At 46.3% G+C, this 71,716-nt stretch overlaps 1 protein-coding gene and 3 pseudogenes across 1 annotated transcript; 2 read left to right on the forward strand and 2 right to left on the reverse strand.

Annotated features, from left to right (window-relative positions):
* Positions 1-480: 480 nt before the first annotated feature.
* On the reverse strand, positions 481-40,305 carry NDUFA4L2 (NDUFA4 mitochondrial complex associated like 2). The gene is made up of 4 exons (XM_066618272.1): positions 40,230-40,305; positions 20,787-20,875; positions 849-909; positions 481-632 (listed from the first exon to the last, which is right to left on the reverse strand). Exons 1-4 carry the CDS (start codon positions 40,284-40,286, stop codon positions 576-578), a joined length of 264 nt encoding a protein of 87 aa, XP_066474369.1. The 5' UTR covers positions 40,287-40,305; the 3' UTR covers positions 481-575.
* On the reverse strand, positions 33,871-33,989 carry LOC136642483 (5S ribosomal RNA; annotated as a pseudogene).
* LOC136643477 (5S ribosomal RNA) lies at positions 34,520-34,639 on the forward strand (annotated as a pseudogene).
* A 9,701-nt stretch (positions 40,306-50,006) lies between the features above and the next one.
* LOC136643524 (5S ribosomal RNA) lies at positions 50,007-50,126 on the forward strand (annotated as a pseudogene).
* Positions 50,127-71,716: the final 21,590 nt, after the last annotated feature.

Below are 71,716 nucleotides of genomic sequence, written 5' to 3' on the forward strand. Positions count from 1 at the left end.
AAGGCTTGCAAATAGTGTGGAATCCTCATTCATGAAAGCCTGTCTGCCTCTCCCTCCAAATCTGGATTTACCTCCCTTACAGGTGGTTACCCACCCTATAAGACCTCAGTCAACCTCACTGACTCTAGAATCTACTTCCTGCAGCTGATTTTTCTCGGTGGGAATGAATCTGAGCGTGGGAGACAGGAAATGCAGCACATGGGGGTCAGGGATGTTCATGGGAATGGGTTGGAAAATTCTGAACTGAAAAACCTCTATAGGACCCAAAGGGAACGTGCTTTGTTTCCTTTTCTTTCCCTTCCCCCTCCCCAAGCCTTTAATGATTGTTTGTAACCACAAGATCTAGAGGCATTTCATGGATATACCATTGCTTTCACTTGACGGGCTGTAGACATTTTATTGGTGGTGTGGCACCAGCAAAGAACACAGAGGCAGGCAGGCAGCATGAGCAGAAGTCTGGCACGTGCCCAGTTTAAGCTTGAAGGCCCAACAAAAGAGCAGGTGGTTGTGCAGAGAAGTAAGTGCTCTGTCCCTGACTGCAGCAGAGACTGGAGGCTGACTTGGCTGTGTCGCTCTCAGAAGTCAGGGCGATCCTTCTTCAGGGATTTGTAATCCGTAGAGACAGCCATGAACTATGGGGAAAAGATGGTGTTGGATGAATGCCTGTTGGCTGTCCCGCTGAAAGCTCTGTGGTTTGAGGCACTGGAAATGTTTCCTTAAAATTCCTCTAGAGATGTGAGACTCCCTCCCCAGCCTCCTCACATTTATCATGGCTCCAGAAAAAATGGTTGGACTTTTACTATCTTGGCTTGGGGCTGAGATACTCATACTGGCAACGCTTCACATACCTTGTATTGGTCATTGGGACTCAGGTTATTCCATGGTTCCGGGTTGTTCTTCCTATCCCAACTGGAAAAAGAGAAAGGAAGACTTTATGGGTAAGAAGCATTGAATTAGAGAGGTGCTCTTGAGAGACCGCCAAGGTCCTCCCATGCTAGAGCAAGCCAGAGTAATTTAACCTTGGTCGTCTTCCCCTCAGTGTTTCACTACTAAGGCCTAACTCAGCCACTCTGCGTCCATCATGGATGCCATTTTCTCTCTGACTATTTCTCTTCCATGGATGCAAAGCTCTCTTGTGGCCTTAAATGCTGTCATTCCTGAATGACATATGACTTGAGGGGAAGGGAAATTGGGATGATATATCCAAACTGAAGTGACATTGACCATTTTCCTATGGCATGAATCTGTTGTTGTAGCTGCCTCATCCTTTATTGCTTGTTAATCAAGAGGAAAGTTTCACGTCCCATCTACAAAAGACTAGTTGTAAGAAGGCTTTCCACTTTAGCCGTAAAACTGAAGAAAGAGCTCCTTGGGATGGGTACATCCCTTCACCATCATTTCACACTGATAATGCAGCAGAGGTAATAGTTGGCTAGCAAAGCTGTGGTGATAGCTGAAGGACGAGGGCTTAAGAGTCCCCTTGGATTAATTAGTTTGGAACAAAAGGTGTTGAGTTCTGCCTGTAGCACTTCAGTATGTCTAAGTACAAAACAGATTTCAGTGACTAAAGTTGCAATCCTAAACACACTTACCTGAGAGTAAGCTCCATTGAATAAAATAGAACTTACTTTTGAGTAAACATGTACGCTACTGTATCATGGATTATTCTGTTTATAATAGTGAGGGCCAACACTGTGGAGGCACTCTGCACAGAGCTGACGTCACCGCCCAACTTCTGAGTCACTGAGCTTCTACATGTGCAATCACTGGGGAGGCTCAGTTTTTGCTGCCATAGCTAGGTCTCGATATAGGGAGAGACTAGCTGAGACAGGAAAGAGCTGAGCCTCCCCAGCGATTGCACAACCACTCAAAACTGGGTAACAGTCAAACAGAGTAAAACTCAAAACTGGGTGGAGTGTGTGCACAATCGCAAAGAATCATTGCACACATGCTCCACCTAGTTTCTGAGTGGTTGTGTAATTGCTGGGGAGGCACAACTCTTGTCTGCCTCAGCGGTAGTCTTAACTGCAGTTCAGCCTCCCCTGTGATCATGCAATCCACCAGAAGGTGGGTGGAGCATGCGCAATCAAAGGGGAAGACGGAGACCTGGAGTAAGGTAGGTGAGGCTCTGCCTCCCCACCCACATGTCCTCAATAACTAATCTAAAAAAGTGTGTGCGTGTGCAGTTTTGCAAGACGTTTACTTTAAAGAGGGAGTAAGTGATGATGGGACAAAGGCTCAACCTCCATCCTCCAAAATGACCCACTGCCAAGGTTTCCTGCCACATTTCATTGCAGCTCACAAGCAAAAGCAGGATGTTATGGTGTTGACAACTGAGAAATTGCCTATCTTGAGTGCTATGGTGTTGGCAACTGGGAAATTGTCAGTCTTGCCTCAGCTACCTGGTTGGGGCAGCATTGTAGCCAACTTTCATTGCTAGGCAGGGCTGGCAGAGGAAATCTTGAGTGAGCAGAGTTGCTCCTCTAAGTGGGTGGAGTTTGGAGTGCAGCTGAGGTTTTGTGGGGGATATCAGCTCCCATAGATTTTTGTAAAACAATTGTCTCTTTTCTTGAAACAAGCTCTCAGTGTTCAACAGAAGCTGTCATATTGCAAATTAGAATGCCAATTCCCACCCACCCCCTTTGAAACAAATTTTTTAGGTAGTGTGAAGCAGTAGACCCACAGACTTCACTCCGGCTATGTCTCTGCTCTGAGGTCACCTGTCTAGTGTTAAATTTCTGACACAAGAAGTCTTTGGGCTTAGATTTTCTTGAAAACCACACCTTCCAAATTGGAAGACTTATTCTCCAATCCAAGATGTGACTTATTGCATTTACTCACTATTGTGAGGAAAGGCAATCTGTGCATGTTCAGAAGCACTCTTATTTCAGGTGGCAGAGGACTGAACTCTGACACAGAAGTTTGGTTTAGTACTAAGCTCTAGTGGCCTCTAGTTTTCAAATTAAGCCCTACGTGTAAGTAACCTTCTTGGGGCTGGGATGTGCATGTTATGATTTTGTAAAGTGCCATGCACCATTAAGACATAACTTGCACAATAAATCACTTGTGCATTCCTTTGTGTGCAAGGAAATTGTGGTAAAGGGAGGGTTTGAACCCAGGTCTTTCCAAATCCCACAGTAAATGTTGACTAGCCCTTGCTTTTTTCCCATGGATTCAGAGAGACCATGGTTATAGCTCCGGCCCTCTTCACACAATGTTTTTGCCATGCAGGGAAAGGTAATTGCCTACTCATGCTAGGCTTCCTGATGCATGCCCACATCTTCATGCTTGTGTTCTACAATGTGTGAAGGTGTTCTGAATCTGCTCACCTATCCGCCCCCAGCATGTCTGACACATCAGAGTGCTTGTTATTTAGCTGCTGACTCTGGTGCCTTCGCAAGAAATGCAATGCGCTAACAAGATGATGGTTGTAAGCCACAAACCGCCAAGTCTTGTTACAATCCTCTTCTGTCTAGTATACTAACTATATAATCAATGTGGAGAGCAATTTTGTTTCTCTCCAAAATTGCCTTTTGAGATGTCAAAGTATTAACAAAATGAAAAAGAACCAATTTGAAAATCTTAGTCCAGCAGCATGGGGGCTGGGGTAGAGTTTACACACGAGCCACCCCATTTGAACTCTTAGCCCTCAAATGTTCTAGACTATGACCTGAAAGCCTAACTTACTCCACAAGGTTATATTTAATCACAGCATGTCTGACACATATTTGGGCAGAGCTTTGTGCTTCAACAATCTCAGCATATTTTCCAGAGCAAAAACAAAAACGTTCACCAATTTGAAATTGGCAAATATTCATATTGCTTTATTTGAAAAATTCATCTTTTGCTTTTAATATTCCACTTGCAGAGATTTCTTTAAAATAAAATCTGAACTCACTTAATTTTGAAGTAATCACGTGGCACCACTTTGCCAAATCAAAGTGGCAAATTTTTACACTTTTTAATTGCTAAATCCCTAATACAGTAAAAACAAACTCAAACCAGAAGAGACCGTGCATTTGACTTTTTGCTACAGAAAATTCACAGAGGATTTTTTAAAAAACATTTTCATTCAAAACCGGATGTTTCCCATGTGTGAGGCTAGAAGTTCAGTTTCTGATAGCTCCAAGGATCTTTTACAGTACAGCTGAGAAAGCTTTGGAATTTGGGATAATTTAAATGTTAATATTGGCAACCTTCAGTCTTGAAAGACTATGGTATCGTGCTCTGAATGATGGTTCTGGCACAGCATCTAGTGTGGCTGAAAAGGCCGATTTGGGAGTGACAATCCCTTCCACACTGGGAGCAAGTGCAGTCTGTCCCCTGGTCTGTCTCCCTGGCTATGGGCCAGGTTTTCGTTCTTTGCCTCAGTCTGTTGGCCAAGTGTCTCTTCAAACTGGGAAAGGCCATGCTGCACAGCCTGCCTCCAAGCAGAACGCTCAGAGGCTAAGGTTTCCCATCTGTGAGGTTCATTCCTAAGGCTTTCAGATCCCTCTTGCAGATATCCTTGTAGCGCTGCTGTGGTCTACCCATAAGGCGCTTTCCCTGCACAAGTTCTCCATAGAGGAGATCCTTTGGGATCTGACCATCGCCCATTCTCACAACATGACCAAGCCAATGCAGGCATCTCTGTTTCAGCAGTGTATACACGCTGGGGATTCCAGCTTGTTCCAGGACTGTGTTGTTTGGAACTTTGTCCTGCCAGGTGATGCCGAGGATGCGTCGGAGGCAGCGCATGTGGAAAGCGCTCAGTTTCCTCTCCTGTTGTGAGCGAAGAGTCCATGACTCGCTGCAGTACAGAAGTGTACTCAGGACGCAAGCTCTGTAGACCTGGATCTTGGTATGTTCCGTCAGCTTCTTGTTGGACCAGACTCTCTTTGTGAGTCTGGAAAACGTGGTAGCTGCTTTACCGATGCGCTTGTTTAGCTCGGTATCGAGAGAAAGAGTGTCGGAGATCGTTGAGCCAAGGTACACAAAGTCATGGACAACCTCCAGTTCACGCTCAGAGATTGTAATGCAGGGAGGTGAGTCCACATCCTGAACCATGACCTGTGTTTTCTTCAGGCTGATTGTCAGTCCAAAATCTTGGCAGGCCTTGCTAAAACGATCCATGAGCTGCTGGAGATCTTTGGCAGAGTGGGTAGTGACAGCTGCATCGTCGGCAAAGAGGAAGTCACGCAGACATTTCAGCTGGACTTTGGATTTTGCTCTCAGTCTGGAGAGGTTGAAGAGCTTTCCGTCTGATCTGGTCCGGAGATAGATGCCTTCTGTTGCAGTTCCAAAGGCCTGCTTCAGCAGGACAGTGAAGATAATCCCAAACAAGGTTGGTGCAAGAACACAGCCCTGCTTCACTCCGCTTCGGATGTCAAAAGGGTCTGATGTGGAGCCATCGAAGACAACAGTGCCCTTCATGTCCTTGTGGAAAGATCTGATGATGCTGAGGAGCCTGGGTGGACATCTGATCTTGGGGAGAATCTTGAAGAGGCTGTCCCTGCTGACCAGGTCGAAAGCCTTCGTGAGATCTATGAAGGCTATAATGAGTGGCTGTCGTTGTTCTCTGCATTTCTCCTGCAGTTGTCTAAGGGAGAATACCATATCAGCGGTGGACCTGTTGGCTTGGAATCCGCACTGCGATTCTGGATAAACGCTCTCTGCAAGTACCTGGAGCCTCTTCAGTGCAACTCAGGCGAACAGCTTTCTTGCAATGCTAAGGAGAGAGATGCCACGGTAGTTATTGCAGTCACCCCTGTCGCCTTTGTTCTTGTACAGTGTGATGATGTTTGCGTCCCTCATGTCCTGTACTCCACCTTCTCTCCAGCAGAGACAGAGGATTTCATGCAACTCAGTGGCGATTATCTCTTTGCAGCACTTTAGGACTTCAGCAGGGATGCTGTCTTTCCCAGGTGCCTTGCCAGATGCCACATGAAGTTCTTCTAGGGTTGGTTCACTGTCAAGCTCCTCCAACACAGGCAGGCATTCGATGTTGTTCAGTGCTTCCTCGGTTACTGCATTTTCTCAGAAATATAGCTCAGAGTAGTGCTGCACCCAACATCCATCTGCTGTGCCTAGTCCTGGATGACCCTCACCTGTGGCAGACTTCAGAGGGGCAGTTTACTTCTGTGTTGGACCTAGGGCCAGTTTGATACTGTCATACATCCCCCTTGATGTTGCCCGTGTCAGCTGCTATCTGTATCTGGGAACAGAGTTGGAGCCAGTAGTCGTTGGCACATCTCCTGGCAGTCTGCTGGACTTTGCTGCGAGCAGCTCGGAGGACCTGCAGGTTGCGCTCACTGGGACAGGTTTTGTATGCTGCTAGAGCTCTCCTCTTTTCCTCAATGACTGGTGTCAACTCCTCAGAGTGGGCTTCAAACCAGTCTGCCATCTTGTTGGTCTTCTTGCCGAATATGGACAAGGCGGTGTTGTAAACGGCATTTTTGAAATGTTCCCATCTGTTGGATGCATCTGCATTGGCCGGGCCTGGAAGAGATTCCTCAAGCGCTCATGCAAATTCCTCCACTTTTCCCTGGTCCCAGGTCTTGCTGGCGTCAATGTGAGGTCTTCCTTCCTTTTTCGTGTGATACAGTCACTTAGTTAGCAGTTTCACTCTGCTGCACACCAGGGAATGGTCAGTGTCACAGGCAGCACCCTGATAACTGCGTGTAATCTTGATGCTGGGAAGGCTGGAGCGTCTGGTGAGAATCAGGTCGAGCTGGTGCCAGTGTTTTGATCTTGGGTGTCTCCAAGAGACTCTATGTTGGGGCTTCGTGTTGAAGAAGGTGTTGCTGACGCAGAGACCGTGATGACAGCAAAGCTCTAGCAGGCGTTGGCCATTTTTGTTCATCCTCCCAGTGCCAAACTGGCCTAAGCAAGTGGGCCACGAACTGTGATCAGCACCAACTCTAGCACTGAAATAGCCGAGGATGAACAATGGCTCTTTTTGGGGGGATGTTCTTGATAGTGGTGGCCAGGTCATCGTAGAATTTGTCTTTAGCTTCTGCTGAAGATGACAGAGTAGGTGCATATGCACTGATAAGAGTGACAAGTCCTGCTGATGAGTGGAGCTGCAGGGACAAAATTCTTTCACTTCCTGCAGAAGGTGGGATGATGGATTTCAGCAGGGTATTTCTGACTGCAAAGCCAACACCATGTTCCCTGGTCTCGTTTAGTGGTTTTACCTGCCAGAAAAATGAGAAATTTCTCTCCTTGACAGATCCTGAATCCGGCAGCCTCGTCTCTTGAAGGGCGACGATGTCCATCTGCAGTCTGTTCAGCTCCATGTTGACGACAGCTGTTTTGCGGGCGTCGTCTATTTCTTGCAGGTTGTCAGAGAAGCCAGGTGTCATTGTCCTAACGTTCCAGGTGCCCAGCTTTAGGGCAGAAATTTTCTGTTTTCTGTTGCCTGGTGCAGAGTTGTCGATTCCCTTGTCGGTTTTCACCTTAAACCCCACGCACCCCATGAGGTTAACGGACTGTGGCAAGGCAGCACCTTACTGACCGGGGACTGCCCAGCTTAAGGTGGGCAGTAGCTGCCCAATGAGATGCAATGATCTCTCCCACCGTCGGAAGCAGCCCCTGACGTCACGCTCTATGCCAATTGAGCGAAGACTTGTAACCGGTAAACTGCTGCTTCCCGTGTTGTGCTGACGCCGTATGGCGAAGTTGGAGTGTCCTCTCCAGTCCGCGAGGCCTGGGTAAAGTGGGTATGGAGGATAGACTGTTACCCATGCAGCAAATCCCCCCTCTCCATGTCACTGAAATGGTCCAATGGAAAAGCAGAAGCCAATACAGTTGGTTCCAGCGGCCTCGCAGGAGTTGCCAGAACATGACTGTGTTCAGCCACGAACTGCCTCAGGGGCTTCGGCTCCAGATTTTGCCTCGAGGTTGACTCCTGAAGCCTTTTCCATAACTGGATGTAACCACAAGGCAGTGGAGGTTTGAGGTCAGTCTCCTTCTCTTAGATGAGCTGCCTTCCCAGGCTGATGAGCCTCATCTACCCAGGATTTGGGATAAATTTGGGATAAATCTACATTATATAGTTAAGCCATTTCTGCCCAGCGTTGCATATATGCAATAGGGACCAAATGTGTACACCTGTGGGCCAGGCAAAAATTGGTTAAACAGTCATTTCCTATTCAAAAGAAACCCTGAGAGCCATTGATTTTTTTGAGTAGGGGTTAGGGAGATTTTTTTTGGAGAATTAGGAATATATGAAATTGCCACTGTTGTAATTTTGTTTACCTGTTTATATGCCAATAAAGGTATTATTGATTGATTGATATGAAATTGCCCTTAGGCCATCTAGCTTAGTCCTGCCAACTGACTAGCAGTGGGTCTCCAGGGCTTTAGGCAGGAATTGTTTCTCTGCCAAACATAGAGATACCAGGGATTTGTGTTGGTGATCGCATGTATGTTGATTTTTTAGGACTAGAAAGATCATAAACCTTTTACTATGTGGAAGGGAATCTATAGACTCTGGAACACATGCTCATTCAACAAGCTAGAGTCAAAACTGGATGGCTCCTCTTGCCTCCAGAGGGCGCATGCACTGGGAGCATGAGGGGGGGTGCGGACCCGATCTGCAGATAAATCCATCTGCAGATACGCCCCCCCCCCAGTATATAAGATTTGATCAATCTGCTAGCAGAATGCACTGGCACAGAACATTATGCTGAGAACTACTCAGAGAGGAAGGTGAGATCCAAAAGCAAGATGGGAAGCAATGCCCTCCAGAGGCCAGGGTGTGGGGAGCCTCAGGGCAAAGCCCTACAGTGGAATTTCAGGACATGTCAGGCCCCTCTACTTCTCCCAATCTTATTGACACGTTCTCTCATCTTCCCCATCAGTGATGGGGCAGGGGACTTTGAAAGCAGTTGTGAGTCATTGTCCCCAATCCTTGGAGGGTAGAAACTGCTGCCACATTTTACCACATTTCCTGACATGGGTGAGAATGGAAAGAAGGCGATTCTCAGTACTGGCAGCTCCTCCTTCCACCCTTTCCACCAACCAGTGGGAGAGCCCCATAGTGGCATCATAGTGAAGCAGAGGGCACTCCCACTTAAGAACATAAAGAGCCCTGCTGGATCAGGCCAAAGGCCCATCTAGTCCAGCTTCCTGTATCTCACAGTGGCCTACTGGATGCCTTGGGAAGCACACAAGGCAACAAGATACCTGCATCCTGGTGTCCTCCCTTGCACTTGTAGATGGGTTATGGCGCTTGGGTGAAGCATCAGTAGCATGAATCTTTTGGCTGACTCCTACCACTACTGCAACCCATTCTGGGTATGTTCGTGGGTTGACCTAGCCAGTGGTGCTGCCAGGGGCCATGGCGCCTGGGGCAGCAATGTTATGACGTCACACGGCATTGTGATGTCAAGGAGACAGCCTCCTCCTCTTCATGTCTGGCAAACAAGAAGAGGAGAAGGCTGCTGAAAATTGCCCCAGCGAGTGTGCATGTGCTCCAGCTGCTGTTCCAACCCAGGAAGCAGCAGGAGCACTTGTGCACTCAAACGTTGCCACACTCCCTTCCAGCCTGGCACCCAGGTATGAACTGCCCCCTGCTTGCTACACCACTGGACCCAGAAGGTGAGCCTTCTGATGGGAGTGGCCCCTGTCAGTGGGCAACCCTGGATGTTGCCCTGAAAACTTCATCTAGTGCCTGGCACAGAGTATGGGAAGGATTGCCAACTTCTGATTCCAATAATGCTGGACACTTCATTGGGTCTAGTACACGGGTGGCCAAACTGCAGCATTCCACATGCCATTTTTTTTTTAATGTACAGAATCTTGAATGTGCCACTCCACCTAATTTTGGCCCTCTCCATATCTGCTTGGGTGGTTTCCTCCACTCACGAGATCTACTGAGCCTCCTTTCAGCTATCTTCACCCTGCCCTAGGCCTTGTTGCTCCCTTTCTGGGCTTTCTGCTGGAGAAGTGCTGTGCACTCTCAGCTGTGAAGCCCTGCATCAGCCGGTGTAGCCGTGAAAGGTGACTTTGCATGTGCCGCTAAGGAAGTCTCTGCATGACACTAGTGGCACTTGTGCTGCAGGTTGCCCACCCTTGGTCTAGAACAGGGGTCTCCAAACCCCGGACCGGGGGCCAGATGCTGTCCGCAGCAATCCACTTTCTGGCCCATGGCAAACCTCTTGTCTACTGAAAGCCTCTGGCCCACTCAACTGAACATGACCAGAACTGTGCTCTGATTGTGTCTGGAGCGTGTTCTGAGGGCCAGAGAGGTTGAACGAATGAGCCCATTCATTCATCTAAGTTCCATCTCTAATTTATATTTAAGTTTTTTTCCCGGCCTTCAACACCATGCCAGATATTTGATGTGGCCTGCTGGCCAAAAAGTTTGGAGACTCCTGGTCTAGAAGATAGAAACTGAGCCAACAGAACCTAGTGTGTCAAGAGGTGAGCCTAAGGCGGGATCTGTTTGGGGGTGAATTTTGGCAGACTAGGGATTTTATCAGCATCCCCCGAGGCCAATGTTGGTTACCTGACTTAAGGTGGTTTTACTGGCTGAAGAGGTCAGCTATTCAATACTGGCTGACTGGCAAGCTTAGGTGCGGGAAAAGGAACGTGTCCCACTCTGTCACACACATCTAGCTTTTCTAAGTTTCTCATTCATGTGGTGGGGAGAAGGGGAACTGTTCTGCATGGGTTATGTCAGAATGCCAGATGCAAGGGAGGGCACCAGGATGAGGTCTCTTGTTATCTGGTGTGCTCCCTGGGCCATTTGGTGGGCTGCTGTGAGATACAGGAAGCTGGACTAGATGGGCCTATGGCCTGATCCAGTGGGGCTGTTCTTATGTTCTTATGCATGTGTATATACATAAAGGTAAATATGGGTATGGGTGTGTGTGTGTGTGTGTGTATTCAGTGCTCAGATATTATTATAACAGAGACTATTGTAAGATGGGTAAGGTATAGGCTTCAAGAGTGACATTTTAATGCATATTTACCTGTCAGGCAATGGCCACAGATTGTGGAGATGTGCCCTGGGGGAAATAACCTGCATCTTTCCATTTAAATGAATATCCAGGACAACGCTGACATGATATTGAGGCCTGACAGGGGATGGAAAGCTGCCTGTCAATTGCAGGCCTGTCCTCTTATAATGGGACTGTGTTAACTCTTTTCAGGTCAGCGCTGAGCCTACATGGCCATTTAAAATATAACATAATGGTCAAGCAGAGCAAAGGGAGGAATTATTGTGTCTGCAGTTACTGAGCATGGGATGCAGCTGCTCCAAAAGGATCTGGAAAAATACAGTTTAGAGAAAATGAATTTGGCTCTAGAATTTAGACGTCGAAAGCACTGAGATATCCTTAGTAGTAGTACTGTATGGTATCAGTATTATCGTAATCTGTCACAGCAACACATTAATGAGCATGCATGGGTTTTATCCTGTACTGTCCTTGCAACTGTCTTGCGAGGTAGGCTGTTCTGCCAATATCCTGTCCAATAGCACCACATGAGCTTCATGGATGACAAGGGGCTAGTCTCCCTAGGCTAGTCCCAAACTCTTTCTACTGCATTGCACTGACTCTCTGTGTTACAACTCTTTGGTCACAGCTGACTGTGAGATCAATCTTATAAGTCAGGCTATAATCCTAAACATACTGACCTGGGGGTAAGCCACATTGAACACAATGGGACTTACTTCTGAGTAGACAAGCATAGGATTTTGCTGTTTTGTTCTGGCTGGCAAAAAACATAAATAACTAAGACTGCAATCCTAACCACACTTTCTGAGAGTAAGCCCCCATTGAACAAAATAGGCCTTGCTTCTGAGTAGACCTGGCTAGGATTGTGCCTCAACTATATAACATTGCAAGTGCATGTGAAACCTAAATAAACAGAACTAAAAGAAAAATGAACAGACAAACAGCATGGAAGGTTGGATGAAATCAGATGCAAGAGGAAAGCATGTGGACAAAATTTGAAATGAGGTTATAATTGAAAATGGCTGAAAGAGCAAAGCAGTGAAAGTCAAGTGGATGAAAGTCAAGGTATTGCTATAATGGATAGCAACAACCTAGCGGGGTGGTATTTTACCATAGGAAAAGGATCTTTCTGCTGATTGCCCTGGTTTCTGCTTTCCCAATACAGACCTTTTTCAGTCTCCCATTTAGGCCAGAAGGGAGATACCCTAGCTCAGGAGCCATAAACTCTAAGGCTAGATGGGATAATGAGAAAGCACTACTCACCCTCCCCATTGTATTGCCTTGTTTTGAACAAGGCTCTGGTGTGAAGGCTGTGCATGTATCTCAGCCTTTATGGTTTGCTCTGGATAAGAGCCCCAAGCAAGGAGGTGGGATAATTGGTAAGTCTGGCAGCAGGAGGGCAGTAGAAGGAGGAATAGCATGAGTAAGAGGAGTAGCAGTGGGTGACAGCCACCCCTTTAAAAGCAAGATGAGACTCCAGCTCAGAAGTGTGCATTGTCCTGTCTGGTGATAACTTTGAATGGCCCAGCTTGCGTAATAGCTGGAAAAGCAAATGGCAAAGATTTGAATTCTCTAACATTTCAAATTTTACCACTCACATTTTGAATGAGAAATTTCAAGTTATCAGTTCAAACTCTGACTATGACATTTTACATAAACATTTTTAGTGCTTTAGTGCTGGAGATTATGTTTACTGTGTATTACAGGTACTGTCAAATAACCACTCCATTGTATGTAAGTTATAATCATATCTAGCCAAATATTAAATAGCGTTGTATACCAACCATCAAATATGATTGCACAAAAGCAATCAAATATTATCCAATATCAAATACTGAGCTCAAATATAACTAGTTACCCCGTCAGGGTGGGAGGCGCAGGACATAGTGTGTTTCTTGTCAGAAGAAAGAGATCAAGAATGTATTTGCATGACAGCTAAATATCTATGTCTAATTTTTAGTAGGCGCAAACATCTGCATGATCTTTACAATATATGAGCCATGATTGTTGAGAAACTGTATACTGGGGATTCATGTGTGTTTTGGATAGCTTTGTATGAATCTAAAGATGTGTGATATTTTTGTTATTTTATTGGCTTTTTATTGTTCACATGTTTTATTTGTTGTCTGTGATGCCAATAACGGTTTCTGATATCAATTTCAGTTGTCTTATAGAGATCAAATATTCAGTGTAAATCCAGAAAATATTTGAATATTCAGGGAGTATCCAGGGGCTAATTTGCACAAAAACTCTCAGAGGATGTATTTTGAGGCAAATTGGTTTCAGCTCGACTAGTCTTCCTAACCTCAAAATCCGGCCCCTTTCGCCGAGGCAGGCTACAGCTGCAACGCACCAGGTTCAGGAGAACAAGAACAAGATCTCCATGTGTGAAACTGGAGAGATTGAATTAAGCCTTCAAAATTAACACTAAAAAAACCTGAGAGACTTCTGTGAACTCCTGTAGCTATGACAACTGGCTGCTGGGGAGACCGCCAGGCATGGAGCCATATTAGAACTCCAGCTGCTTCTAGCGGCGGATCCAAGAAGAGGAAATGAACCAGGCACGTGGGTCCCTTGGAGAAGCCACTTCTGCTCTCAGCCACACACACACACACACACACACACACACGCCTCACTCCAGGTTATTCTGTTATGTAGGCATCCATTCTTGCATGCATATATTTAATTTGCCTGTCAATGACAAAAACCTGGCTATCCCACCTGAGTCAACCGTTCTGTTCAAACTATTTCTCTTCCATTTCTGTGCACTTGGAGATAAACTCATTAGTCCAGCCATTTCCAAGCAGTTAAAAAAAAAAATCATGAACACATCATAAATACTCTGCTGTGGCAGACCTAAGGTCTGTCTAGTCCAGCATGCTGTTTCTAGCCATGCCCAACTGGATGTTCCTAGGAAGCCTAGGGAGGAGATGAACAGCCCTCTCCTGCCATTCTTTCCCTGCAACCGGCCTTCAGAGGCACAAAGCATGTGAACCTGGGAGTAGCAGTCATGTAGCCAACATAAGTAATGGCCACTGATAGTGTTGCCTCCTGTTTTTAAACCCATCTAAACTGGTGGCTACTATTGCCAGAAACACCCCTCCATCAGAGATGAGCTAATTGCCTTCTCTGTCCACTTGGCTAGCTCCCCCTCCTCAGTAGATCTAATGAGCTAAGCTGGGCAAGGGTCAAGTGGGCAGGCGGTCAGTGTCTCACTGTAGAGGATCCTGCCGCCCTCCTCAGGTTATACAAGCTAAAAGAAACCCCAATAACAAGACCAATGGGTACCTGGGAGACCTCAACTGGACCACCCAAGTTGTGGCAGACATGAGCAATTTTATCTGCAAAATGTGTAGCAAATTGGTCACAGTAAGCGACCAAATCATTGCTCCTGCCTCTCTGAGATAGGTGGAGCAAGCCATGAACCACCCAGAACAGTTCAACTGGCTGGCTTCCTACAGACATGATGGTGGCAGAGAAAAATGCCTTGTTTGCTACCATCACTGCCACCAAGCAGGCTCTCATATGGGCTCTCACCCGTGTTCGGTTGGACTTATCATGAGTTTTCTGCCACCGCTGCTCAAGACATCTACCCAGCTGCTTCATTTCCAGAAGCACCTCGGAAAATCAGGGAGCCATCTTAGCTCTGTGGTGAGCCAGAGGTTGTTCAGGAGCAATCTGATCCAATGCTGTTCATGCAACATAGCATAGGGATCCAGGTAGAGGGTCTTAGGTTTGTTGCTTAGCCTGAAGAGAGTTCCTGATGGGACCTCAGTGGCTATTTTTGTTGTTGAGCAGGGTTCCTGACAGCACACTTGCAGACTGGCAGAATTCTCCTCCTCCGAACAAAGCTGCAAGTTGTCATTTCTTATTCCACCTTCACGGAAGAGAAACTAGGACTGAGAAACTGTAAGTTGCCGAAGGCTAACCTCGCAAATGAATGGCTGAGCTGGGAACTGAACCTGAGGCTCCCACCCCAGCAGAAAGCATGCTGTGCTGTGGTGGTGTGCGGGCAGCTACTCCAATAGGAACTTCCTGTGAAGGCAGTCCCACACAACTGCCCTTATGCATTCAGGCAAAATTCCCACCCGTGGGGTTATTTTGTCCCATAAGCTTGCACTCTAAGCCTATGCAAGGAGAAGATATTTGCATCCCAGGTATTTTTTGTACCTCATGCTCTCATTGCGGGAGAGGGGAGAGAGATCCTGCCTGCCTGCTTGCTTGTCTGTCATGCCGGTGGCCTCTGCATTGAGATGAAATGCCAGACCCTGCGGTGAGAGTGTCAGGTTGGCCCCAGGCTTTTCAGCCTCCTGCATTTCCCTGGAGCCGTGACCTTGGCTCTTCCTCCTGGGCAAGGTCCAAGGAACTGGGTCAGAGGCTCCTATAGGTATTAAAAATCAAATCTTTCTCCTGCCAAGTGCACCACTATTAGGATATGTGCAATTATTGCACGTTCCTTTTGAGGACTTTCTCTCTCAAATCTATCCCGTTATACCCATTGCTCTTCCACGTGGTTTACAGCTGGAGGACAGTCAATCTTGGGTTTCTTGCACAGGGGGTAGTGTGGGTAGGCCCTCTACACACAAACATCAGGCACAAGTGCTAGTACAACCAATGCAGGTACTAAAGGAAGGAATGTGGCTTAGTTCGTGGTATGCTGGGAAGTGTTGGCAGACTTGGAATGAGAACAGCCTTCCCTTATCCACTCTCCCCTGGCATTTGACATGCAAAAACAAATAAGATCTCATGATGGCAAGGGGTGGACCATTTTGCTATTTTTATTAACATTAGGGTTAACATTAACATTCTGACTGAAGCTAATTTTTCCCCCCAATATGACATAATATCTGTAAACCACAGAGGCCCTGTTAAAAATCTCCAGGATTGCCTTAGCAGCCTCCTAGAGACTAATGCCGATTCTTGGGCCCTTCTTAGAAGATTGGCAACTTTAATGAACATATGAAGCTGCAGTCTACTGAGTCAAGCCATTGGTCCATCTAATTCCGAATTGTCTACACTGATTGGCAGCAGCTCTCCAGGGGTTTCAATTAAGGGTCTTTTCCAGCACTACCTGGAAATGTCAGAGATTCAACCTGAGGCCTATATGGTAGCATACAAAGCAAATTCCCTCTCATTGAGCTATGGCCCTTGTTCCAATCTCAGGGTACCCAGCTGCAATAGAAGGAGGGCCTCACGATTACAAGGGACAAGAACACCCACATTTTCCTGCAAGTTTCACTGGACTCAGGAGGACTTACTTGTTCTGGATTAACCTGTTCATCTGGGCTTGGGTCTTAAGCTGCAATCCTATTCGCACTTACCTGGGAGTAAATCCCACTGAATTCAGTGAGATTAACTTCTGAATAGACATGCATAGGATGGCACTGTTAAGTGCTGAACCATTCAGCCTTGCCATTCTTTCTCTCGCTGTTTCAAATCCTTTTCCTATTTTTCCCCCTCTTTCTGTCTCCAATCTCTCCCGATGCATATATAAAGTGCAGTTCAAAATCTTACCAGGAAAAATGTCAAATTTGAAATTCTTCAAGGTACTCTCCTTCACACCTTCAGGATATGATGTGTCTTTAGCACTCCAACTTGTCTTCATCTAAGTCTCAGACTGCTCTGGGATCAAAGCGTGCTTGTGCTTTTTAAAATGGGTTTCTGCTGTCTTTTTGTTGTTGAGATTTAGTGAGTCTTTGGAGTCCACTGAGTAACCAGAAACCTTCATTTTCTTTGTAGATGGTCCCGTTTGGGTTACATTCTTATTGGCAAGGGAATGGAGACTTTAGAGACAGAGTAACAATAGTCATTTTTACTCCATTTACTGAAATTGCTATAATCACCTTTTCCTTTCCCCTGGGAACCCTGAGTAGTGTGGCTGTGGGGGAAGGGGCTAGTCAATATACTGTAATTCTTCACAATCTACAGTCCCCAGGATCCTTTGGGCAAAGCTATCAAATGGGTAGTTTTCATAGAGCAAATTTACTTCAGATATGCATATACTTTTGATATACATAGAGGGAAGAGGCTAGCTAGAGAGCAGGTACTAGCCTGGGACACAAGCAAATGGTAGGTTGGAAGGTCTGCATGTACTGGGGTGGGGGACAAAGTTGGTGACTCATTGCCTGAAGTTCATTAAATCTTGGGGCTGGCCTTGTGAATTTGCAAGGGATAGGAGAAGCTGGGGGAAAACAACCCTGTTTTTAATATATCACTGTATCTGTCTCTTGTTAAGTATACACAGTTTTTCTTTTCTTTTTTTTTCCTTTGAGGTGTCAGTGAGCAGGGAGAGGACAACGGGGGGGGGGGGGTTAGGCCAGAGAAACAATCCTAGAGATCAAGTCTGGAAAAGTTCCCATGAGAAACTCTCGCTTATGTGCTCTTTCCTGCTCCTCTAGCACTTTGGCCCTGGACAGGAAGTAAGATAGACTATACTTCTTGTGTGGGAATCAGGCACTGGTAAAATGAAGATGCTTGCTTTGCATTGATGCAGAGAGGGTCTGAATATCCTTGTCTCACCACACCCTTTTGCCCATTGCTCACCAATGCAACCATCAGCAGTTGGTGGTGCCAGGCCTTTTCTTCCTCTTGAACATGGGCTGGCCCCCTCTCTGGTGTTCTCCTGGTGGTCTTTGAAGACCTTTCTATTCACTTCTGTGTTGTCTTTTTTTTTTTAATTGGGGTGATTTCCCCTTTAGCACTGTGGGCTTTTGTTGTTATTTTGTTCTCCTCTGGTTGCAGATGCTCTTTGCTGCACTTACTTTAATTTGCTGTGGTTAATTTTTTTGTTTTAAATTATCTTTATTTATTATTGGGACCCACCTTGGGCACCTGTATTGAATGGGAAAAGTCAGGATATAAATATTTTAAATAAAATTTAGATTTGTTTAATCATAATAAAAATAATAAATTGTTTCTAATTCATTTAGGCCCAAATCCGAACCAACTTTTCAGCTCTGACATAGCTGTGCCAATGGGGCATGTACTGCATCCTGCAGTTGGGTGGCAGTCACAGAAGCCTCCTCAAGGTAAGGGAATGTTTGTTCCCTTACCTTGGAGCTGCATTGCACTTAGGTTGGAGCTGGAAAGTTGGTAAGGATTTCACCCTTAGACATAAAGGACTGTTCAGGCCTCTGAGGAGATCATACAGCCCAAACACTCATGCAGGGTTCTGTTCCAAAACAAAAACTTTCCTCAATTCTCTCTTATGACCTTTCTCAACCTGAGGCCTTCTGCACCTGCTTTTTAAGTCACTCTTTACAGTCTCAAAGGCATTGTCTTTATATGTCATGGGGCACAATGAGAGAGCCCATGAATAGTCTCTTGCCCAAAGGCCCACAGAAGCTGGAGCCAGCTTTTCCAGTGGCTGTGCAGAGGCTGGTAAACATCACTAGATATCTGTTCCAACTCTGTGTGTAGCTCACTCCAGAGCAAAGGGGCTCTCTAGTGCTGATAATTGCTGTGCTAAGTGCCCTGGGCAGCTGGTGTCAAATTGAATCAATGATCGCTTTAGCAGGAGCAAACAGATATTATAAAAGCATTAGGCTTCTTTAAAGGGTGACTCACGGCACAGTTGCTAGGGGCGTAGAGGCCCAGTGCTTGGCAGGACTTGGCAGGAGGCATGGGCAATGGAGATTGAGAGAGGGGGGAATGAATAACTATTCTCCCTCTGTTGTTCCATCTTTTTGGGATATGGGTATGAACTGCAAATCTCTGAGTTAGTTCTGCAAATCTTAGTTCTACATTGCCTGAGTGCCAGTGTGCAGCTTGACTGCAGGATCACAAAGCGCAGAATGAAGAAACTGTTGGTGTGATCCACCTGTAGGGAGTCTGTAGAGTGGCAATGATGGGTATCCATTCAGGATAGATTTTTAGCTCTGCATGCTCTCTGCACTGACACAAGACAGAAATTACCCACTTCTCTTGCTGGGCTGGAATAATATTGGGGCAAACGCTGGTCTAGTCTGCATTTGCTAGTCTACGTTGGTCTAGTCTACGTTACTAGATTTCTTTACTGTTGTACACTCATGGCTGAGTGAGTGCATGTATTGAAAAGTGCTGCATTGGGGTTATGCGAGGTAGTTTCAGCTTGCAGTTATCAAGTAACGAATGTGAACATGTTAATCAGCTTGCAGATGTTAACCTCCTCACAAGGCCATCTAGTCTAAGATTTGGGAGTGGGGGGAGGGACTTTTCTCCTTTTCTTTGAAAGGGAGTTCCCATAAAATCCGAAAAAAGTATCTGAAAGCCTAACTAGATGTAATAGAGGAGACGTGGCTTTCACCATCCTTCTGCGTGTCTCTCATGCATCTCTCAAGTAATGTTCATGAAACGGGCAGCCTCAGGTGACGCCACATGTGATAGATTATCAGAGGATGGGAGGTGGCAAGGGAGCACCCAACTGACCTGCCCATATCACCTTGCTTGGGCCTGAAAAGAATGAGATAGAGCAGAGATGGTGGGGAAATGCTCTAGTGGTGGGGAGATGCTCTAGCTCCCCTTCTCCTCTTCAGTTCCTTCATCCTTCTTGTTTTCATATCTGAGCAAGGGATCTCTGCATGCCCGCATCTGTGACCCAGTTATGGGACCTCTTTCCTGCTCACATGATGTACATGTGCTCTCCTTATCTCACCCATTCACCTCTCTCTCTCTCTCTCTCTCTCTCTCTCTCTCTCTCTCTCTCTCTCTCAGTTCAGTCTTCCTCCAGCTCACCTTGCTTAACCTTACCCTCCTCCATTCTCCTCATCCCCTCTGCAGCATACCTGGGAGCCATATGGCTCTTCATCACTAAGTGGGTGGATGGGTGGTTGGGGGCAGTTCTTTCAAGAATCACTTGGGAGCTACTGGCCAAATCCTTTGGGGGTCTCTCCTGCTTGTCAGGATTGGAAAGTAGGTACAATCCCACCTGCAGGACACTAGGGGGCATTGTCCAGCAGGCAGATGACCCAGAAGCTACTTGTCTTGGACCTTTACTCTTGTCCTCTGTGACCCGGGGAGGTGTGTTCTTTACTGCTTTCCTCCCTACCCTCCTCCTCCTCCTCCTCCTCCTTCTGATCTTCCAACTTGCAAAGACTCTCCATGAGCTCTAACCAACTGCATGGAGTCCACCATGCTGCACAGTCTCACACACCCATGCTCTAGGATTCAGCTGGTCCAGAGGCTAGGACCCGTATAGCCAACAAAGATATACAGGTGTACACCACTTAACAACCATTCGCTTAACAATGGACCACATATATGATGGTGGTCAAAGCATAATAAAGATGCTCTTAATGAGCCAATTGTGTCTCCCATAGCCTGCAGCAGAGTGTCTGTTTATACAACAGAGAGGCTCTTAATGTAAAGAAGTGGCAATCTATCTACCATAAACAGTGCAGCCAACTAGTGTCTTGCAGGGAGTGTCAGTTTGCACAACAAAGGCAATAGATTGGATTGAATGTTCACTTAATGACCTAATTGCATAACAGCGGGGATTGGAGAACACATCCCAATCGCTAAGTGGCACACACCTGTACATGTTTGTGAATTGAAAGTGAAGTATTTTTCTTTGAAACCCTTTTACTGCCTCTGCTCCTGTTTTAGCAGCAAACTAGAGGGGGTTGGCAGGGAGCAGTTGGAAAAAGAGTCTTCTGCTATATGATTCTGCTTAATGTACACCCATAGACTCTTTTCCCCGACCTTCAGCAACCTTTTTTTCTTATCAGTGCTATCATTTTAATCACGTTGCAACAACTTGTTCCAAAGGTCTGTGTTGCTACAAAGCATGGAATCCAAAGCTCAGAAGTGTATGCCCTCTGGATACCCTTGTTCTCGTTGAGGAATAATCGCCCTCTAGTACCATACCTCACATCAGGACTGTAGAGAGCCAGCCTCAAAAGGTAGAGAGCAGCACTGCCCAATCCGAGTCCGATGAAGCCAATGAGGGGGATGAGCTGTTGGGGGGGGGGGCATCGGAGAGAGAAAGAGAGAGATGAAAAATAAGTAAGATGAATATTTATCAGGAGGACTGGAGAGTGAAAGGGAGCCCTGACACATCGGGAGATTTACAGGGGAAATATGGCACAGCAATCGTGTAACCCAGCTCTGGTACACAGTGTAGCTGTCAGTCTGAGTGACTGAATTAAAAGAGGGGGAGAAAAATAGGCTTGTTTTGGGGAGGAATTGGATCTAGGGGATGAGAAATTGCTCCCAACCTGGGAGATGGGGGAGCAAGGCCTTATAATGGTGCATATTGGAAGCAGGGGTGGTTGAGTGGAAGAGTCTGGGGGCAGCATAAGGGAAGATGTGTCTCCTCCCCCTACCTGCTGATCCCTTAGAGAAATGGCTCTGTGGGGCATTTTGTCAGTGGCCTAGGAACTGATGGAGTGGTGACAACCGTAGGCTGGGAGACAAGGATATGAGCATCTTTGTTTGCTAAATTAAAGCCATTATTTATTGCAACACATTTACTACCTTCCATACACAGCTCTTCATCCAACTCAGGCTGACTTTCATCCATCCACTGACCCGCTCTTGATCCCTCTGGTTCACACGACATTTTCCATTCTCCCCTCCCTTCAGTTCTACATCTCTCCTTATCCTTCTCCCTTGATTTTGTCCTGACTCTGAAGCACCTTTTGGCCCACCTATTGTACTGGCAATCAGTGGACAGTGTGGTAAACAGGTGGATTCAGTGAACAAGTATGAATGGAGCAGAAATTCTCATCCGTATGAGCAAGTAAATCGGGATTAATTCAGTGCTAATAAATCCAGTATAGGTTGCTGTGGATCTGCGTATGAGAAAATGTCTCTCCCTATATCAGTGGTCTGGGGCTCTGTGATTCCACACAATTTCAGAATTGGGTACTAGAGGCAGAAATCAACATAATGAGGATTTCAGCTTTCACTTAAAAAAAACGTTTCTAGTCCTTATGTTTGAATCATAGGCTTTAAAACATATAGGCAAAATGAGGGGTGAAATCATAGGGAGCTGATATGGAAGGCATGGCTGAGTAGGATTTCGATTGGGTCCGGATTTGCTACTTCACTGCCTTATATAGTTCCTTGCTCTTCTCTTTGAGCAGCAAAGACAGAACAAATTGTTCCAAATAGTAGGTACATGTAAATATGTATATGTTTTACGTATCACAACATTTGAATGTCCTACTTGTGGTATGTTTTGTTTTCAACCCAGGACGCAAGCAACTGCCTCCTTATCCTACTCTTGCCACTGCAGCTACCCCATGTCATGCTTTGAACCCAACCCATCATTTATTTTGCCAGAAGCATAAGAAAAGTCCATCTGAATCAGACTGAAAGGCCATCTATTCCACCATCCTGCTTCCCATAGTGCACAGTTAGATATTGTCAGGATGTCCACAAGCAGCACATGAAAGCAAACAGACCTACCTTCCTCCTTGTGTTGTCCCCCCCCCCCCCCCGTGCAGAAGTTGGGACAGTATCTAGAGGCTTCTTATGTCTGGAGTTTCCATGTAGCTACCATGGCTAATTCCTTTAAGAATTTGTCTGATCTCTCATTTACGCTGCACATCCCTGATCTCATCTGATCTCAGAAGCTAAGCAGGGTCAGGCCTGGTTAGTACTTGGATGGGAGACCGCCTGGGAATACTGGGTGCTGTAGGCTTATACCACAGTCTTTCGAGACTGAAGGTTGCCAACTATTTCTTTAAAGTGAAGCCAGTGGTCATTGCCACACCCTGTGGTAATGACCACCGGCTGCACTTTAAAGAGAGATCAGGTAGTGCTAGTGGTGGTGGATTTCGCAATGTGTGAAGGAGTCTTTCATTTTGTTTCTCACAGAATATTACAGTTGTAAGGTACATTGAAGGTCAGCTAGACCTTCAGTGCAGGCAACTGCTGCAGCAACTTCTGCTGTGCAGGCAACTGCTGCAGCATCTTCTGAATCTCCTGCCAATCAGTTTCACTGGGTGACTTCAAGTATTATGAGGGAGGATATAAAAGATCTCTATCCACTTTTCAAAGTTGAGACATCTGGTTACTGGACAACTGTATGGTACACACTCCTTGGTAGCCTCCAACATGACACAGAGGACACTGGGGAGCTTCCCCAGCAGTTTCTTTGCACCCACAGCCTGACTTTTTTCCCTTTTCAAGTCTGGTCCAGTGCCTCTCCGGGTTAGGCCTATCTCTGGAAAAATACGTTGCCATTGTGAGAGGGCTGCATTCAAAGGATTGATGGCTGGGGCAAGTATCTCATTTTAACTTTTGGATGGGCTGACTCTGACAAATAAGGGAAGCTTGTACACATCTGGACTTCCAAAGGGTTCCCAATTGTTAAACAGCCAAGGACAGTCCCAAGCCTGGCTGAAAAAGGAGGGTGACCACCCTGCCATGGTGACCAGAACTGGGAAACGCGGCAAGAAACCGCATGGCAATCCAGACTACCAAATCTGGGGCAGCCGATACGCCAGCATCCAGGGTGCTGCTGAGAAATGGACTACTGACCAAAAAACAAAATTCATGACAGCAAAACTGGAAATTTGCATTGCTGCATGGAACGTGCAAACTGGGCACCATGTCAGACAAAAGGGAATCATCGCCATAGAATTGTCCAAGGGCAAAATCTCAATAGCTGCAGTATCCAAACTATGTCTCACTGGATCTGGGACACTGACCACCCACCCACCAATGATCAATGAAACAATGATGCTATTCTACTCCAGTTGCAAAAAATGAGCAGCTGGCATTGGCTTTATTGTGGATAGAGTGGCTGTTGGAAGTGTAACTGCTTTCCAACCAATATCAGACTGACTGGCAATTCTCACCATTAATGGTACAATCAAGATCCTTTTTCTGTTCATTTATGCCTCAACTGAGACTTGCCCAGAAGCAGCTGAGGACAACTTCTCTTCTCAGCTTCAAGGCCATTGAAGAACGGCCATTGAAGAACGGAAACAGAGTGGACCAAGTCACTGCTGAAATTATCAAAGCTTGGGGGAGACAGCCAGCTGCAATGGCTCCATGTCCTTCTGACATGCATCTGGTGCTCGGAACGCATCCCACAAGCATGGAAACAAGCCATCATTGTGCCAATTCTGAAGAAAGGTGATAGCAGAGAATGCAAGAACTACCATGGCATCAACCTGCCTTCAATCACTGGCAAGGTGTTTATGACGATCATACAATTTGGGCTGCAGAAACACTGTGACTAGACTAGCCAAGAACAGCAAGCAGGATTCAGAGCACATTGGGGCTGCAATGATCAAATATTTGCCATTCATCAACTGATGGAGGAAAGGATCAGGTGTGGAAAGTGAACCGTCATCCTCTTCATGGACTTCAAATCCATATTTGACTGTGTTCATTGGCCTGCCCTGTGAAGGGCACTGGAGAATGAGCATGTGCCACAGAAGATCCTCCAACTTCTCCAAGCATCATACAATGGCTCAGCTAGCAGCATGCAGATCCAAAATGAACTATCCAACCAATTTCCCATCCAAACTGGAGTCCACCAGGGAGATGTTGCTTCTTCCCTGATTTTCAATATTGTGATTGATGCCGTTATGAGGAAAGCATTTGAGGACAGGTGTGGAGTTCAGTACAATGTAAATAACTTCCTGACCAATGATGTTTGCAATGCCATATTTGCTGACCCAGATGCAGAGGCCACCAACATCATTTACCACACTGGCCAAATTGCCCAATTCTACAGTCTAAGAATCAATGTGGGTAAGACCAAAGTTATGACCACAGATGGATCACAGACCAACATTCACCTTGATGGAGCCAAATTGAGCAGGTTCAATAATTCAAATACCTGGGATCGCTAGTACAGGAGAAAAGTGGCATCCATCACTGAAATCCTCAGCAAGATTGGCCAAGCAATAGCAGCATTTGCGTCGCACAAATGGTATCTCTGCCAGAAGGCCAATATTTCCATCAAGACCAAAATTAGCCTCTTGGCCATGGCTGCAAAACGAACACCAGTCAGCTGCCACACAAGCGCCTCTGGCATGAGCGACATCCCCGCTGGAGCGTTCAATGGGCAGCACCAAAGAAAACATGGCTCAAACACATTGAGGAAGACCTAAGGAACCAGTGATTGACCATTGACGAGGCTAGAAACATGGACAACAGTTGCAGAGAATGGATTTGTGTCATGAATGACATACAGATCCTAGCGGCATCTATAGTAGTATATTGGTTGAGATGATAGCCTGCTCCCCAAGTACCAGATAAGAAGAAGAAGAAATAGTGGGAATTGTTGGTCTACAAATTAGTCTGAGACAGGGTACAGAACAGATTGTAGATTTTCCTAGTTGAAAGTGGTATAGAAGAGGGACTGTTGCTGGTGGAGTGCATAATTATCTCACTGTTACCCCTGGTAAACAGGTTTTGCAGTTTTTTTAGTTTTATAAAAAACACATAAGGTAGAAACAGACCATTTGGTTGAGTCTAGCATTCTCTTACCAGATGCTTCAAGCAAGCCCACAAACAGGGCACAACAGCAATAGCGGGCTCCTGCCCCTCCCACAAATTGTATTCAGGCATATATATTTCCTCTGAAAAGGAAGGTTCCACATAATCATCATAACTAATACTGAAGTCACAGACTTTCGTGCACTTGTCCAATCCCCTTGTAAAGCCATCTACATAACATCCTGTGGTAGCAACTTCCATATACAATATTACTTCCATATACAATATTACTGATGTTCAGCAAAAAAAAGTCCTTTCTTTTATCTGCTCTGAATCTCTTGCCAGTGGTGTATCCAGGGTATGGTAAGCCAGGACACAAGTTCTGGGCCCCATTTGAAGCCCTGGGCACCACTGCCCCTTTGAGTGCGAGCGCGCTCCCATTGCTTTCCAAGTTGGGGAGCGATGGAAGCGCCTGCCAATTTTGCCCCAGCTGCTGCTGTGAGCGCACGCACTTGGCACTTCTGGAAGTGATGTCACATTATGTCATTATGTTGTATAACGTCATATGACATCAAACCATTGCTGTCTGGGGCACTGCAGCTGTCGGATATGCCACTGTCTTCTGCACTGGAAGACCCTGAGAACTGGCATTTTGAGAGGAGAAAAAATCCACTCCACTTACTTTCTTCATCATCATTCATTAATTTTATAAACTTCTGTTAGGTTCCTACCGCAGTTGTCTTTCTTCCTAAACTAGAAAGCTCCAAATGCTTTAGCCTTTCCTTGTAGAAGAAGGCAGTCTGGCCTCGGTGATACAGATACAAAACAGGTTTGGGTGGAGATGCTGGCGTGGCTGAAAAAGTGATGGCCTACACCAAGGGCAACCATGCTTCTTTCATACCACTTCTAATGCTCTAAAGAAGCCATTCTTAAGGGGAACCCCATGGCCCCCTTACTGTGTCCTGGCACATTTGAAGGGGACCACAGGCTGAAAACCAAAAATAACAATGATTTTATGTTTTTCTGTTTGTGTTGTATTCTTGTTTGACTGGCTGGAACCTGAGAAGAGCTCCTAAGGGGAGCCAGAATAAAAGGTTGAGGTTGGCTTCTCTAAAGAACATATAAATAACAAACTCTTATCCGCCTGCCAATTGGGTTCTGGGGCTGTTTTCTGCAGCGATTCCTTCTTCTTCCTCACCCCCACTCACTCAGTTATATTTGCATGACTGCTGGGCCCCAGCTACCATCCCTATTTAACGAAGCTGCCCTGTATGCCAACAGCTTTTGTATCCAATTCCAAGGTAATTTCCTTCCCAGCCTGCTCTATGAATCCCCAGGAGGCTGAAGGTGCAAAGCCTCAATCCGAACAGATACAGCAGCTGCTTGACCTTTCCCAAATTGCACTGGCCCCTTGTGCCTGGCTATGTGTTTGGAGCATAATGAACCTCCCTGTCTACCCCCCTGCCCTCTAGGAAACTAAACAGCCCGGTGTTTATAATCCCTGCTATTGCCATAATGGTGAAGCAAAACGTTGCCTGCCCCGGAACATGGAGTGGAAGCTGGGGTGGAGGTGGTGGGGAGGGGGAGACAACGTGCTCACGCAAACGTGGGTTTTCTGATTGCAAAAGAGTATTATGGACTGTGTACTGCATGTACTAGTAGCCCAGACACCAGATACGGTATTTGTTGGAATCCATGGGGACAGAGGGATGTGACTGCCACAGTAGTAATCCCACTTGGAGGCAATTAGTAGGGGACCACTGGAGACAAAGGATGAAGGCAGATGAAACATTTTTTTAGAACAGTGAGGCTGCTTTAGGAGACCCTTGCTGCTTTCAATCCAAACATGTCTTCTCCTCTCAAAAGCTGAGCTTCCCAAAACTCAGTTCTGCAAGCAGGGTTGGCTCCACAGATGGGGCCTGACGTGGCATGTGGCCCAGGTCCACACAAGGATCTACCTATACTCCTATAGTAGTACACTTATATTTAGTCAACCCCTGGCAAAGTGACTGCTGCCCACTACCTCCCAGTAAGTCAGAGCTGATGAGGATGCTTACTGGGCAATTATGGGACAACTAAGGCTGCAGTAGTGGTCTTCCTTCTCCTTGCTATCCTGTCCCCTGATGCTACCTCAGGGCCTGTGGCGCCTGGAAAGAGCACCAGGGAAAGAGAGAGAGTAATGCACTGCCATTGTATGCTTCCCATTGGGTTCTGGGTCCCTGGCTGGCTTAGTTGGAGGCTGTGGGAAATTATGGCAGCAGTGGACCTGCCTTTTCCTCTCCAGCACCATTTTACAAATCCCAGATGGCCTCCCCTCCCTGCCCTATGTAGTACTGTGGACCAGGCCATCTGGGAATTGTAATATAGTGCTGAGAGAAGAAAGGGGTGTGTGTGTCTGGAGCTGCAGCTGCTCCCCACTGTTGCTGAGTAAGCCAGTCAGGAGGTTTATACAGTCCTCTTCACAAGTCTTCCTCTGTAGTGTCACCAAACCGATAGCGGTGGTGGTAGTAAAGGACTGTTGCCTGTCCCCTGTCTGTTTCCCAGGCACCATGAGGAGTAGATGTCAGTTGACAGGGCTTTCCAGTGCTCAGGGGGGAGTGCACTATAGGGGGAGCCCCTTGCCGCAGGACCTTGCAAAGGCTGAAGGTGACACCATCTACAAATCCATAGCCAGCAGAAGCCTGCTATGGCTGGTGATCTGTGATATCACCAGGAATCCTCTGTCTAGTGGGAAGGCGCTTTTAAATCAGGTTCCTTGCCCATCCACAGAGCAGCTTTGTATTTAAAATGTTTTTTTTTTTATTGTTATGGTGATGAATGTATGGAAACAGTGCTTTTCAGAAATCAGGCTGCCACCAGAATCATGGGGGAGGGGCAACACTCATAACTAAACCAACGTGTGATCCACTGGGGTGTACGTCAGTTCCTATCAGTTAAGAAGGTGGTAGGAACTTGGACTTAACTTGCAGCTGGGGGATGTACGATTAGTTCTCTTTGACCTTACTTCTGTCTTCATCCTACGGTGCCAAACTGAACTCGTGGTGTAAAAACTGGTGTCACTTTATATGTGGGGCTATATAAAGCTCCTGTGATCATGATCACAGCATACTAATCTGCTCTGAGGGCTTAAAGTGTGTGACATTGTGACTAAAGTAGCTCGTGCAAGGAAAGCGCCCTACAGGTAGACCACAGCTGTGATACAAGGACATCTGCAAGAGGGATCTGAAGGCCTTAGGAGTGGACCTCACAAGTGGGAAACCCTGGCCTCTGAGCAGCCCGCTTGGAAGCAGGCTCTGCAGCATGGCCTTTCCCAGTTTGAAGAGACACTTGGCCAACAGTCAGAGGCAAAGAAGGAAGGCCCATAGCCAGGGAGACAGACCAGGGACAGACTGCACTTGCTCCCAGTGTGGAAGGGATTGTCACTCCCGAATTGGCCTTTTCAGCCACACTAGATGCTGTTCCAGAACCACCTTTCAGAGTGCGACACCATAGTCTTTCGAGACTGAAGGTTGCCAACAACATCTAAGTTCCTTCTCAGACAATCCTGGCCAATTGTGGCTCCTGGACAAGTGACCTATGCAAGATATGTTTGTTTGCATGTATAGGCTTGGTCCATCCACACTTAAAATTAGTAGGTACATAGTTAAAACATGCATATACTTTAAAATGTAATGTTTTCTGAAGTACCCTGAGAATTATGTAGTTGAATGGGGGCAGGAGAGGAGGAGATGCTTTGGACATTTCCTCAAACTCATAGTAGGGTGAAATGCTTCTGTTAAGAAGGATCACTTTTGAGCAAGGCTTGGAAGGAGGGTCAAAGTTCTCTTGGTACTACATATTTGGTAGCATATTTGAAAGGGAGTTTATTTTTCTCCCTAGCCTCTTCACAAGACGAGGGACAAACTAAGAGTTTCTTAGTTGGGAGCAATAACAGATTTAAGTCTGCAGTGTAGATAAGATTTGCCCTTATAGAGATTGGGGTGGCTATTCAGGCATAGGGAATATGGCATGGTAGAGAACATGGAAGCAACCAAATTGGTTAGTTCAGTGTTTCTCAAACTGTGGGTGAGTCGAGAGCCAATTTCAGATGGGTAGAGTAGCACCTAGCTCATCAGCGACTGAAAATACGGGGTACAAAGCTGCTAGGCAGGTTGGGCTCCCAGTGGGAGAGAGGCATGGTGCTTTGCCCTGAATAGTTGGAAAGATGGGGTGCTGGAAAGGGCTGGGGGAGGGCTGTGTGGTTGAGAAGGATCCAAGTCTGCATTCTGATTTAACTTCTGAGCTGGAATGTTTGGAATCTGAGCTATGCAAAATAGCAGTACAAGAGCACTGTGTAATGGGACCTTTGGCTGATCGTGGCTTAGGTTTGAAACCTCAATTGATTATGTCACTTCTGACCAAGGCATCACTTCTCAGGTTAATGATATCCCTTCTAGTGGGTCCTGACAGACTGTCATTCTAAAAAGTGGGTCCTCGTGCTAAAACGTTTGAGAACTACTGGGTTAGATAGAAAAGCTTATGCAGCACAGTGTGAGTGTGTGCATAATATTTATAAAATGTATACATATATCAGGTAGAATGTTTAACCATAAGGACTAGAAGCTTGAATCTGATGTAAAAGAGTGACGGGTGTGTGGGGCAGGTACTTAAGAAGAAGGATGCAATCAAGTTATTAGAAATGGAGTTACCAAAGGCAGGGAGTTGGGGTTTCTAGATTGTATTTTTATCCTCCGAGTGAGATAGAGAGAATTCAAGAATCCAGAGCTATTTGTCCTCATCTGACCTTCCCCCCCCCCATTTGCTTGTGTCCATCATCCCATCCCTTTTTCCTTCTCTTCCGACATCGCAACATGCTCCATTTCAGGCACTATCTTATCCACTTCACATCCTTTGGCTTATGCAACCTTTAGCAGATGCTGGGTGAGATTCAGGAGGTTAGAATCATCAGGAAATAATGATTTTCCTTTTTGCACTGTGTGTTGGCCCTGCGCCAGGTGGACCTGGCAGTGGCTTCTACCCAAAATGCACTGGGTAATAAAGAATGACGCCACAGTCCCAGGGACTGCTGGCACCTCTGTGGAGAGTCGGGGATTACGGACGCATTTCACCATCTGCTGCTGGCACCTTCTGGGTTATTAATACCGGAGAAACATCTGAGGATGGGCAAGCCACTGGGGATGAGCATATGAATTTGGCTGCTACCTGGAAGGAGACTGCGATGGCTTTGTGGCAGGGATGTGAACCAGACAGGGGACTGGTGAATACTGTCCTGGCATGTCTCCCCAACTGCTTTCTTGTTCTCCAGGATCATAGTAAATGTGTCCCGTCCCCGTCCCCCCACAAGCCACCACAATTTTCTTTTTGAAATGCCTGATGCTAGTTGCAGAAAGTACCTTCAGAACAGATAAAAAGAAGCAAGAGCACTGCTTAATTTATGGAATCTGCTGCAGTGAGAGGTGGCGGCGGCCACTGGCTCAGATGGCTTTACAAAAAGATTGGTCAAATTCACTGAGGTCTATCAGTGGGTATTAGTTACGATGACTGTACTGTATATGGCAGTGTTTCTCAAACTGTGGGTTGGGACCCACTAGGTGGGTCGCGAGCCAATTTCAGGGGGGTCCCCATTCATTTCAATATTTAATTTTTAATAGACTTGATTCTACCATGATATGTGACTGCATTTGGGGAAATGTTACAGACCTGTACTTTTAACAGGCTACTATGTATATTCTTTTAACAATGACAGTAAATGGGACTTACTCCTGGGTAGGTGTGGGTAGGATTGCAGCCTAGGATTGTTCAAAATTTTCCTGTTTGTTGATGTCACTTCCAGTCATGACATCACGTCTGGTGAGTCCTGACAGATTCTCATTCTAAAAAGTGGGTCCTGCTGCTAAATGTGTGAGAACCACTGGTATATGGAATTTCCAGGCTCAGAAGCAACATCATTCTAAATACTGGTTTCTGGGGGACGGTGGCAGATTGTGTGTGTGTGATTTCCTTCATGTCTCTGGATTCCTGAATTTGGGCAATTGCTCCAAAACGACCTCCCCACATTGAGCTAGCAAATGGCAAATGCGGCTCACTGTCGTAAGTGTAAAGCAATGCATGTTGTGGCAAAAAAAATCACAGCTTCACATATACACGAATGGTGTCTTGAGCTGTTGGTGATGAATCGGGAACGAGACCTTGGGGTCATGCTGGATGGCTCACTAAAAAGGTTGACCCAGTGTGGAGCAGCTGTGAAAAAAGGCAAGTTCTATGCTAGGGATTGTTGGAAAAGGGATCGAGAATAAGACTGCTAATATTATATTGCCCTTATATAAATCTATGGTGTGGATGCGTTTGGACAGTTGTGATCGCTATGCTCTGAGGAAGATATTGTACACTGAAAGAGGTGCAAAAGAGGGCAACCAAAATGATCAGAGTACTGGAACACTTTCCTCTTGAGGAAAGGCTATAGCATTTGAGACTCATTAGCTTGGAAAAAAGGTGGCTAAGGGGAGACATAATTGAGGGCCCAATACTATATAACTTTCTGGCCCAGATGCAGCTGCAATGCAGCCCTGAAGTAAGGGAATAGATATTCCCTTACCTTTAGGAGGCCTCCTAGGCTGCCCACTATCACCACAGGATGCAGTGCATGCCCCATTAGCCTGGCTGCATTGGCGCTGGAAAATTGGCTAGGATTGGGCCCGTATAAGATTATGTATGGTGTGGACAAAGGGCGGAGCGACAAGTGTTTCTCCCTTTCTCGCAAGACTAGAACCAAGAGTCAGCCAATGCAACTGATGGGTGGGTGATTTGGGATTGATAAAAGAAGGTATTTCTTTACACAGTGCTTAATCAGTCTGTGGAATTCCTTGCCACAAGGTGTGATGTTGGCCACTAGCTTGGATGGCTTTGAAAGGGTCAAATTCAGGGAGACCAGGTCTGTCCATAGCTACTAGTCATCACGGTTATGAGCTATCTCTGGGTTCAGAAGCAGTATGCCTCTAAATACCCCTTGCAGGGCAGCAATGTCAGAAGAGCTATATGCCTTCCTCTCCTGCTTGTGGCCTTCCCAGAGGCAGCTGGTGGGCCACTTTGGGAGACAGAATGCTGGACTAGATGGGCCTTTGATCCAGCAGGGTTCATGGTTTTGGGTGCTTCAAGTATGCAGTACAAAGCAAAACCAAGGGCTGCTTCTTGCACATTTTAAATTGATATTTAAATGCCGTACTTGGATGGGAGACTGCTTGGGAATACCGAGTGCTGTAGGCTTATACTATAGTCTTTCGAGACTGAAGGTTGCCAACCATTTTCCACCATAAATGACCTTACAGCTGCTTACCACAAAATAGTTTTCTGGGCCCTACAGGTGAGCAGCAGTGGATTTCTCTTAAAGGTAAATGGCATGTGTTCTTGAGGGATACCATGTAAAATGCAGGGGGGGGGGGAGGAGGAAGAGATGCTAGCCACAGGGCAGGGATAGATCTATATCACACTGGTCAAGGAGAACTAGTGCCGCTTGTTGTTTTATTGATTGCACTTGTCTCATAGCCTTACTTCCATCATGGTGTTTCAGTTCCAGAGCAATCGCTCTTCCAGGCACTGACCAGGCCTAAGCCTGCTTATCATCAGCGAAGCGGCTGCATCCTGCACCCTCAGACCATGTCTGTTTTATTTGCGCTGTTCCAGAACAATCTGGGGAATTGACAGCTTCTTCCTGAATCGGCTCATCCCCACTGCTGTATGGGCACCAACTGGCCAGAAAGTAGAATGCCAACCCTTGGTGTCAGCAACTGCAGTGGAAGGTAGGGGTGAAACCTACCGTTAACGTTTCAGTAGGAAAGGGCCATTATTGCACTTGCAGTTTATCACACAGGGATGAGAAAAGCGGCACCTGCTGAAATATCTTTTTTATACAAGCAGGAATACCTTTGCACGTGGTCACCCTACAGATGCCTGATCTTGTCTGATCTCAGAAGCTAAGCAGGGTCAGGCCTGGTTAGTACTTGGATGGGAGACCGCCTGGGAATACCGGGTGCTGTAGGCTTACACCATAGTCTTTCGAGACTGAAGGTTGCCAACCAGGTCACCCTACCAACCCTTCCTCTCCTGAGAGCCACGGCAGCATCACACTTTAAAGTGGCTACATACACTTCCTACTGTAAATGCACAGCTTGTGGGCAGATGTATATTCCATAGTGGACGCTTGGTGAGGGGAGGGCCACAGACTACCAGACAGCCCTCATTGGCTGTGGCTCCCTGACATGCCTTCAGATGTACTTAGGAAGGCACATGTGACTTTGTACTTGTAGCCCTGCTGTCGAGACATAGCTGTGCTGAGTGAACAGAGGAGGAATGGGATAGTGGTGGTAGGCCGCAATCCTTTGCTCATTCAGTTGAATATCTGATTAAAGTCTACCCACCTACAACTGTACACACTTAAATGCAATCAGGAACCGTTTTTTTTCCGGCTTCCCACTTGCACAAAGAGAGCTCTGTGCACATTTGGCTTGTGTTGTTTGGTTGGCAACCTTCAGTCTGGAAAGACTATGGTACAAGCCTACAGCACCCGGTATTCCCAGGCGGTCTCCCATCCAAGTACTAACCAGGCCTGACCCTGCTTAGCTTCCGAGATCAGACGAGATCGGGCATGTGCAGGGTAATGAGACAGCTTTAGCATCAAGCTTAGGTCAAGAGTTTCTCCTACCTTAAGAAAGGGCAGCTCACAACATTCACCACTACTGAACTACTGCTAGCCCCCCCTCCCCCCAAGCCTTGTTTTGTCAGGACGGCATGTTTCTGCTTCATTTCTGTCCTACCAGCAGAGTCCTGGAGTTTGCAAGCCGTTTTTGCTCAGCTGGCAGTAGATGTAGAGTTGGCATTAATCACAGGCTGAGGCAGTTGGGCACCCTGGGAAGCGCAACCACACAGCAGCAGGAGAAGCTGTTGCAAGGTGAAAATGCTGATCTACATGGCCGGCGCAAACAACAGCTGATTGTGGATAATGGATGGCATGTCAGGAATCTCCTCGGCAGCCTATTTTGCTCCAGTTCCTCCACGTTTAATGTAACTGAGGCAGACCCGGCTTGGTTTTCACAATAAACTATTAGCAAATGTTCCCATTGCCCCTATTTTCCAGGGACAGTCCCTATTTTCTAGCATCAGTCCTGGGTAGTCAGTGTCCCGCTTTGCCTTTTTGGGGAGACACTGGCAGCAACTGTTACCCTGCACATGCCCGATCTCATCTGATCTCAGAAGCTAAGCAGGGTCAGGCCTGGTTAGTACTTGGATGGGAGACCGCCTGGGAATACTGGGTGCTGTAGGCTGATACCATAGTCTTTCGAGACTGAAGGTTGCCAACCATGGGGATACCTATAACATTTTTTTTGTCACTGTGCACACATGTGCACTAGATTCCCTCCCATCCCCCCCAATAATTTCTATCCAAATAGTAAAAGGTGTTGAATATGTTTGAGTTGCAGCAGCTATTCTATAAAAGATACCAACAGTTGCAGTGTGAGGTTAAATGCTCTCCATTCAGCATTCTTAAATGTCTGAAAAAGGGAAGCGTTGAAGTCAGTATATTAATACACTTGCTTCAAAAGCTAGTGCAGGGAAGTCTATTGCAGAATGCAGAATATCCTTGGGGCAACGAGGCCTATCACATGAAGCCTTCTCTGTAAGCTGTGTGGCCTTGCAAGAGGAATAGAAGTCCCATACAACTTCCCTCTTGCTCTGGGGCTTGGTGATGACATAAGCGCTCTGAGCCAAGTGCTCTGAAACTGTCCACACGCAGCCATGATAGGGCTCCCTCCCTCAACAATTAGAGGGAATGTTGACCACCTGTGTACTTTGACATTGGCTGATAAATGGCCCAATCCCATTGACTAGTAGCACCTTTTTTTAATTTATAAAGAAATATTTATTTAAATATAGGGTATTTATATCCTGTCTTTCTACCTCTGATGAGGCCCCCAATGTGTCCTACAACATTTTAAAAAGTATGATACAATAATAAAACTCTCAGGAAGGCCAGTCCTATCTGTTCTGGTGTGGTAGTAGTGGTGCAATCCCCCCCATTTTTCCCCACTTACTTTTTTTAAATGCCACTATTGTTTTTGCCCTGCAATACCTTGAGTTCTAGCATTGTTTCAGGGCATTCTGGGGGAGAAAAAGGAGGCTGCCACAAAAAATGCCCCCCCCCCACTGGTAGCTGCCACCTCCCCTCCCCCACAGTACCCTGGAGTGGTGCTATGTCTGGGATACTGTGGGAGAAAATGGCAGCTACCAAGAAGGACGCTCTGTTGCTTCTGTGGTTCGTTTAAGTGAAGAAGAGATAAAAAGAACATCCATTGCAGCTATTGAATTACAAAGTAAGCTCCCTCAATACAAACAAATGGATGTTAAGGAAGTGAATGAAATAATAGCTGACGAATAACAAAACGAATTAAGGGTTAACTAAGATAAACAAATGGAGTAATGAAATGAACACATTTTTCTTGTGTACCTCTAGCGGGTGGCAGCTCTCCAAGGTCTCAAGCAATGGCCTTGTCATGAAACTGTTGTTTCATGTAGGTCTTTACTTTCCTTCCATTGGTGTTAGAGTAGTTGGGTTTCCTCAGGAGTAAAGGACCCAGGTGAGAAGGATTGGGCTTATTAGTATAGAGAATAAAACCCTGTAGAGAAGGGAACTTTGTTGCCTCATTGGTTGGATGGGATTTGGAGTAGCAGCTGGGGACTGTGAGTGAAACTATTTTTGACTTTTTAGATTTTTAATCTTTTTCTTTGCAGCTTTTCTTGGCAAGTTCATAAAAGGGTTTTGCCTGAGGGGGAGTCCTGCAGGTTCAGGAGCCTCCTTTATTTTGTAGTGCTTTTGTTATCTGCATATTGAATTTATATTAAAGTTTTTAATTGTTAATTGGATCCTAATAAATCCTGTGTTTCATGTTCCCTTTTGTTTGGATTCTAATGAGAACCTTGAGATTATTACTCCCCTTCCTTTAGAGGAATCAACGTGAACCCTGACAGGCCTATACCAGGGATTTTCAACCAGTATGCTGCAACACGTTGGTGTGCAGCAAATGGTTCACAGGTGTGCTGTGGGAGTTTGGGGGGAGGGTCATTTATTAGTAGGGTCATTGGAGAATGTGAGCCCCACCAGCAGCACTCTGTGCATGTCAATTCTAAAAAAACTGATGATGTGTGCTGACAATTTTAGTACAGTGGCATCGCTAGGGAGGTGCAGGGTGTGTGGGCTGCACTGGGTGACACGCAAAGGGGGGGTGACACAACTAGTGACCAAATTGCTAAAATTGTGGTTTGTAGGAATAATACCAGTTGATACATAATCTACAGCAGAATGCAATGACAAAAAACTGGAGTGAAATATCTCCATTCTATAAAAAGTTATGAACAAAAAACAAAAATGCAACTGTGTTATCGTGTAACAAAAAGTACATTTCCTTAATTCAAAATGGACCAAGGAGACTGATTGTTTGAACAGTCAATGAGATGTGATGACACAGCATCAAACCAATAAAGTGTTAGTAAGGTGCCAAGGCAGGAAGGAAGGCACCTTGCCAGGACCTTTACAGGTAGTTGAAAAAGAACTGAATAATGGCGGAAGAAGGCAAGTCAGAATGCCTTGAAGGCTGGCAAGGCAGGAAGGAAGGCAGCTAGCTGGCTGTGAAAGCTTCACCAACTGCTAGTTTTTGGTCATCAAATTGTGTTTTAGCTGCTGAACGACAGACACCAGAGATTGAACCCAATACCTCCTGTTGTCCCCCCACCAGCCCCTTAAAGTGGTACAGTTTAGAACAGTTTCAACATTTGATTCAGTTGCATGGATATCAACTGGGTCTCAGGATATCAAATTGTGGTTGTAATCTATATTTGTGGGAATGGACAGCATGGTTCTTTTGTGGAATCACAGAGGGCTGACTTGTCCGTTGACAGTGTTTTAGCCAAACTTCCTGAGATGGGATAAAATGTAGATCTAAAGCAGGTAGATATCAGTACCCTTCTTTGAAAAGATTCTGGTTTTAAGTGTTTAGACCTCCTTCTCTTTGTGGAATGAATGAAAGGGGTGTGTGTGTGTGTGTGTGAGAGAGAGAGAGAGGGTGGGGGACTCAGCTCAAATAAGGCTGCCTTCCTCTTCCATTCTTTAGCCTGTGAGAGGGGAAATTGTATTTATATCAAGGCCTTGCGGGCATATATAATTTATCAGGGTTTTATTCATATTTGTAAACAAAATCCCTGTCATGAATCTTTGATGGAAAGTGAAACAATGGCTTTAGGAGACAGGGTGAAGACGAGAGGAGGGGGGGTTTGTAGTTTTTCCATCCTGTCACTGAAATTCTGAAGTGGGGAGGGGGAACAATCGGATCACAAAGAATAAAAAAAAAAAAAATCTAAGCTGGCTCTTGAATGGGGGGGAGGGTTGAAACCAGCTGTGTGTTGATTTATTCCTACAGTGTAGAAAAGCCCCTTGGAGGCATCAGATATAACAAGGTAAATAACAACACATCAAATCTCCCCTCTTGCAAATTGTGTGAGCGCCAGCCACGAACATCTAGGGTTAGGGAACAAACTGCTGAGGATTAAATATGCATAAGCTTGCGTCTGGGTGGAGGGAGAGAGACGCTCCAAAGTTTCGGCCATCAGATAAAAATAATAATTTTAAGAACAGGAAAGAAATAGTAGCGGCCCTTGAATCTCACAAGATGTTAGTAAAAGAGTGGAAGCATCGTGCCGTTCGGTTGAAAATAGTAGCAATTGCAAGAACTTATCAAGGCTTCTGGGCAAAGACTCAGGATGTATGTGGCTAGCTGGCTTCAGCGTTCATCCTCCTTACTGTTTGAGAGCTTTGAGAAGCTGCTGGGGTCCTTTGGCTCTGCTATAGAAAGGCTTTCATGGGGAGCATTTACAAGGAGAAGGGATGCCCAAGGGTTAGGGAAGAGTTCAGAGTAGGAAGTGACTCGCTATGGGATAGTACAGAGCCCAAAGGGACCTGACAGCAGTTGCAAGTACTGTGCATCACCCCCCAATTTAAATGGGGCTGTAATGTTGGGGGAGTGGAGTTCATACTGTGTTTCTTCTCCTGCAGAGGCACCCTGATAAAAACTACACCCTGAAATGGCTCTGAGACGTACAGACACAAAATAGGGAAATCAGCGAGGAGCAGGGAGGATTCTAGCCCCAAATTAGGCTCCCTTGCAGCTGCTTTTATAATAAGAAAATTCCAAGCCTGGAGCTCCAGTGGAACATGTAGTTTGGCCATTATTGATTCTACACATGCAGTGACTATTGGTATAAACAATTACGAGGGGAGGTCTATGCGTTCATACATACATACAAAGCACACAAATCCCTCTCTGCTTAAACAGTTTGTCCTGTGTGGAGAACTTTGCTAAAGTTATTATGGGGTATTTAAAAAATCAACCACAATGCTCTTAGCATTCTCTGGGTCTTTTGTTTTTGTTCTGGTCATTTAATCTTGGGACAAGGAGAAGGGAATAAGGCTGCAATCCGAACCACACTTTCCTGAGAGCAAGCCCCATTGAACAAAATAGGACTTACTTCTGAGTAGTCCTGATTAGGATTGTGCCCTTGGAAAGATAAAATTCAGGGCATGGTTTGTTCCAAGCTTGGCTATGGCTCCCTGCCCCCCAGAAACCTATTTTCTATTCTAGGGTTCAGCCATGGCACAGCAGAAGTAATGATGATAAAGGTTTAATCACTTCTGTCCATGTACAGAGCGCCTTTTCTTCTGAGTAATCACACTAACAGTTCCCTCACATGTAGGCTTAGAGAAAAGAAGGAATTCTCGAAGAGTGTTTCTGGGACCTTGCCCCAGGAATTTTCTTCTGTGAGCTCTTTCCAGGCGTGACACCTAAAATTGGCTTTTTATTTCACTATCTGTAGTATTGTAACGTAATATCTCCACTGGCTAACACGTCTGTTCAATTTTTAAAATTGCTGTCTTTCTGTCCGACATTAGCAACACTCAAACATGCAGACAAATAGTCCAAGAGAGGCTCAAAAGCATTCCCCCCCCATCCTATGTTTGAAAAGACTCTTTGAAGTGTTCCCAGTGAAAGGCTGAGTAACATCTGGGGATATTGAAGGTATACAGGCAGAAGATTAGCTGGCCCATTGCGCTCCTTCCTATAGGATGACTCAATGGCCACTCACTCATCCATGGATGAGGGGAGTGAATTGCCCCTGAGCATAATGGGCCAGTGGGTGTGAGAGGGTGGGATTTCAGTTCCCTCACTCATGGGATGGCAGTGTAGAGCTGAGTAAGGGGCTTAAAAGGGAGGTCACTGGTGAAGGTGGTAGTTAGGTAGAACTTTGGAGGATCCTTCCTGGGTGAAAGTGGGCTATTGGGGGTGGAAAGTGATTGGCATTTGGGACTCCAAGGCTTTGGGTTATAGGGTAAAGCCCAAGCAGGAATAAGGGGAGGAGTGGGAAGTTGGCAGATTACTGAAGGATTGGGGAGTGGGCGAAAAATCTGCCCCTTAGGTAAGTTGCCACATTTTTTTTTTCTGACCAGGGCTCCTGTGTCTCTAATGACAGGCCAAAAATCAACAGGTGCAACTTTTCTTCTTCCCTACCATCTCTCCTTCCCTATCCTCATCCCATAGACATGCAGCTTTTTCTCCCCCCCCCCCCATATCACAGTGTTTTCCAAAGTGGTGCACCTGTTGACTTTCTGTCTGTAGTTTTGAAAACTTAAGGCAGGACCTCAAAAGGTGTTTGGCCTTGGTAGTGGGTTAGGATAACTCTTTGCAGGAGGGAGAAGGGGCGCTGGGGGAGCACTCTTGGGTAAGTTTAGGGACAGAGGAATGTGGGGTGAGGGCGGGGGGCACCCCAGGGTCACTAATCTGCTAGTGGGGAGGGGGGAAGAGGACTCACTCCTGGATGCCTCTTGAGCTGCCGGGAGAACCTGCCCGTGGGTGGGGCGCCCTTCATTCCGGGGCTTTGCTGTGGGGCTGCGCTGGCCTCGTTGACTCCCATCGGTGCTGCTTGGCTCGGCTCGGCTCGGCTCCGGCGGCGGCAAGAGACTCCCCAGCAGCCGCTCGGCCAGCCCAGCGCATCCCAGGGGCTACTGCCTCCGCCTCCCGCAGAGGGGAAGGGAAGGCAAGGCAAGGCGGGGTTATCCCACCGCTCCCCCGGGGTGCGAGCTGGACCGAGGCAGGAGCTGAGCCTGGAGGGACCAAAGAGAAGTTTGGGTGTTGATAGGCAAGAGAAGGAGTGGGGAAAATAAGACCCAGTTGGCGGGGGCTGCAGGGGAAAGTGGATGCTGTGGGAAGCAGGCTTCTCACCTTAAACTGTTTTAAGCTGCAATCCTAACCACAGTTACCTGGGAGTAAGCTCTATTGGCTACAATGGGACTAGCTTCTGAGCAGACATGCATAGGATGGGGCTCTCAGGCTGCAATCCTATCCACACTTAACTGGGAGTAAGCCCCATTAACTGTAATGGGACTTCTGAGTAGACATGCATAGGATTGTGCCCTCAGACTTCTGAGTAGACATGCATAGTCTTGGCTGTCAACCACTGAAGAGCAGGAGGCGGAAATTCAACAGGGGATGCTTGGAATGTGGTGGCTTCTGGTGGCTTCACCTGTTGATTTTCCGTCTCTGGTGTAGCTGTCAAAGCCACATGTGCCTCTGTCAGAAGAAGGGAGGGGGAAAGGCGGTGATGTTGAGGAAGCCAGGAGTTGGATCTTGTGGGAGAAGGTCGATGAAAGTGTCGACCCAATGTGCGGCGGCAGTGAAGAAGGCCAATTCTATGCTTGGGATCATTAGGAAGGGTATTGAGAACAAAACGGCTAGTATTATAATGCCGTTGTACAATTCTATGGTAAGGCCACACCTGGAGTATTGTGTCCAGTTCTGGTCCCTGCATCTCAGAAAAGACATAGTGGAAATGGAAAAGGTGCAAAAGAGAGCGACTAAGATGATTACGGGGTGGGGCACCTTCCTTATGAGGAAAGGCTACTGCGGCATTTGGGCCTCTTCAGCCTAGAAAAGAGACGCCTGAGGGGGGACATGATTGAGACATACAAAATTATGCAGGGGATGGACAGAGTGGATAGGGAGATGCTCTTTACACTCTCACATAATACCAGAACCAGGGGACATCCACTAAAATTGAGTGTTAGGAGAGTTAGAACAGACAAAAGAAAATATTTCTTTACTCAGCGTGTGGTTGGTCTGTGGAACTCCTTGCCACAGGATGTGGTGATGGCGTCTAGCCTGGATGCCTTTAAAAGGGGATTGGACAAGTTTCTGGAGGAAAAATCCATTACGGGGTACAAGCCATGATGTGTAAGCGCAACCTCCTGATTTTAGAAATGGGTTATGTCAGAATGCCAGATGCAAGGGAGGGCACCAGAATGAGGTCTCTTGTTATCTGGTGTGCTCCCTGGGGCATTTGGTGGGCCGCTATGAGATACAGGAAGCTGGACTAGATGGGCCTATTGCCTGATCCAGTGGGGCTGTTCTTATGTTCTAAGGTGCATACAATGATCAGGGATGAGGAATGAAAACATGGACAAGAACTGGGGTTGCAAAAAAACAAACAAACAAACAAAAAAAACCGGATAGAGAAATGGAGCTAGGAGTCCTGGGGTCAAGCCCCACCTCTACTGTGGACGCTAGTGTGTGGATTATTTAACTGATTAAACATATTAAAAATAAATGCGTTAGTGCCCAGTCCTATCCAATTTTCCAGTACCGGTGCAGCCGTGCCAATGATGCATGCATTGCATTGCACAGTCACAGAGGCCTCCTCAATGTAAGGGAATGCTTGTTCCTGTATCTCAGGACTGCATTGCTGCTGTACCGGTGCTGGAAAGTGGGATAGGATTGGGCCCTTAGTCTTTAAGGTGCCACAGCACTCTGTTATTTTTGCAGTGAACAATGGAAAAGAGAAGGGGAGGAAGTAGTGAGCAGTTATGACAGAACTCAAATCCCACTCAATCACCCCATGTAGGACTATAGAGAGCTGAAGTTGTCACTCCCATCACGGTTCCCTCAAACTCTGGAGAAAACCTCACTCTCATTGATTCAAATGTGCAAGGAAACTGCTCCAGTGGTGAACAGATGGGGGGGGGGGATGGAGGGTCCTGTTCAAAACCGTGACAAATGAGGAATGGGGAAGTGATCCTTTCCTTGCTATTAAGCCCCCGAAAGAATCACCCCCATGCGTGTTGTGTGCAGCAAGTTTCTCTCCCTCTCCTCCCTCAACCACAATACACAAACTCTTTGTAGGAGTTTAAGCCTTGTGATGTTGTGCTGCAGAACACTGTGTGGTCAAGCGAGGTTGGAGAGTCTCAAGAGACTGGTGGGAATCCAATAGTAGCCTGAAGAACAGTTAGTGCACTCAGTTCTTCCCATACAGTTCCCCTTGTCTGCCATCAGAGGGTCAAACAGGAAATCTGCTTGCAACTTTATGCAGGTGGAGGCAGAGTCCTCAAGCCAGGATTTGGGATGACCCCTCTGGGCAATATTCCAGCTTGGATTAGCACAGGGGCCTCTAAATTTTTCTGCGGAAGGACTGCATCAAATATCTGGCACAGCATCAAGGGCTGGGAAAAAGAAATTAAATATACAATTTAAATAAATACATTAGAGATGGAACAAGCAAGGAATGAATGAATGAATGAACGAATAGGCTCAAATGTCCAGGATTTTTCCAAGCACCAACACAGCCCAAGAAATAAAACACACGCTTAAATGGACGCCCTTTCCCCACCCCACAAGCACAACTCTGGTTGTGTGTGGTCAACTGGGCCAGAGACTCTCAGGGGATCAGAGGCTGGCCGTGGTCCAGATAGAGGCTCACCATGGTCCGCATCTGGCCCCCAGGCCAGAGTTTGGAGATCCCTGAATTAGCAGATACATCTGACTTCACTCAACAGTAGTTCTACAACCTGTGTGTTGGGATCCCAATGGGGTCACAAAGTCTCATTTAGGGGGTTGTGGCAACCTTTCAATGCCTGTGCAAGAGAAGCCTTGGATCCAATCCAAGAATGACACCGCCTTATCAAAACTGAGTTTTTGATATAATCCTGCATAGTCCCTTCTCGTTATCTTACCCCACAGCTCCTAAGGCTGGCTCTGCTCAGGTTACTACCTCACAGGGTTACTATGAAGACACAAGCAGTAGGTGGAAATGAAGCAGGGGGTTGGTGGGGTTGGCAGTGGGTCCCCAGTCTCATACTTTGTTTGTTGGGGTTGTGATGTGGCACAAAAAAAGACTGAAGACCATTGCAGTAGAAACATCTGTTTCTTAGATCTAAAATGAACTGTAACCCCCACCTCCACCCCCAAAAAATCCTATCCTGCAGGGCTTTGCCAATGAGAAGATGTTTGGCTTCCCATCTTCAACGCCAAGCAGGAGTTAAAATGAATATAAAATCCTGTCAGGACCAGTCCAGCAGGGAGAGCTCCTTAATGACACTAATGAGCTGAGCATGTTTATGGGGGATTCCCTTCTCCTTCTAGGTATGCACAGCACATCATGCGGGGGAGGGTGGGGGGGACGGGACTGAGGATACAAGAGCCACAGAGACCCTGTAAGCCTGAAGGAGAAGTGAAGAAGGGATGAAATGAGAAACTGCTGTGCTATTCAGAATAAAGACCATACTAGAAAAGCCCTATTGGTGATCACACAGCCTACCAGGTGTAAGTGCAAAATGTTCTTACTTAAGTCCTACAGGTTGCCTGATTGGTCCCCGCCCCCTGCATATAGTGTGCACCTTTCTGGCATGGCTGCATTGGTGCTGGTAGTTGATGATAGGATTGGGGCCTTAAAGATAGTGGTGAGCTCTAAGTGGCCAGCTCTAAGCTGTCTCCTCTCTTTCTAGATTGGGGGGGGGCGCAGTGTGATGATGATTGAGCTCGGGGTTGGCCCATCCATGAGGCCAACTGAAGCTGCTGCCTCAGGTAGCAGACCGGCAGGAAGTGGCAACTTCTGTCCTGCTTTCCTCCACTGATCCTACTCTTCCCACTCCCTGGGTTGCCAAAGAGGGAGGGAGACAGAACAGAAATATGGAGAAGAGCAATGGGCTGGTGTTGGAGGAACAGATGCTGGCACGGACCAGCAACAGAGAGAGGCAGCATTCGGCATGCTACCTCAGGTGTCAGGAGGCTGGCCTTGAACGAGCTCCTCTAGCTTCCTTTTTTCCTCCCCATCTATTGCCCTTAGGAAAGCCTCAGTGTTGGTTGGTTGGCAACCTTCAGTCTCGAAAGACTATGGTATAAGTCTACAGCACCCGGTATTCCCAGGCGGTCTCCCATCCAAGTTCTAACCAGGCCTGACCCTGCTTAGCTTCCAAGATCAGACAAGATCGGGCATCTGCAGGGTAACAGTTGCTAGGTTAAATGGGAAGAGACACTCTTCCCTGAAACACTTAGAAATCACTACCATGGCAGAAAGATCTCATGGCCAGGAAGACAGGTCATTTTGTGGATTTGCTACCTTCATCAGCCAGGGTCCATCCATGACAATAGTTCTAGCCAACCCATTGCTGAGACTGGCATGCACCAGCTGATTGGGCATCCCAGTCCACCTGACCCAATCTGAGGCCAGGTAAGGTTACTCAGCTTATCGTAAACTATCCAATCAGATGGATCAGTGACACCATCAATGCTGGGTGTCTTAAGGTGAAGCCCAAAGAAGCTTAGGTGTGTTGCAGCTTGGCTCCTTCAGATAATGCATTTATGTGTGGCCACATTCTCACCTGCCATCTTGGGATCAGAGTGGTGTGATGGACTCTTCAAGTTGATCTTGGAAGAAGTGCAGTTGGAAAACAATGAGGTTTAGGTGTGTTGGGAATTACTTTTGATTTTAAGTTTTCCTGTAGTCGCCTGCTTGTGTCTTTGCTAAGATTCACAGATGGCAGTGGCGTAACTAATGATCATGCAGCCCAGTGCCAAGCTCAAAATGTTGCCTGGAAGTGACGTCACAACAGGCAGTGATGTCATGCCCGGGCTTTTTAAAAAGTGAAAATTGGAACCCACCTACTCCTCCCAGCAGCTCACCACCCACTTGCTCTGCTGCCTCTCCCCAGTCAGTGGCATAGCTAAGGCATCTATCTGCTGCCTGGAGTCGAAGATTTTGTAGCTCACCCTTCATGACAAAACCAAATTTAATTAAGTAAATAAATAAAAAGTTATTGGTTCCATGCTATATCATAATAATATCTCATTGGGACTCAGAACAATCAGTCTCATAGGTCAGTTTTGAGTTAAGTAAGTCCAGTTTTTGTTCTATAAGGCAGTTGTGTTTTCATTTTCCAGTTAATTGGCCGTAACTTTTGATAGAATACAAATATTCCAATGCAGTTTGTTTCATTGCATTCTGCATTAAATTGCCTTTCCAATGATATATAACATGACGGTATTATTCCTTAATACCAAGATTTTCATAATTTTGGTCACTAGTGTCAACCTCAGCTTGTTGCCCCCCTAAAGCTTGATACCCGTTGCAACAGCAACCCCCTGCATCCCCTTAGCTACGCCACTGACAGATGGGCACTGCTTATGTTTCCTAAGCCTGCTTGTCTTACTGTTTTGTTTTTGTCTTGTATTCCCCTCCTCCCCTTTGTATTTTTAATCTACCCTCTTTCCATTTGAACCCTTTATCTTTCTGTAGTTAGTTGAACTCAGTTAGAGCCTTGCTGTACTCCAAACCTGGGCAACATGCTGTTGATTAGGTTTTTTGGGGAGGTCTTCTCCATATAACTAGGAGGGAGGCTTAGAAGAATGGCCTCTCTGTGCCTGGATTTGTCCTTATGGTGATGGCAGAACCTACCAATTTTGGCCCTGACATTGGGGCAGATTAGGTGAAAGGAGGGAGGCACTACACTCGGGGTTTCTTTCCCACCACATTCCTGATTACCACACTCAGTTATAACTCTGAAGCCTCCAGTGCAACCTCAGTAGGGAGGAGGGCTGTTAGAGCTTAGAAAAGTGTCCCACCAACCCCTATGGCTGCTAGTGCACAACTTCCTAAGATGCAAGAGCAAACAGCCTTTGGGAAACTTTGAACTGCCTATCCTATTAGGCAGTGGCTGTGTGTGTCCTGAGCTATAGGACACCTTCAGCCACAAGCTGAAAGGAAGGAAGGCAGCCTGGAAGTCCGAGATTCATGTGAGTCCCTTGCCAGGCTCACCTTGTGTCTAGAAAGCTTAACACATGAATTGGCCCTAAATGGGAATGGAGCTGTTCCCATGTGCACTGGGAACCACAACCTGTCAAATCCTAACTTGGTTGTTGGGGGGGGGGGGGTTCCCAAAGAATCATTGTGTTGCAGTTAAGGTCCTTGTTTGTTTTCTCCTGGAGGAGAAAAAGCAAAGCACTTCCTCAGGAGATAGATGTAGAGATGCAGAGACTTACACTTAACTTCCTACTTGCTGTGAGAATAGTGTAGCACGTGCCTTGGATCTTTGCCCCATCTCCATAGCACTGGAGAGCTCTGTTGCAGAAATGGCTTAACATGCCAGCCTTCAAATATGTACAATTTTCATGACTGCTTCTCTACACCGCTTGCAGGGCTGAGCCGGGGATATTTGCCAAGGCCGACAAAATGCACATCTCCACCATATGCCAGCCAGCAATCAATTTATTTTTCATACAGACAAAATGCAGGTATGTTTGCTGCTGGGCCCCCACATTTCACATCAGGCGGGGGTGACATTTATAACTGATGGGGCCATCAACCTGTGTTGCTTATATATGTGTGTGCGTGTGGGGTGTTTTTTTTCCTCCTTCTCTCCCTCCTCCTTACTGCTTGAATGGAAACAAAACCTTTCCACAGTTTGTTTAATAACCAGCTTGCTGTTGCTAGTAGAGACTGTAGAATCTAGTGGTTAGAACAGGGTAGAAAACAGCGAGGCTCGGATTACCTGCTCTGCGAGGGAATGGGATGTGGGATAAGTTGGGGGGGGGTGAGAATGCCTGGGGAAAATCAGGTTATAGATCAGTCCTATTTCTGGCTGTTTTCACTGAATGTGGAGGAAAGATAAGGAATAGGCAAAGAGCTTCTTTCCTAATTGGGAAAATGGAATGTGACGATTGGAACAAAGGGATTTGGGTTCTGCTTGCAGCTCTAGATATGCAGAGGCTTCTAATGGCTGGCATTACATGACCCAGAACTGAGATGTGCAGAATTCTGAATGGAGTTGTGGGCGGGGGGGGGGGGAGGGGAGGAAATTGCATAGAACTCCTGTAAGGCTGACCCCACTGCTAGGCAGACTGAAATTGTCTGTCTCAAGTGAAAAATTTTGGGGCACCGTGAAAAGGCAGAAAATTGCCACTTGTTTAGCTTGCTTTAACCATGACGTGGAGCACAACTGAGGTCCTGGCGCAGGCAGGCAGGCACCAAAATGGCACGGGCCATCTCTGAATTCCTGGTTTCTGTTGTCAGCTCGAGGACAGGAGCATGGGGACAGAGTCCGAAATCCCAGTAGTCAGACAGGTGACTTAGCCAAGCAGTTTGGTTTAATATCAGCGTTGTCTTAAATCCCCTCCCTTTCTCTCATTTTGGAGGGGAAAGAGGAATCATTTCCCCTTACCCCTCCGCAAGCCTTCTGCTCCACAATGGGTCTCTTCAGATATGTGCCAGCTCTGCAGCTGGCCCACGTCTGAGGAGAAGAAAGGGGCAGGAAGGCTGCAAGAAAAGGATCTGGCAAGTACCACTGCCACTGGATCCACCCCCTCCAGCAGCCTCCCCACCCCCTGTTTCTCCCAATCCCTATCCAGTTTCACCCCCTTTCTGCCTCCTTCCCTGCCACTGCTTTATCTGCTCTGGCAGGCACGGCAGGGTCCATTGGTTGATGCTCCCAAAATAGCCACCAATGGATTGCTGTGTCCACTAGCAGCCATTTTGCCAGGAGGAACTCCGTTCCTCTGTCACATATGCTTCCGTGTTTGTGAGTGCCCTGGCATAAACTCCAAGATAGTTCGTTAAAATAGATCCACTCTCCAAAATAGGGCAATCAGGGCTGGTGTCAGGGTGGGCTAGACTGGGCATGGGTCAGAGACCCAGTGCTTTTGGGAGGTGGCAGTAGTGGTGTAACTCTCTTGGCTGGGTTGCTCCATTGCTACCTTTTTCCTCTCCAATTGTAAATGGGCTTTCTCCAGAGGTCCCTGTCCCCCCCCTTCCCAAGAATGTCTACTTTAAGATGCAGAGAGTGTTGGAGGAATCTTAAAAGGTGGTTTCCTCTTTTGGGGGGAAGCAGAGTAGCTTCAGCAGCAGACCGCCCCTCTTGCTGGAAATCAACCCCTGGGAAGCTCCCACACCCGGCTGACTGCTAATTAAGAAAGACAAATGACAATGGCTGGTTGAAGTTGCAAAAGAAAGTCATTTACTCACGGTTCCATAGAAGCATATGTTACAGCATCTGATTATGATCAGAGGTTACACTAAACTTGAGATAACAAGGCCCTAAAGCTGCCTCGTCCTGCATGTGCCATGTGGTCAAGATGGCGTCGCCAGCAGAGCCCTGCTGTGACCCATCTTGTCAGGTCAGTGTTCACTGAGGAAGAGAGGGCGTGCAGAAGGGAAGGATATAGTGTCTGGGCCACACCCCCACATAGGTCATCCAAAGGGGACAGGTAAAGTGTAGGGTCACTGGGCCATGGCTTAACCCTTTCAGGACAGTATCCTGCCACCTCTGGACAGCAGATGGAGTTGCACCAAACTCCAACAGAGAGTTAGAGGACATGAGGACAGAGTTACCTGAAATCTGCCAGGTCACTCTGGCAGTATCAGCAAACCACTCTGGTACTACCACTGCTGGTGAAGGAGCACCTGCTGTTGCTGCTGCCTACCACCACATAGGAATCCCCCTACCAGGTCCTGGGAAACTTACTGGGCAGCAGCACTGGAGCTTCTTCATGGACAGTGCCACTATGGAATCCCCAGATCCTCCTCCCCCGAGTACATCAGGGGCTTGAGACATCTGGGAATCCAGTGTTGGTGCTGCCGTGGGCAGTGGCACTGAAGAAGGAGCTGCTGCTGCCTCCACCTGGTGAGTTCCTTCCAGCTGTCCAAAGCTTTCCAGGGGCGGCGGGGGGGGGGGGTGATGGCAGCTTATTCTTCAGAGCTGCAGCCCAATAGAGGAGAGTTTCAAGAGTGGTAGCAGTGGCAACGGTAGCTCTTTCTTCAAGACTCTGCTGCTACCACCACCGCTGTTGCCTGGTAAGCTGTGCCAAGCACCATTAGGGTCCCCCCCCCATGGTGGGCTTTGTCCAGCAACCCCACCAGTACCAGATGGCAGTACTTTTATTTTTTTATTTTATTTCGCACTTTTATACCACCCTTCCTCCAAAGAGCTCAGGGTGGTTTACACAGCTGCTCCTCCCCTCCTCCTTGTCCTCACAACAACCCTGTGAGATCGGTCAGGCTGAGAGAAAGTGACTAGCCCAAGGTCACCCAGGAAGCTTTGTGGCGGAGGGGGGATTTGAACCTGGATTATCCAGGCCTAAGTCCACCTCCCAAAAGCACTACACCACCCTGGCTCTCCCAGTTTATTAGGACCACTAAAATGTATACATTCACCCTGTGGCTCATAGCTGAAAGTCTGAGTGACCTCCATTGACAAGTCTTGTTTGTGAAGCCAGTTGGGTGATTCAGGATCCCTGCCTGTGGTGCTTGATCTGTGATTGTCAATCCACTTTTGACAGCAACTGTTACCCTGCACATGCCCAATCTCATCTGATCTCGGAAGCTAAGCAGGGTCAGGCCTGGTTAGTACTTGGATGGGAGACCGCCTGGGAATACTGGGTGCTGTAGGCTTATACCATAGTCTTTCGAGACTGAAGGTTGCCAACCAATCCACTTTTGCAAGCCATGCCTAGATGCTGCAGCCAGGCAGTGCTGAATGTGCCTTTGTGAACGCATCCAAAGTCTTCTCTCCTTGTTTCTTCAGACCTAAGATTAGCATTCCTCTGTTACTGTAAAAACTCTTGGGGGAACATCTATCCTCCTGCTTTCTTGGGACACCCTTCTTCTTTCTCCTTCTATTTGCCTCATCAGCATTTGGTCTCTTTTCTTCTTCCCTCTCCATCCTCTTCCCCCCCCTTTTCTTGATAAATGACATAATATGCAAATTACATTTAGCCATGCAAATTTTCCTGGCAGGAACAGATGTTGCTGTGCATATGGAAAACAGCTATTTGTATCCATTTACTCTTAACAAAAGATTTGTAGATTGACAGAGTGTGTGCCTGAAAGGAGGGCTGTTAAACTATTATCTGAGCAAGGAACAGAGGCTCTGCTGGGCTTTAAATGTAGCTCTAATTAGTTTTTTTTTTTTAATATTCTACATAGCGGCCGGATAATATCTCCTAATGGGTATTTACAATGGGATAAGAGGAGAGAGGTAGGAGGCACAGACAGCACAGTGGTAGCAGTGCCGTGCCTGTTCATATCACTGGGGTTCACCAAGGTCTATCTGTTAGATGCACATCACAGGTGGACATGTACCAGGCGAGGATAAAACTGGATACCATGCCAGATGAGGTCATCATAGTTTTCTGATACCTAAATTCTGATTGGCAGCTTGTTGCCATTCCCAAGACTGGACTCCTCTTCCCTTTCCGTATTTTGCTTGTGACCCTCAAAAACAATATTCCCCTTTCATTTTCAGCTCTGCTTAAGACTTTTTCTGCAATCCCAATGCCTATGGCTTGTGCCAGTTGGGGTGCAGGGAGCTGCCCCTGCACCTATAGAGGCAGGATAAACTGCTCAAATTATGGGAAGGGGGGGCAGAGGAAACCTAGCCCTCTTACCATTTGTACTGACCTCCTGAACTATTGGAATAGGTGCAACAACCTAAAGGGGGCAATATAGCTAACTAGTTGTTGGAGAGACCACGAGGGGGTGTCCTATCTTGTTTATTCCCCAGTAAGTCTCCTACCAGCCTAGCAGTTCAAACTAGAACTGCCAACCTAGCAGTTTGAAAGCATGTAAAAATGTGAGTACATAAGAACAGCCCCACTGGATCAGGCCATAGGCCCATTTAGTCCAGCTTCCTGTATCTCACAGTGGCCCAGATAAATAGGTACCACCTCGGTGGGAAGGTAAGAGCGTTCCATGCGCTTAGGTGTTTAGTCATGCCGGCCACATGACCATGGAAACTGTCTGCGGACAACACTGGCCCTAGAGTCCCTAGAGTCAAAAATGACTAGGCTTAATGCCGGGGGGGGGGAACCTTTACCTAAGTCTCCTTTAGAGTACAGCTCCCCCCCCCTTCTCTTATAATTTGAGTACTGGTCGGAAGGGCTCACTCAGGCAGCTATCTTATACACACTTACCTGGGAGTAAGTCCCACTTAACTCACTGGGACTTACTTCTGAGTAAACATGCATAGGCTTGTGTTGTCAGTCTGCTTCCTTATTCATTTCTAGGAATCCTGCCAATTATTGGTCTGGCGGCAGGAAGCTTAGCAGTGTCTTGCACAAAAACAAAACTTTCAACTTGAGACAGTAGTAGCACCATCTCATAGGGGACAGTCTCTTGGTGCTGTGAATGTAGAATTTGGGATGTAACCCAAAGTTTACTTTGAGTCGCACAGTGTCTTTGCCTTGTTCCTATTTATATAATGACAATAACTGATCTGGGCACAGCTTACCTGATGGTGTCTTGAGACTGTTAGAAAAAGTCAAGACTGACTTGTATTACATCAATAAAGAACTGAAGAATAAAGAATAAAGAACTGAAGGAATAAAGAACTGAAGGTGAGCGCTGCAAAATAAGCTTTGGGCTACCCCAATTCATACACTCAACAGCCCTAGTAGATTGTCCCTTATGACATGCCTGAGCATCATGTATGGCCCAATGCTTTGTTTTTGCACAAGACACCATCAAATGTCCTTCCCCCAGGTGAATTATTGCCATTATATGAATGGGAATAAGGCACTTGGGGTGTGCACCCCAAAACAAGCTTTGGGCCACCCCTACATTCACAGCACCAGGAGACTGTCTCCTATGAGACACCCTCCCATTGTCTCTAACCTAGCTGATTGTTTAGTTTTTGTGTAAGACATTGTTAGGATTGCTGCCCCAGGCTAAGAATTGGCAATATGCCTAGAAATGAATAAAGAACTAGGTAGTGTTCTCATGTTCCAAGTGCCAAATAGTGATCTCTACTTAAGTTACTTTTTAAAATTTTCACCTATGTTTTCTTAAGTGCAGGAGGCTTCCACACTATAAGCCTATGCATGACTTCTCAGAATTAAGGTTCATAAAGTTCAGTAGGATTTACTTTCAGGTTAGTGTACATAGGATTGCCACCTTGGTCAGCTTGATCTTTTCTATGGGGGCCTTTGCTGTAGTGTAGACTATGAAGAAAGCCATACACTTAAAGCAGCTTCACAAGGGTTACACAGTTGTGTAGATGTGCCTGATCTGCAGCAGTGCAAATTAGCACTGCTTGTGCTGCTTTAGCTTAACTGAAACAATTGCTGGTCCCACTGACCTCAGTGGATGGCTTAAATCCATAGCTGTGTATCAGACAGTCAGTCCTTTTACAAGTACCTTCCTTCCTCCCTCATCTGGGTAGGTTGAAGGGGCAAGTATGTGGAGCGGAGCAGTGGGTGCATGAGCTCCATTCCCTCATCATGTGGTGGGCAGGGCCTGTGGACAGAGTCATCAAAAACTGGCCATATGTAGAAAGCATTTATTTGTATGGAGGAACATACAATTGCATGAGGCCCCCTCCTCTCTCCTTACAGTCTTAAGTGGTAGACCCAAGGCACTAGTTTGCTATCTCAGTGAGACAGACATGGCAGCAGTCCCCCACCTGTTTTTCCACATAAAAAGTAACTAAGGTAAAGGTTCAAGTCAGATCTGAGAAGCACTGTGGGAAGGGCATTTCCCAATCACTTTTCCCAGATTTCCACCTATATACAGTCAGTTCTCATTATATGCTAGGATTAGGTTCCTGGAAACCCTAGTGGATAGTGAATTCACAGAAAATGACCCATTGATCCTATGGGATCAATAGTACCATGGTCCATGACTGCATTTGAGGAAATGTTACAGGTCTGTACTTTGTACAGGCTCCTTATGTATATGCTTTTAACAATAATAGTAAATGGGACCTACTCCTGGGTAAGTGTGAGTAGGATTGCAGTCTAGGATTATTAAAAATGTTCCTGTTTGATGACGTTACTTCCAGTCATGACATCACTTGTGTCACATGACATACACATATGATGTGTATGTGCAACCTCCTGATTTTAGAAATGGGCTATGCCAGATGCAAGGGAGGGCACCAGGATGAGGTCTCTTGTTATCTGGTGTGCTCCCTGGGGCATTTGGTGGGCCGCTGTGAGATACAGGAAGCTGGACTAGATGGGCTTATGGCCTGATCCAGTGGGGCTGTTCTTATGTACTTCTGGGGGGTCCCAACAGATAATCATTCTAAAAAGAGGGTCCTGGTGCTAAAAGTGTGAGAACCACTGCTGCAGGATATTGGGAGAAGACACACATGTTCCATGTAATGTTGAGAGTTTCTTCTGAGAACTAGTCTTCGCATCGGCAGGGGAAGAAAGATTGAAGTCTGGAGACTGAGAGCCTCTGACAGGGCACCAATTCAGGTTTTTATGGGATGAAAAAATTTGCACCAAGGTTCAAAGGCCCTTTCTTGGATTTACTCAATATTAAATTGCAAGGAAGTAGTGTATTTTTAAGAGCATTTGTTGTGGTCACTTTTTATACCTTACAATAACCCAGAGATAGAGGTGAAGAATAATCACATCACATGTGGCCTGTAATACTGAAAGTAGGACTCCCATCTGCCATAAAAGATCTCTGGTTTTACTACCCTTCAACCCAATATGTTGCTTTGAATTGCATATTGGAAGGCAGAGGGCAGGGAAATAATTGCAAGCAGCAAGAGGGATTTTGAGTTTGTGTTCCTCATGCTGCCATAACTCACCCTTACATTGCAACATGCCCTTCTCTGCAAGGCAAGGTTGCCTGCTGCATGGTGGGGAGGTGGGAGGCAACTGGAAAAGCTGGACAACTGGCAGGATGGATTTGGTGGGTCCCCAGATGGCATCTTGCCGTGGTAATGCCAAGCATCGTACACTTGGAAGGGCCCCCAAATGGACTTTTTAAAATGGTACAAATTTCAGCAGGCATTGCTCACAGAATAATCTTGAGTAGCCATAAAAGCTTGCTTTCTCCTGCCCCCCATATGAAAGCTGAGCATCTTAGGAAGTTAAAGCCCCCGCTACCAAATCCTAAGTTTGTGCTGTGCTTCTGCAGGATCATGAACTACATACAGCCCTGCTACATGAGCATGTGCTCCGTACTTGAGAGATCTCAGATGTAAGGTAATCTGTTGACAGAAGTGTAGCTAAGACAGGCAGGGGGGGGAGAACATAGCTCCGGGTACCATGCCTTGAGGAGGTGTTCTAGAGGCCTCTGAAAGTCACTTCTGGTTTTTGCCTTTTGAAGGACACTAATCAGAGTAAGACATCCCCTCAAGGCATGGCACCAAGGGCCTCAGAAGGTACCTAGTGCCTCCTAGGCCTCAGAAGGCCTCCTGGAGACTTCTGAGAGGCACTTCTGGTTTTTGCCAAAAACTGGAAGTTAAAAATTTGGGCTGGGGGGTTGTTATGAGGGGCATGGGGGTATTAACATTTTTTGTGCCCCCTGGGTGCGAGATGCCTTATCTACACCACTGTCTGTTGTGTATATGCTAGGTATGTACAGGTTGATACCTGGCTCAGTGCACAGTTGCTGAAAGGGGATGTGGATCAGAAGGCATCTGTCCCCTCCTACAAATCAAATGGCTCTATGACTTCCATTTCCTAATGCAGTCTCTCCCTGGCTGTCTAAATCTTGGGATCCCTCCTCTACCTTTCAGCAGCAATCCATATCCCTTTATTAAGCCAGCCTAAGTAATTTCTACCCTCCAGTCCTGCTTCAGCTCTGCCAATACTCTCAATTTCCTGCTACCAGTGCTTAAAACAAGAGCTACTCGAGATTGCTTGGAAGTTCCACTTCCTAAATCTGGCAGTCACGATTGCTAATCTCTGATGCACAAGGATGAACTGTGGCTGTTACCCACAGGTGAAGGAAAGACACTTTGTCCATGCTCAAAGCGCTCTATTAATTCATGCATCCCAGAGTGAACCCTGGCAGGATGAATGGCTTCAAAGTGGGCACTGTGGGCTCAACTTGAACCTTCTGCAGTGTTTCCCCTGTTACATTTCTCAGTTCCCTGAGCTCTGGCTGGTTTACACAGGCATGTTCATCATTTGATTTTTGCACATTTAATTATTGTGCAGTTGACAACCAGCAGCTGAATGTGTGAATGCACTCCACTGATGTGATGTAAAGTAAAATTAAAGTTAGATCTGTGCTGGCTCATACATGCAAGTAAATTTCTGGATGTTTCAGTCATCAAGTGATCAGCATACTGTACAAGCCAGCCTGTTATTTGATTCCAGTCCCAGTCCTTTCTTTTCCTCCCTGATGCCCCTGACTCTCAACCTGAAATGCCCCTCCCCATTATTATTCCAGCTTTGCCCAAGTTTCCCGCCTGTATTTAAAGCCTTCCATCTCTTTCCCCTTCCCCCGCGTGTGCTGCTATGTTGATGCGCCTCAAACCTGACCTCATTTCTTCCAGCAAGTCTAGAAAGGACAAAGGGGAGAACTTCTTGGATGTGCATGGAAATAAATAAACAAAAACTTGAATCCCAGCCAGCGGCACTGTGTAGAGCCCTTTGTTGATATAATTAGAGTTTTGAAATGGAATTGATCAAGTGCCACTCCCCAAGACAAATTGCATCCTTTCTTCCCCGGACGCAGCTCCTATACTGCAGAGACTGGGGTTTAGCAATCATCGGAGTGCAGAGCAATCTTTCCTTTTACTTGAAAAACATAATGGGCAATATTGGGGGGGGGGGGGTTGAGTAGCATATATCTTAGCTCTGGCAGGTGCACTTGGCAATCACAGGAGCTTGCATAACTTTCTCAGGTGCTGTGGAGCTCTACCTAATTGATTGAGTAAAAAATATATCCTTCTGTGGGGGGGGGGTTGAGTTGAACGGGGGGACATTAATATTCCCCTTGTTTGTGTGAGTGTGTAAAGAGCAAAGCGCATGCAAAATAGCACACAGGGCTCCCCCCCCCCCCCCCACTCTAGGACATGCTCACTTGGATATAGGAAGGAATTTAATTTCTAACCCTAAGTGTACAATACTGGGTCTTTGCTTGCTTGTTAGTGCTGGTTCTGAGCAGTCTGCGAGATCCAGAAAAGTAGCTTATTAAACCGGTTGCCCCTTTTTCTGACCATATCTGATTCAAACATTCAAAGTCGTATTAGACTGTCAATTAATTGTAGTTCTGTGATTGGATTCTGAATACCTAAGGAAGATAGCTCAGTAGTACTTATGGGAGTAGCAGACATTGTGCAGCGTGCATGGCTACCTTTCTGTTTTGGCCGCAAAGAATCCCTAGACAGGACTGTAAGATTTCTCGTCATGCTAATCTCTGATGTTTTGAGGGCTAGCTCTGGTTGTTGTTACCACCTGGCAAGAGAATGACACACTGCACAGGCTCCAAGGCACTTTATTAAGTCACATTTGCCAGGAATTCTCCTTGCTAGGTCATAAGAACATAAGAACAGCCCCACTGGATCAGGCCATAGGCCCATCTAGTCCAGCTTCCTGTATCTCACAGCGGACCACCAAATGCCCCAGGGAGCACCCCAGATAACAAGATACCTCATCCTGGTGCCCTCCCTTGCATCTGGCATTCTGACATAACCCATTTCTAAAATCAGGAGGTTGCACATACACATCATGTCTTGTACCCCATTTTTCCTCCAGAAACTTGTCCAATCCCCTTTTAAAGGCGTCTAGGCTAGACGCCAGCACCACATCCTGTGGCAAGGAGTTCCACAGACTGACCACGCGCTGAGTAAAGAAATATTTTCTTTTGTCTGTCCTAACCCGCCCAACACTCAATTTTAGTGGATGTCCCCTGGTTCTGGTATTATGTGAGAGTGTAAAGAGCATCTCCCTATCCACTCTGTCCATCCCCTGCATAATTTTGTATGTCTCAATCATGTCCCCCCTCAGGCGTCTCTTTTCTAGGCTGAAGAGGCCCAAACGCCGTAGCCTTTCCTCATAAGGAAGGTGCCCCAGCCCCATAATCATCTTAGTCGCTCTCTTTTGCACCTTTTCCATTTCCACTATGTCTTTTTTGAGATGCGGCGACCAGAACTGGACACAATACTCCAGGTGTGGCCTTCCCATAGATTTGTACAACGGCATTATAATACTAGCCGTTTTGTTCTCAATACCCTTCCTAATGATCCCAAGCATAGAATTGGCCTTCTTCACTGCCACCGCACATTGGGTCGACACTTTCATCGACCTGTCCACCACCACCCCAAGATCTCTCTCCTGATCTGTCACAGACAGCTCAGAACCCATCAGCCTATATCTAAAGTTTTGATTTTTTGCCCCAATGTGCATGACTTTACACTTACTGACATTGAAGCGCATCTGCCATTTTGCTGCCCGTTCTGCCAGTCTGGAGAGATCCTTCTGGAGCTCCTCACAATCACTTCTGGTCTTCACCCCTCGGAAAAGTTTGGTGTCATCTGCAAACTTAGCCACTTCACTGCTCAACCCTGTCTCCAGGTCATTTATGAAGAGGTTGAAAAGCACCGGTCCCAGGACAGATCCTTGGGGCACACTGCTTTTCACGTCTCTCCATTGTGAAAATTGCCCATTGACACCCACTCTCTGCTTCCTGGCCTCCAACCAGTTCTCAATCCACGAGAGGACCTGTCCTCTAATTCCCTGACTGTGGAGTTTTTTCAGTAGCCTTTGGTGAGGGACCGTGTCAAACGCCTTCTGAAAGTCCAGATATATAATGTCCACGGGTTCTCCCAAATCCACATGCCTATTGACCTTTTCAAAGAATTCTATAAGGTTCGTGAGGCAAGACTTACCCTTACGGAAGCCATGCTGACTCTCCCTCAGCAAGGCCTGTTCATCTATGTGTTTTGAGATCCTATCTTTGATGAGGCATTCCACCATCTTACCCGGTATGGATGTTAGGCTGACCGGCCTATAGTTTCCCGGGTCCCCCCTCTTTCCCTTTTTAAAAATAGGCGTGACATTTGCTATCCTCCAATCTTCTGGCACCGTGGCCATTTTGAGGGACAAGTTGCATACCTTAGTCAAGAGATCTGCAACTTCATTCTTCAATTCCTTAATAACTCTTGGGTGGATGCCATCAGGGCCTGGTGACTTATTGATCTTTAATTTATCAATGAGGTCTGAAACATCTTCTCTTTTAACCTCTATCTGACTTAACTCCTCAGTCAGGAGGGGCCGTTCCGGCAGCGGTATCTGCCCGCGGTCCCACCCCTCAACCCTTTCCAAGGCTGTTACCTGGCTCTTGTGAAACTTTCATACACTTCAACCAGGCTTGCACATGGGAGCTTCCTAACGGATAAGTGCCCAGTGCATCAGACTAGTCCAGGGGTGCTCAATAGGCGTGACCGGTCGATCGCGAGGCAAAATGAGTCGATCGCAGGCTTCTCTCCCGTCCACGCATCCCTGGGAGTGAGCCCCATCCTGGGAGTGACGCATCCCTGGGAGCGAGCTCCTGTCCACACATCCCTGGGAGTGGGCCCCTGGGAGTGAGTTGACTCTACTGGGGCTGACTCATGAGTAGACCCGGAGAGGAGCCACTGGCAGGCTTCTCTCCAGTCCACGCATCCCTGGGAGTGAGCCCCGTTGACTCTACTGGGGGTGACTTACCTTTCCCCTGTTTTTGCATTGGTATGTTTGGAGATCTGCCCCCCCCTCCATCTGTTGGGTCTGTGTGCAAGGGGTTTTGCACTGGTCTTGCTGTGATGTCTATATAGAGATCTTCCCTCCCCCACAGCTTTCCTCTGTTTTTGCACTGGTCTGTATAGAGATTTGCTCCCCCCCCCCCCCACTTGTATTGGAATCGAGGAAGATCTGGTGAGGAGATAGATGTGGTGTCAGCAGTGGCCCCTTTAAGGGTAAGGCCTGGGCATCCAGCAGCGTGTGCTGCACAGCTGCAGCCACTTGAAGGCAATAGGGCCCTCAGGGATATAAGAGCACCTGAGGCAGGAAGGGCTCCACTTATATATGTGAGTCAGCCTTTTCCTACATGAAGATCATTAAGTCCAAGTACCGTTCCACCATGACTGATGAACATTTGGAAGTGTGCTTGAGGCTGGCTGTCAGCAGCTACTGTCTGGACTCTGCATCCTTGGCTGATTCACTTCAGTGCAAGTCATCAAAGTAAACTCAAGTAATTACAAAAAATGTTTATAGTTAATTATGTTGTGTTGTGCAATATTGGCTCATGCGGTTATGCAAGGTACACCAACATTGTACACATAAATGTTATATGTTATGATGGCACGAACATTATAAAAAACACTCTGGTAGATCTCTGGGCCTTGCTGGGTTTCAAAGTAGCTCTCGAGCCAAAAAAGTGTGAGCACCCCTGGACTAGTCCATTTTCTGTTGAGCCCCTAAATCTACCACCTGACATGATTGTCACACCTTGCCTAGAGTAGGGCCAGCTCTGCTCCTGACTATAGCACCCTTGCACCTGGAGGACAGGAATTAACTGTGTGGATGTGCCTGTAGACCCACACATCGCATCTTGTACTATAATTGATATATCTCAAATTCATCCACAGAATCATTCTCTCTCTCTCTCTCACTCAAACACAGCTTTGCATTTGAGTATTACAGTGCTTCCATAACTGGGATACACTCTTTTTCTGAATTAAAATAGGTGTTCTTCCCCTCTGCACTTGGAAAGGTTAGGCCTTTGAATTCAGACCCCAAAGAAAACCTTAGATACAAGACCTTGTTTGGTTCATTGACTCTGACATGCTTCCTTTTTCTTTGTTAGTAGCATGAGCCAGGGCCTGATCCTGAACTGTGGCAAGGAGGTAAGAAGGCATTAACCCTACCCACAGCCATTTTCCACTCCAGATCAGCCCCCAAGCACATGCAGTTTATAGGAAAAAAGGCAAACTGGTGTGTTTGACAGTGATGTGATTAAAGTCATATCTAGTTTGGTCAGAGTCTGCTGTGAAGCCAATGTGTATTTCTGTATGAGTCACTGTTATGAGCATGCCACCAGGCAGGAAGCAAGCAAGCCTACAGCACCAACTCATGCAGAGATGCAACGGACAGACTCCTTTCAAGGTGGGTAACTCTGCTGTGCTTCTACATTGAAAGTGACTGTCTTATTCAATGAGAAGCAACAGAATTGCCCAACCTCAGCAGAGACTGATTGAAAGGAGGAAAGGCCAGTGCAGTAACTCCTGCAAAGAAGCTTTTGGCAGCCTCCTTTCTTGACAGGTATTTTGCGCTAAAAGGAACCTATAAAGTTTAATGAATGTCTTTCTCATGGCACACTAACAGTTCTCTCTAAGGCACACAGTTTGGGAATTACAGTTCCATTGTAACAAACTTGATTCATAAACTAATGGGGAGGAAATAACCGAGAGCATAGCACAGATGTTTGTTCTGATTTCCATCCATCTAATCAATTACTTTATGAAACCCATTTGTGTTCAGTCTGCCTCTTGTCAACCATCTGTATGTTTATTTTGCTCAGGTCCCCAAAATGGCAGCCACACGCTATACAATCTGCTTGCTTGCTTGATAACCTTATCAGTTAGTTCCTCTCTCACCACAATGGTTTACAATAATTTTCCATGCTGTTGTGCTAGAGAATTATTTGATGGGATGGGGGAAGGAAGGGTCAGTCCATCTGTGCCTGGTAACTCTGTGCTGGCTCCAAGGTAACATTCCTCTGCAATACACATTCCCTCCTTGAATCATTTTCCCCCCACTCTTTTATAATAAGGATTGTGGTGCCCTTTATCACTCATTGGGCTTCCTATATTTGCCCATCTCTCCAAGGTAATTGGCTAGGAATCAATCCCAGTTCACCAGTGGCAGGAGAAACCCAATCTGTCACCAGAACCGATAAAGGTTCCCTGCCAACCCAGGTGAGCAAGAAGCCTACATATAATGTAAAGGTGATATAAAAGCCTCCATATGATGCAGTGCAGTAGAAGAGGAAAGACTGCTCATGTAGATTGGGAGAAGGTATGACAAAGGGACTGTCTAAGAGATGCAATCAAGGAAAGAAAGAGTACTACCAGGAAAGAAACACTGTACTACCAGTGTTAGAGATAAAAGCAAGGTCTGCATATCAGTATACAGTCACCCATTTGGGATACAGATGCTTCAGCAGCTGGCTTAACATGAAAGAAGGACTTTGTCCCCTCTCCCTTAGTCAGATTGGATGGTAATTAAAGCATTTTTCAATTAGGAGTGGGGTCACTCTCTTACTGGCCTGGGATCTTACTGGCCTGGAGAAAGTGCATTTTGTGCAAACTTTTTCTCCTTCTGTGCAGGGCAAGACTGGGCAGAAATGCACATATAGAAATACCAGGTGTGCATATACCACCTGCATTATATAGTGTGCATATACCACCTGCATTATATAGTGTGCCTTATTGGCATCTATATAGTGTGTCTGTGTGTGGATTTGCCAGCTCTCTCACCACACTTTCAGGGTCTTTGGCCAATGAAAAAGTGAACTGACCATGAACATGGAACTGCATTTATATTGCTGCTTGCCTGTACAACTGGGGGTTAGGATTTGCTGGAAGACAGCTTTCCAAGTGGTACTAGGATCATACATTCAAGGTCAAGAGGGATCAAGACATCAGCTCCCTTGGGGAGGGGGGCACAGGAGCACTCCATAGTGTAACACTAGCTTCTGGCTGGTGAAAAGGAGCTCAGGCTGGCAGAATCTTCTCAGATGGAGATGATCTACTCATACTAAGGAACATACTGGAGATCAGGGTGTGTGTGTCAGGATTAATAGTACCACACTGAGCTGCAGTGCTTAGTTCTCTGGATCACCTGACCAAATGCTGACTCAACTTGTGGGACTTACGGCTACCCAGCTGGTGACTCTGGGAGTGCATTCCTAAGGAGCGCTCAGTCACTTGCACCAGCCCGGGAGGTTTACAAATGTGCTGTAAAGCATGTTTGCACCTCCTTGTATGTTGACTGGCTGGCACAGGGATGCGCAGCATGCAGAGGCTGCATCCAGTCTCCATGCTGACAAGGACAGGTAGGTCGTCACCAGCTGAGCTCAGCCAGCATGGAGAACTAGGGGCTTGTGGGGAGGAGGTGTTTTGGGGCAAGGGGAGGGTGAACAGTGGGAAGCAGGACCAGGATCCAGCATAACTGCCCCATTCCTGGGCGGCGCAGAGCGGCTCCAGGCTGCTCTGTTCTGCTTGGATCATTGGGGCTGCTGCAGGTCTTCCTGGAGTAAAGGGAATTTTTTCCCCTTGCCTTGGGCTGAGCCTCAGGCCCACTGGCCTGCCCAATCCAGTGCAAGTTAGGATTGTGCTGTGGGTAACACAGCAGCTGCCTTGGTGATTGATGCATGAGAGATGGTTGGCTGTTAGAAAGAAGGTTGGCAGAGCTTGGCTGTCGGGAGTCCTGGTTTGAGAGTCCTGGTATCCATCCTGCCTTGTGTTCCATGTTCCCTTATTCCATTCAGTTGATCTTTCTGCCTCATCACACTCTCCATAACATATCAAGAATCCTGTTGGGTGCAACCAAAGGCCCACTTAGTCCAGATTCCTGTTTCCCACAGTGACCAACCAGATGCTGTTGGGAAGCTGGAGATGGGTCACATGGGCAAACATTTCTTTCCCTTTCTAGCAACTGGTATTCAGAGGCATTTTGCCTCTGAGTCTGTATATAGCCATCATGGCTAGTAGCAATGGATAGATTTGTTTCCTATGAAGTTGTCCCTGTCATGAATATGTACATGTACATGTCGTGAGAATGGATGATGGCCGGATCCCAAAGGATCTCCTCTATGGAGAACTCGTGCAAGGAAAGCGCCCTACAGGTAGACCACAGCTGCGATACAAGGACATCTGCAAAAGGGATCTGAAGGCCTTAGGAGTGGACCTCAACAGGTGGGAAACCCTGGCCTCTGAGTGGCCCGCTTGGAGGCAGGCTGTGCAGCATGGCCTTTTCCAGTTTGAAGAGACACTTTGCCAGCAGTCTGAAGTAAAGAGGCAAAGAAGGAAGGCCCATAGCCAGGGAGACAGACCAGGGACAGACTGCACTTGCTCCCATTGTGGAAGGGATTGTCACTCCCGGATTGGCCTTTTCAGCCACACTAGACACTGTGCCAGAACCACCTTTCAGAGCGCGATACCATAGTCTTTCGAGACTGAAGGTTGCCAATACATTAGGCCTAGGTGGGCAGTAGAAGCCTGAACCAAACTAAGTCAGTAACGGAGAAGTTGCTAGCAGTTCCTAGCTGCAAGAATGTGAGTAAATAAACAAGAATTACAACCCATTGGAATGTTTAGCATCTTAGTAGACAGAGAGGCGCCTGTTCAAGCGTGATGGAGTGCAGCTGTGGATCTCCGGTTGGGAGGGGTAAAGAACTATGAGGGGCTAGCAACCAGGCCAACTTTAAGAAGGTTCTGTCCTCAAAAGTTTCTGATTGGACAGTCTAAATAGTATGAAGTCACCTCAGTACTATTAGCATAAGAAGCATAAGAATGAGTGCCCAGGGGGGGTGTGTGTGTGTGTTCTTTCTTGGACAGAGTTTTTGGGAGCAACATCCTGGACACGCTTTGAGCTCCATTGTCCAACATGGGCACCTGGCCTCATAGGTAGCCCTGGAGCTAAAAGAACTACAAGAGTAACTGACCCAGGAGAGAGATAGGGATTAACAGAGGTAGCCAGCTAGCTTTATGAGTCATCATTATTTGAGGATACATACGCTTGGTCATATAGTGCAAATCAGCTATCTTTTATAACCTTCAACTACTGGGTTGAGGTCTCAGTCAGGGTGCTAGGTAGATCCATTCCTTTAATATGTGTTTATTGCATGGGCAAAGTGGAGATTCTAATCTTCATTTGTGACTGTGAGTAGAACTTTTCAGAATGCTTAAATGGAATTTTGTTATGTTAGCTGTAGGCTGCAGCAATTTGCCTAATTAAAAACAAAAAAAAAAAGCAAAAGTATAGTTAAATGTAAAAATAAAGTGGAACATCCATAAATGGACATTTGCATACCACATGTCCACATAGGAAATACTAACAAGTAACCAATTGGACTGCTTAAATAAACCATGAATGCACAATAAATATATAAAGAACATGAACCACCCATTGATTTCAATGAGAGAGTTAAGGCATGAACTTAAATCTTTCCCACTGAAATCAATGGGAGATGCACCACAATTTCATGCATATTGACTCAACAGAAACACAGAAACTCAACTCAAAAACAGAAACTCAACACGGCTTTCAGTGGGGCTGACTGTATATAGCAGTGGTTCTCACACACTTAGCACCAGGGACCCACTTTTTAGAATGAGAATCTGTCAGGACCCACCGGAAGTGATGTCATGACCATAAGTGACTAGCCAATCAGGACTATTTTTAACAATCCTAGGCAACAATCCTACCCACACTTACCCAGGAGTAAGTTCCATTTACTATCATTGTTAAAAGAGTGTACATAGTAGCTTGATAAAAGTACAGGTCTGTAACATTTCCCCAAATGCAGTCACATACTATGGTAGTATCAAGTCTAATATATTAAAAATAAAATATGGGGATGAATGGGGACCCACCTGAAATTGGTTTGTGACCAATTTCTCAAATAGTGGGTCCCGACCCACAGTTTGAGAAACACTGGTATATAGGATTGCAGATTTAAGGCCCAATCCTATCCAGCTTTCCAGTGCTGATGCAGCTGTGCCAATGGGGTGTGTGCTACACCCTGCAGTGGAGGGGCATTTATAGAGGCCCCCTCTAGATAAGGGAATGCTTTTCCCCTTACTGTGGGGCTGCATTGCAGCTGCACTGGAACGTTAGATAGGATTGGTACCTAAAACTCCTCAGTGCTAGTGCCAACTATAAGGTACATCTGCACTGCAGCACCTGGAGAGGAGGGCCACTGGCACTGGGTCAGCACCAGTTGGTGCTGAGCCTCAGTGCTGCGTGGAGGGCTGACCAATTCTCCAGCAGCACCAGCCAGCTGTAAGTAGTTTCAGGGCACAGGGAGCCAGGAGTTGGTGGTGGGGAGGGGGAGGGGGGAGGAACCAGGGTGGGAGGGGAGTGGTGGTTGGCAACCTTCCGTCTCGAAAGACTATGGTATAAGCCTACAGCACCCAGTATTCCCAGGCGGTCTCCCATCCAAGTACTAACCAGGCCTGACCCTGCTTAGCTTCTGAGATCAGACAGAGCTTAGCTGGCAGAGCTCCACCAGATCCTAAAATTCATGTTGATCAGAAGGCCTGACATGGAGTCTCTTAAGTCTGTGCCAGCAAAATAGCCAACGCAGACTTGAGAAGCCCCACTGTGGGCTTGAGGCTTTCCCTGGGGGAAGGGGGAAAAAGTCTCCCAGTGGCTTTCCAGTGCCCACTGGATACAGTGGTAATCACTTTGGTGTTGCTGCTACAGCAGGCGCTGGGAAGCTCAGGATTGGGCTGCCCAAAATGCTTAAGTTTGGCTGGATCCCCCCCCCCCAAAATCAAGCTTATAAAACACTTGACTGAGTGATAAAAATGCAAAAACCATCAGGTGGTTTTCTAACAATTTTAGTGGCAACCAGCTTACATCTGATTTTTGCCGCAGCTCATGCAAATATGGCTACTGTGTATGGTCCTTGTTCCCCTGAAAGATTTAGGTATAAATTCCCATGGATGTTTCTGTCTTCTTGCAAGCTGGCATTTAGGACACTGGTTTGCAAGAGGAGATATGCTACTTGAGCAATGCAGATCACAATAACTGGTGAGCACTGCATGCTAACCATCCAGAATGGGCTCAATTCTGCATCATGTGCCCTGCTCAGAAGCACAGGCATCTCTCTAAGCAGATCTGAAACACTGGTACCCATTGCATGCGCAACTGGCTTAACAGTGTATCAATTTGTTCACACTGTTGTTGATTCACTCTGCTGCCCTGCAGATCTGATCTAAAACCTGCTGCCTGTTTGGGACACCCGAACGATGTTGATCTGGAGACAGAAAAAAAAAAATACATAACTGCAGTATTCCTAATCTCTCTCTTTCTCCCCTGCCCCCATAATACTAGAGCAGCATTTTTCAACTGGTGGTATGCAAACCACTGGTGTTTCTTGTTATCCAGTGGTGTGTCACCTGGCAGTGAGACTGCAACACAATGCAATGCAATGCACAGCAGTAGGAGGCTTGGCTGGGCACCATTTTCACACTCGCCCTAAGCTTCTTACCACTATTTATAGCACATCATCTGATCTCCCAACCTGGAAGTAACTGGCTATGACATCATTGCCTGTTACTTCCGGTGGTACTTAAACCATAGGAAGTGGTACATTGGGGGACAACGGTTGAAAAACACATCTCTATTTCATTCACTGAGGTTTATTGGCAGCTAGATTCAGAGCTGACAAAAGAAAGTGCTGTGGACTCTCATTTTACAATTAGTTCACTTTATGATCAAATCAATTTACAATGGACTCTTGGCAATAAAAGAAGGTTCACTATATGACAAGTCATTCATTTTACAATGGGCTCATGACTGCTGTAAACAGGACCTCTTGGGTGACAGATCAGCCAATCAGCACTGCGAATCTGTTTGGTAGGGTCTCAGCCAATAGCAGTGTTTTAACATCATAGTTGTGTGTCTGGAGGGAAGGATACAGCCATATAATTTGTGTTTTATAATTACTACATTGTGTAAACTGATAACTATGGCCTCTAAAGAACACAGTAGGCATCTTTTAAATTACTGTTTAGAGTGGGAAATAGCTTAGTTCTGTGGCAGAAATTTCAACCTCAGTGCTCTTGGAACAAATTACCCAAAAACAATGCAAAAATGGGGTTCACATTACAATATTTTCACAAAACAATGGTGTCTCCAGAATGGATAACCATTGTAAAGCAGGGGCCCACTGTACAACTTCTCACAATGTAGACTCAGTATATGGAATTATCAGAAGAGGCAATAGCTTTCAAGGATTGAACAAGTTCCTGGTGGACATCTCTCTAAAACTATTAGCCATGACAGCCAAGTGCAGTCTTTATATTCAGAGGCAATATACAGGGAATGACCAGGTTGCTCTGCTATGATCGCTCTCTTGGTGATGGAGTTTTGATCTTCAGGCAGTCCCTGAGTGGCTGGGGGTTAACTTAAAAAGAAAGTCGGCTCAGTACTGACTCTAATTAAGTCTTCTTTGTCCGGGTAGTATTGTCAGGTAAAGCCACAGGAATGGCCACTATTCCGAACTAACTAATAGAGAGGGAATGGCTAGGATTTTATGAGTATGATGTAAGAACGACTTTTGCTTCACTAGTGGAAACATCACTCAATGTTTTGACCACAACAAATGGGGGTAAAGCATTTTGTTTTGCCTCAGTTGCTATGGAATAGCCTTAACTGTTCAGAAAAAAATACAACCATCTACAGAAGGTTTCAGTCTGCCAAGAAGCTGAGGTTGCTCTAATAGACCTTTGAATTCAGTACAAAGGTTATAGACAGGCCTCCTCCAGGTGGACCTCTGGACTGTCATGGGAGAGATGTGCCAGTCAGGAATATTTATTGTCCCGCCCTTCCTCTAAGGAGCGCAGGGTGCACACGTAGTCTTTCTCCACTTTTTTATCTTCACCGTAGCCCAGTGAGGTAAGTCAGGCTGAAAAATTGTGTTTACCTAGTGATGTAGGGTGCAATCCTAACCAACTTTCCAGCAGTAACCTGGCTGCAATGCAGACCCAAGGTAAGGTAACAAGCCCTTACCTTGAGGAGGCCTCCTTGACTGCCTCCCCACTGCAGGATACAGCGCATGCCACATTGGCACAGCTATGACACAGCTGTGTCACACATAGCTAAGTGGGGATTCAAACCCTCTTGTTCCAGTACCTAATCTGAGACGCTAACCTCTTTGGAAAATAGCAGGGACAAATGGCTGCTGGCACACTTTTCATAGAAGGGATAGAGTACAGTATACTGCATGTCTTACAAGCTGCTCATATGAAGTGCAATGACTTTTTTGGTAATTTGTAACTCAACATAAATCCTCTGTTGACTTGAATGGACTCAAATCTTCAGTAGCATACTAGACACTTGGGAATCCATTCAAGCGAGTGCATTTTTTTGATTGACTTTGACTTTCCCGTTTGATGCAAGGTCACAGCTAGACTTAGGTAAGTTTGATTTTATTTTTTTACTAAATGTATCAAACTTATTGAAAGTGAATTGGATGTCAGTAATATTAATTTAAAAAGTAATTGTGTGAAATTGTAGGGAATTCAACTCGGCTTTACAAGGGCACAAACACTAATGAAAAAAGACCTGCCTGAGTGGCTAATTTAATGGGGTCAGGGCTAAGCTGAAGTAAAAGTAACACAAGTGCAACTTGCTTGTTTCTTGGTGGCATCTGAAAAGGAAATCTGTGCTAAGATAAGGCAGAGGAAACAGGGTAGGTGTAGCTGGATCTTGCTTCAAATCCTGATGTCAGGATGTTTTAAGGACCTCTTTTTCCCATAGAAGCTTCCCTATGCTCAGACAAGTATCTAGACTTTGCTCTGAGGTAAGGTGGTTGTATACATGGAATATGACCTTTTTAGTCATGATGCCACTAAAAAAGTTTTTTTCTTACCTCCAGTTTGCTTCCAAGTCACCCTCCCTCCAACATAGCATGCAGTGCATACCTTTTTGGCATAGTAGCATGCTATAGCATGGTGGGGGATAGGATTGGACTGTTAGAGCAGTTATTTGGCTTGCCTTATTGGCATCTAATTGTATTTTTCTTCCCAAGGAGGGCTCAATTTCTCTTCCTAAGTGGTTACTCCAGGCTGAGATGTGGAGACAGGAGCAGGTGAGGACCGAAAGTAGGAATGGGAAGAGGTGATAACAGATGAGCTTGTGTGGAATAAATTATTCAAATCAGTACAATATATGCAAAATTGCTTATTTTGCATAAATGTCTTCAATTTATATGCTATGCTCTGAGCTCAATATCTGAAGTTCTATAGAATATGAATTTTTTTTTTCCTATTTCTTATTCTGCTTTTGCACTGAGCAGTGTTATAGAAGGCAGAGAGTTGGTGAAACCATATACAGTTGAGAAGTCAGAAGCATGGTTAAGGGGAAGTGATTGGAGATCATGTGGAAGGGCTCTAGAAACATACAGGGCACAGAAATGACATCCTCAAAACACTGAAGTTGTTTACAGGCCTTGCTTGAACGCTTTTGTCATCCCTTTGCATCTGTGACGGTTAGAAACATGTTTTTAGAAGAAATTTGCAGGATTTCACACCCATGGTCAAGTGTTGTGCTAAATACCATATTTGTGTGTGTGTGCGTGCAACATAGGGGACAATATTACAACCTGCAAATTGGGGAGGGTTATGCTTGTGGTATGTGATGGCCTGCCTGAGAGAACATGTTGTGGTTGCTTGTTATCTCTCATTGTATATTTGCACAAAGTTGCCTAGTAATAATAAAAGGCTGGAAGACTTAGGGGGAAAGATGGAAACGAAGGTATGCTTGCATATCCTTATGAGATAAACTCATGGGCAGGATGGACCTATATGAAAACCCCTATATGAGAAAACGAGAAGCAGAGTCGGGCTAGCATCAGGGGTTGCCGTTACTGGGCAGCTACAATGCTACTGTCTTTGATCAATCATGTCTGTGCTTGTAGTGGCGGACATCCTATTTAGTCAATGGGGCAAATGCCCTGGGCATGGAACTCGGCGCACCTTTAAGACCCTGCGGAAGTCTCTCTGTGGCTCCTGACGGGGTTGGAAACTGCACTTCCGTTTTTTCTGAAGCACAGTTTAAAGTGTCAGGGAACCTCAGAGAGGCATCCCTGACATGCTCTGGAGTTGCGCAAGGCTACATGACCTCCAGATAATTGGGGGGGGGCAGATTTGTGTGTGGGGGTGGCGCCATCCAGCGGGGGTGCCATCATGGGCCTTTGCCCCAGGGTTTGGGGCTGGAGAGGTTCGCCACTGTATACTCTTAGTGCTCATGTGGTAGTGGAAGAGTCTTTTGAAGTCTTTTGGTAGTCTTTTGAAGCCCACCCAGGTAGATGGCCCATGGAGGGCAGTTTATGAAGATGTCCTGAAGCCAGTTCTGGAGGCAATAATGAGCATGACATAAAAAGAGCAAGCCAACAGTGCAACAAAAAGAAGTGTTTATCCTGCAGCATAAGACATGATCTTAAGTGCTCCCTGGCAGAAAAGCAAATATTTGAATTTGATTTGTGAATTTGAAAGGGCTATTAATTTCATACTAAATGTAACGCTAACCACAAGCTCATGTGGGCAGATCGATATCTCCTGGTAACATTAGAACGATAGCACTGTCCTTGTAACAGGACCAATTATATCTAGTAGCAGTTTAGGCTCTGTTCCAGTTTCACACAGATCAGGATCTGGCCCAACACACTAATCTTCCTGAGAGCAGTTGGGTTATCTACAGTCATCAAATGACCCTGGGGTCTCTCTATCTTGGCAGGAGCTGCCAGGTGGCTGAGATTTTCTGACTCTGCTGTTGGAAACCCAGATGCATCAAAGTCTGGGGGGCTTTGTATTTTCTTTACATAAAGCAGTTATGATATTTGCTGAAGGCTGCTTTCCATGTTACGAGTTGCTGCTGGGGACTCATTCCCATGTAGACACAAGTAAGTGGATATGCACCTGGGTCTGTTTCTGCAGGTTCAGTAGAGATGCAAGCAGCAGAGCATCTATCAAGTCACCTGGGAGTTGATTTTTAAATGAATTTGAATAAATGGAAAATGGTGGATAAATATTCTAAAGGCAACATAAAGAGCAGGGCCAGATTGCCACCAACAAAATGCAATATCTAAGGACCTTTGTAGAATCGCCTCCCTCTTTCTGTCTGATCTACTGTGCCTGTAAGAGTTGTATGGTTGACAGAAATGCAACAGGTGAGTGCCACATTCCCCATCACTGCACTGCTGGGGAAGGATGCACCTCTTGACTTGCCACCTGCATCCCAAGACATCTGAGACTCTCTTCTCTTTTTCCCTCTGATATGACTGATAACATACATGAATACAGACCCATGGATCTCATTCATGCTACAAAGTACATATAAATCATGGAATATATATCTTTCTGCATATAACTGCATGAAAGTTCATATATGGAGTGGGGAGAAGGATCAAGGCAACTTCATATTGTGTGTGAAGCTTTTGCACACAGTGCTTCATAGAAGGCATAGAAATGCTTCAGGCATAGAAATGCTTGTAGGCATAGAAATGCTTCAGCCACCTGAATT

This window comes from Tiliqua scincoides, chromosome 2, assembly GCF_035046505.1.
Source record: "Tiliqua scincoides isolate rTilSci1 chromosome 2, rTilSci1.hap2, whole genome shotgun sequence".
NCBI lineage: Eukaryota > Metazoa > Chordata > Lepidosauria > Squamata > Scincidae > Tiliqua > Tiliqua scincoides.

Excerpts from the sequence above, each read along its gene's own strand:
- NDUFA4L2 (XM_066618272.1), bottom strand. The coding sequence starts at position 40,286 with ATGAAGGGCGCCCCACCCACGGGCAGGTTCTCCCGGCAGCTCAAGAGG. Across the intron at positions 20,876-40,229 it reads AGCTCAAGAGGCATCCAGGA|CTCATCCCCCTCATTGGCTT; the intron begins GTGAGTCCTCTT and ends CCCCCCCAACAG. Across the intron at positions 910-20,786 it reads CTCTACAGTCCTGATGTGAG|TTGGGATAGGAAGAACAACC; the intron begins GTATGGTACTAG and ends CTCTTTTTCCAG.